General features: G+C 34.9%; 1 protein-coding gene and 2 pseudogenes across 1 annotated transcript; 2 read left to right on the forward strand and 1 right to left on the reverse strand.

The window, feature by feature from the left end:
* Nucleotides 1-6,580: 6,580 nt before the first annotated feature.
* On the reverse strand, nt 6,581-8,561 carry LOC141509495 (uncharacterized; annotated as a pseudogene).
* A 16,626-nt stretch (nt 8,562-25,187) lies between these two features.
* LOC141509503 (olfactory receptor 2AJ1-like) lies at nt 25,188-33,116 on the forward strand. Its single transcript, XM_074219112.1, has 2 exons — nt 25,188-25,194; nt 32,164-33,116. Exons 1-2 carry the CDS (start codon nt 25,188-25,190, stop codon nt 33,114-33,116), a joined length of 960 nt encoding a protein of 319 aa, XP_074075213.1.
* An 11,007-nt stretch (nt 33,117-44,123) lies between these two features.
* Nucleotides 44,124-45,067, forward strand: LOC141492786 (olfactory receptor 14C36-like; annotated as a pseudogene).
* The last annotated feature ends 27,022 nt before the right edge of the window (nt 45,068-72,089 follow it).

Raw genomic sequence — 72,089 nt, forward strand, 5'->3', positions numbered from 1 at the left:
CTATACCCAAAGAAAGAGTTATGTAGTTTGAAAAATGACTATTACTTTAATATACAAAAGACTATTACCTTTAATATATATTTATACATAAAACTGTTATTATGCAAATTTGCTATCTCTTTTAATTTTCTTCCTTAAAGATATGATTTCTCTCTCATCATATGCAACTTAGATCAATTTATACCATGGAAGCAATATAAAGGCTAACAGACTGCCTTCTGTGGGTCGGGGGGGAGGGAAATAAGATTAGGGGAAAAATTTTTTAAATTCAAAATAAATAAAAATCTTGCAAAAAAAAAGACCTGGTTTTCCAAATTTCTTCATTGGCATTCACATAAAAATGAACATCAGTACTAAAATCCCAAGTATCATCTTTTACTTTAGAGTGAAATCCATGTGTACTTGTTTCTATTATAATTATATTGAGGCCATGTTCTGGTAAAGCTTAGAGATAACCCCTTTTGGGATAAAACTTTCATTTTTAAGTAAGATTTTATTTATTTTGAATTTTACAATTTTCCCCCTAATTTTACTTCTCTTCCTCATAGTCTACCCCCAATTTGTTTTCTGTAAAGATCTCAGACAGTCAGTAAATTCCAGGGCATTTTCTCATTTTTGCCTTTAATGGTATGTAGTTTTCAAGTCTCATATTCCACTATAGTTCCAAACTGTCATGCTCATTTATTTCCTGAAAACCCTCAAAGTGTTTTTTGCTGAAAATCTGCTTCAAAGTCACCTATTTTTGTATTCAGCTGTTTCTGTTTTCCCACTCACTCACAGACGATAAGTTTAGGAAGGTATATAACTCAAACAAATATTAAATAATAGTGATGATAAAGGACATCCTTGTTTTACCCATGATCTTATTGGAAATATTTCTAGTTTATCCACAGCATATAATGTTTATTCAAAGTTTTAGAAAGATACAGCTTGACATTTTAAGGAAAATCCATTTATATCTCTATTCCCTAATACTTTTAATAAAAATGGGTGCTTTACTTTTTCAAAGATTTTTCATTATCTCTTTTAGATAATTATATGATTTCTTTTGACATTGTTAATGATATGGTCAATCATGCTGTTTTTCTGAAATTAAACAATCGCTGAATAAATGATATAAATCCTAACTGATCATAGTGTATGATCTGAGTTGTCATTTGCTGTAATTTCTTTGCAATTTCTTTAAAATTTAATTTTAAAATTTTGCATCAAAATTCATTAGGGAGAGTAGTCTATAATGTTCTTTCCCTATTTTGACTCTTCCTGTTTTACATTTCAGCACCATGGGATGTCATTAAAGGAATTTCTCAGAACTCCTTCATCTATATTTTCAAATAGTTCTTATTGAATTGGACTTAATTGTTCTTTAAATCTTTCATGGAATTCATTTGTAAATTCATTTAACCCTAGAAATTTTTCGCTTAGGGTGTTAATTGATGGTGTATTCAATTTCTTATTCTATTTATGTATTTTATTTCCTCTTCTGTTAATCTGGGCATTTTATATTTTTGAAAATATGTATCCATTAAACTAATTGTCAGATTTGTAGGCATAGAGTTCAGTAAAATAGCTCTGAATTATTACTTTAATTTCCTCTTTATTGGTGGTGAGTTCACCCTATTCATTTTGGATATGGGTGATTTAGTATTCTTTATTTTTTTTTAAATCAGAGCAAACAAATTTATCACATTTATTGTGTTTCATTAATATAGCAAATTCTGAGCTCTGTTAGTTCAATAACTTTCTTACATTCAGTTTTATTAATTTCACTTCTGATTTTCAGAATTTAAAAATTTATATTTAAATTGGAGATTTTTAATTGTTCTTTTTCTAGATTTTTAAGTTGCATACTCAATTAATTGATATTTTCTTTATTTTACACATGTAAGCATTTAGAGATGTAAAATTTCCCCTAATAAATAATTCTCAATTTTTGGTTTTATGTCCCATCATTATCATTGTCTTGGAAGATGTTCTTGATTATTTCTTTGATTTGTTAGTTAATTTGTCATTCTTTAAAATTAGGTTATTTTGTTTCCAATTAATTTTTAGTTTATCTTCCCTGACTGTTTATTAAATGTCATTTTATATATATATATATATATATATATATATATATATATGATCTGAAAAGAATGCATTTAAAATTTCTGCGTCTCTATATTTGTTAGTGAGGCATTATTGTTTGTTTTCTTTTGTTTTTGTTTTCTTGGTTTTTGAAAGGCACTGGTTTTAAGTGACTTGCCCAAGGCACACAGCTAGGTAATTTTTAAGTGTCTGAGGTGGAATTTGAAATCAGGTCCTTCTGATTCCTGTGTTGTGAGTTTTTTTATGTCCTTATACAAGCTCAATTATTATGTAGCTGCCATGCACCTAATAGAAGTTATAGGCTTTCTGTCCCTATTCAATTTTCTCTAGAGATCTATCATATCTAACTTTTTAGACATTCTATTCAGTCACTTAAATTCCTTCTTTTCTATATTTAAGTTATATTTATCTAATTTTGAGAGAGGAAAATTGACATCCCCTCTAGTGTCTTCCTATAACTCATTTAACTTCTCCTCTAAGCTAAGAATTCTCTAAAAATATGGATGTTATATCACTTGGATCTTATATGTTTAATATTAATGCTGCTCCATTGTCTATGGTACCTTTTAGGAAGATTTGGTTCCTTATTGTTTTTAATTTTATCCATTTTTGCTTTTGTTTTGTTTGAATTGAGGATGGCTATCCCTGCTTTTTTTAAAACTTCACCTGAATCCTAATATATTTTGTTACTTTACCCTGTGTGCATCTCTCTGCTTCAAAAGTGTTTCTCTAGTAAATAGTATATTTCTGGATTCTTATTTTTAATTCATGCTACTGTCCCCTTTGATATTATGGGAGAGTGAAACCCATTCACATTCAGTTATGATTATTAAATTTTTTTCTCTCCATCTCATGTTCCCTTAATTTGTATTTTTCTCTCTCCTTTTTCCTTATTCCTTGCCATCAATGTTTTCTTTCTTCAACAATCTAAACTCCCTTCTATTATCCCCTTCTCTTTTTTTCTCACTTTCCCTTTTTTACTTTTTATTTTCCTTTCCATTCAATTGGTTCCTTCTTTCTCTTTTCTTACAATGTCCTTTCCTACTTCCCCATGGGGTACAATAAATTTCTAAAACCCATTGAGAATGTTTGTTATTTCTACTTGATGAAAACTGTTGAGAGTAAGATTCACTCGGTGCCTAGACCTTCCCTTCTTTCAACTGCAATAGGTCTTTTGTGCCTCTTCATTCAGTGTTATCTATCTTCTAAAATGTCTACTTTCTACCAGTATGATTCTCTTTTGTGAATTATTCATTTTTAATCTGTCTGTACCCATAGTCTCTATCAAAGTATATTCTTCCAACTGTCCTAATATAAAGACAAATTCAAAGAGTTAAAAGCATCATCACATTATCGTCAATTTATTCCCATATACTATGACGAATAATCCTCACTCCAATTGTCCCCTAGAAATATAGCATTCATGAACTGAAATATAATCACATCAAAATAATTTTACACACCCACACACAACACACTGATTAAATATGCCCCTTTTAACTTTTCTAAGAGAAATATTTTCTCCAGAATGTAGAAAGACTAATCTTATTGAATTGTATCTTTTTATCTTTCCCTTTAATCTTTTATATATCTCTGAAGTCTTGTATTGGAAGATCAAATATTCTATTCAGTTCTGAATCTCTAACAGGTAAGTTTCAAGGTCCTCTAATACACTGAAAATACTTCTTTTCAAAGAAACTGACTAAAATCTTAGAAAGCATAGATATAGTGACAGCTAGGTGGTGCATAGAGCACCAACCTTGGAGTTCTGGAGTACCTGAGTTCAAATTCAGCATCAGGCACTTCATAACTGCCCAACTTTGTGACCTTTGGAAAGATACTTAACCCCATTGCCTTGCAAAAAAAAAAAAAACAAAAAAAGATTAAAAAAAAAAAGAAAGTATAGATATGAAAGACCTCCAGAGAAACTTTAATGACAATAGAAGAGATTATACCTTTTTCACTGTTGTTCTTGTCACTTATATCAAAATTGACCACATATTGGGGCATAAAATGCATATAACAAAATGCAGAAAGGAGGTAATAATAAATTCATATTTCTCAGAACATGAAAAAATAAAATTACCTGTACTAACAGTTTATGGAAAGGAAAAACAAGAATTAATCAGAAAGGAAAAACTTAAAATTAAATAATTAGTGGATCAAACAGAAAATCATAGAAATAATTAATTTTATCCAAGATAATAATAACAATGTGACATCTTAGCAAATTTATGCAGTCAAGGTAGTTTTGAGGGGAAATTTTATGTCTCTAAATGTTTGTGTGAACAAAATAGAGAAAGAGGAGATCAATGAATTGGGTATGTAACAAAAAAGCTAAAAAAGAACAAATTAAAGATACTCAATTAAGTACCAAATTAGAAATTATGAAAAACAAAGGAGAGATTAAAAAAACTGAAGCTAAGTTACAATTGATCTAACAAATAAAATTGAGTTGATTTTGTGAAAAAATCCCCAATAAATAGATGAAAATTTGGTTCTTAATCCAATCTTGCCTGGTACACAAGCATTCCAAGTACATGAACTTTGCCTTCTGAATTGGGATTGGGAACCTCATTACTATCCTGCTGTGTTCTATAGGAAGACTATTTACCCCTGATTATTAAAAATGATTAATATGTAAACATGTTTAACTGAGGGTGGAACGAAATTATGATCCTGAGCTATATTTCTTTTCCCCTGAAAGATATTGCTGAATTTCCCAGCTGATTCTTGACTGCAATGCATGCTCCTTTACACTTCAAAATGATTGCTCCCTATAATTTGAGCTGCTTCATTTTGAGAGTCTAGAAAATTCCTGGATGACTTGCTACTTTTGATTCATTCTCAATTGATCCACCTACACTAAGTAATCGTTCCTTTTACTCACATGACTCAGAACTTTTCTGAAGTCTCTTCAAGATATCTTGAATTATAGCATTGTTTCACCATGGTGCTTTTTTGGGCATGGTCATTTTGGAGACTGTTTAGAGGATTAATTTAAAGTCATTTTGAGAAAAGTTCAGGATCTTCCAAGGTTTAAGCTTGTGTGATGATCAATGATTACTGATTTAGCACTTTGAAATACAGCAATCAAAACTAATACAAAAAGTTTTGTAAAAAATGCCATCTACAAACAGAAAAGGGACTATGGAGTTGACTGTAAATCCAAACATTCCATTTTCAATTTTTACATTTTTTTCCTTTTTGTTCTGATTCTTCATTCACAACATGACAAATAAGGCAATATTTTTTTACACAAATTTTTATTTTATTTTTTTGCACCAATTTATAAAGCCTATACATAAAAAAAACAAAGAATACTCCTTGAATGATTATCATAGAGCTTTGTCTGTAGAGGCCATGGCTTAGAAATAATCTTACAAACAACAACACAATGCAGCTTGGTACACCTTTGGCATTAGGCTGTGCATAGTGCAGGAGTAATATGTACTGTAACATTCTTTTGGGCACTATGATTAGATCTGATTTTGAGTTTTGTTATCTTAGGAAGAAAGGATAAAAACTCACTTCATTCTTTGGACATCTATTCAATAGTAACAATCTTGAAATGGCTTGATTTTTTAGAATAATTCATAACATACAGGGAGTTTTTCCCCCCATTCTCAAAATTTCATATTAAAAATGAGTAATAAGTAACAAAATTAGTGCCAATTTTAAAAGAGAAATAGTGAACATGGTGAACCAGATACAATCTCCACCAATCACAGCTTCTGTACTTCAGAATACCTGTTTCCCCAGAGATCACATCTAAAAGATGACTGCAATAGACCATGTGGTGTTAGGCAATGTGATCAAGCAGTTTCTTCTGTATTTTCTTCATTGCAATTTCCTTTGTGAATTCCTTTTTTGGTTTCGGTAGGCATTTCTGAAGACAGCGACATACTTCAGTCTCAAAGAGCAGCTGATTATTACCACCCTTCTTCCTACATATGTATTTACACGCTGTATATTTGCTTCCTTGTTTACTCCAGGGTTAAGTGTGTAGAAAAGCATGAAGAAGATTATTTGTCAACCAAGGCATCCTGAACGTCCAGGCGATATCTTGCCACTTTCAGTGGCTTAATAGTTCAAGATCAATATCTATTACTTTTACAACTTCCACAGAAAGTAACTATCTCATTTCCTTCATTAATAATAAACTTAAGAAAGACAATATTTATGATCTTTTGCCTGATCATTTGTTGGGACATTTGGGGCATTTCTGAATAAAGTTGAAAAATTATTTTTTAAAACAATAAAGTTAAATGGAGTTTTGGAAATATAACAGAATAAAATTTCTTCAAAATCCAGATTCCCATGGTCTAAAAACCCATAACAAAAAAAGCAAATCTATGTCTTCCTAGGAATAGGTTTTATGACAATCATGTGCGTGTGTTCTATTTAGACGGCTATAACCTATTTCTCTACAATATAAAAATATCTTTAGCCAATAAGATAAGAAATCTGTGGACGGCCTCAACGAGTCTCTTCATATGGATGCCCCGGGAAGCTGCTGTTGTCTTTGCTCCAAAACTTGCTGATTTAGTAGCTGTTGTTGTCTCCGCAAAAGCTGCAACTTCTGGACTCAACAGTGCCAGTCGTTTTTGATGTAACGCTCACTCTGAGACAGTAGGTCTTGCGGGACCACGGCCGGTGGAACCAGTTCTTTGTCGCTTTCCTCCAGCTTGAGGCCGCCCGCGCCCGCCAGCCTGAGGGCCCGGTCGCTCTTCTTCTTGTCCTTGCCCTTGCACGTCTCGTGGCGGTGCTTCTTGCACGTGCGGGGCTCGCGCTGCTGGGCCAGGAGGCTGGTGGTCTCGCGGCAGCCCCCGTGGGTGCACGTCTGGCCGCCGCCCGCCGCCCCCCGGGCCTCCTCGTCCGCCTCGGCCTCCGCGTCCGCCGCCGCTTCGAAGACGGGCGCGAGGTTCCCGGCGGCGCTGTCGAGAGGCCGCGATCGGGAAGGGCTTGGGAAAGCCGGCGAGACAATATTTTGAACGTGAATATGAATGATCAAATATACCGGATTGCTTGCTTTGTTGGAGATTAGGAGAGAGCGCCAAAGGGGTGGGGAATTTCAGAAAAATGAACATTGGGGGCAGGTCGGTGGCACAGTGGATAGAGTACTGGTCTTGGAGTCACAAGTACTTCATTTTAAACCTGGCCTCAGATACTTAATAACTGCCTAGCTGTGTGACCTTTTCCGAAGTGCCCTAAATAAATATTTTTTTAAGGAATGTTGAAAGTTCTCCATATAGTATTATATTGAAAAAACTACTGTAAAGTTAAAACACGAGCAACATAGTATTGAGTAAAGAAATAAAATACTAAATCAAAGAAACTGGTTTCAATATCTTGCTCAATGGCTCACTATGTGGGTGACCATGGGTAATCTCATCGCCTTCTTAGCTAATACCTTTTCAATTTCCAAGAAGATGTTAGATGAGATATCCTCCAAAGCCAGTTCTGCATATTTTATCCTTTTATCTTTCATTGTATCATTCTACAACATATTCAGTTGGGTTTTGCTTTCTTAATGGAACATTTCTTAATGGGGATTTGGAGAATACTGACTCCTGAAAAACCATGTGGAAACATCTAGCTTGTTACTAGAAACAGTTCCTGATTGCAGGAGGACCTCTTTTCACTAGAGAAGCTCTATAATTATCCTATAATTCTTTCTTTAAAAAATAAATCATTAATGGATATTTTCAGTTGCAGAAATCAAAAATCATTTTTGTAAGGTTTTGAGTTTCACATTTCTCTCCCTCCCTCCTTTTCTTTCCCTCTCCCCTGACAGGGAGCAGCTGAATATAGATTAATATATGTTATACATTTATATTTACAAATTAAAGATGTTGTGAAAGAAGAATCAGAACAAAAGAAAGCATTGGCAAGGGGAAATATTAGGAAAAATAAAACAAAACAAAAATTGAAAATAATATGCTTTAGTTTGTATTCATACTCCATATTTCCTTCTTTGAATGTGAATGGTATTTTCAATGACAAGTCCTTTAGAATTGTCTTAGGCTATTGTCTTGCTGAGATGAGTAAATCCATCATTGTTAATCATCACACAAGACTTTTGTTAATGTGTACAGTATTCTTTGCATTATGCTCACTTCTCTCAGCAATAGTTCAATGCACATCTTTCTGGGCTTGAATATGGCGGGGTTATTTCCCTCTCGCTCATTCCTCCTTCTAACAATAGGTCTTACTTCTACATCAGGAGTATCTTCCTCAATTATTTCCTCCCATCTTTCCTCATCTTCATCCCAGATATCACCATCCCAGTTATCAGGATGCCAGTCCATATTAGCAGAAGCAATTACAGCATGGACCTTCTTTTTATTAACCTTTCCTCTCCTATTCTTATATTTATATTGAGCCACTCGCACCGCTGCTTTTTCTGCAACATTCTGATAATTCCTGGCCTGATCTCCCAGAATAAAGTTCTGACACTGTAACATAGACATTCACCCTTGCAGCTCAGCTACTTCTTTCTCCAGCTGTACTTTTTCTTCTTCCTTTCTATCTAGCTCTTGGCATACTTTATGATATGCCATTAATAAAGCCCAGCCTCTCCTACATATAACTGTCATCTCTTTCCCTTTTTCCACAGGAATATTTGACAAACATTCTGTTAATTGGGGTGGCTTGCCATTTCTTACTCGGCTACGCCAATCCTCACAAGATCCCATATTTTGTGCCCAAACTTTTGCTAAAGAAGAGAATGGGGCATCCTCCCACCCCAGTACTTCGACAGGGACAGGGGTTTCTGTACTTTTTTTAAAGACAGGCATTCGCACAAAGAATCCTGTTCGTGACACCAATTTATATTTTGTGATTTTAATGAGGTTCGCATTTGTTCCTGCAAATGATGCTCTCACTCAGTTAAAAATGAAAGTATTTTAATTATACAATACAAGGAATAGATTGCTTATAGTAGCATCCAATACAGCATGTAATACATAAAAGACAAAGGATTATTAATACTATAATCAAAATAGAAGAGAAAGATAAAGAAAACATCACCAATTTGGGGAGCACCAACTCTCGAGATGTCAGGTCGGGGAATCCCAGTTTTCATCGACCCTTGAGGTCCGAATGGGAGACCACGTACCCTAGGCAGGACGTCTCCTCCATGGGTGAGATTCCAATGAGGAGAAGGGGCTTACAACTTTTATACCTTTTGAGGACAAAGAAGGCTCAGAGCCATCTAAGTTGAATGGGATCCAATTCCCTTTTGGCTTCAGGTATAGATTGAATCGATATGTTATTTTTTAAGGAAATGCCATTATGGAGCTGTAAGGTTTATTTTTATTAAATATCAGTATCGGGAGAATAGCCAGTTCCTCCCAATCCTGTTTTGTCTTTCCCAGGGATGGCTAGTTTCTGGGATGTCAGAAATACAGCCAAATCACATAAGGCATACTCCAAATGGTGAGTTCATATACCGGTCATTGCCTCAATTACGGCCTTCATACATATTGAAGAGGCCTTACACTAATAATTTGGTAATTATTAATTAGGAATTAGTAATTATCAATTCATCTCCCTTAAGAACTTCATAATTGAGTATAAAATATGGAAACAATAGAATAGGTTCTCACAGCATATGAAGCTCTCATGAGAGAAAGTGTTGAACTCTAGGAGCATAATAGAATTAAAGGCAATCAAAGGAAACGTGAGATACATAAATTTAGAGTAAACTTCCCAAGTTTTCATCTGGACTACTTGGGCAAGACCTATAGCAGAGCATTCTGGGCTTGTAATTTGTCTCAAAAATCATGGTGATATTTTGTTCTTCTTCAATAGAAGGATGAGAGTCAACCACAGCCATATCCTCTAGGTACAATTTCTTTCCATGTCACCTTTCTTTTTATATTCATTTCTTTTTAATTTTTTTTTAATATTTAAGTTCTTCTATGAGGTATTGGATTTGAACCCACTTCATGGATTTCTTTGTGACTTCCCATTCAGAAAATTTTTCTCTACTTCTGAGGAGGCATTTTTATCATCTCTGTCTGCACATGGTTAATGCCCTACTATTTTATTTTGTTTTTTGCTCAGTTTGATTGTTTGAGCTCTGCTCCTGGGATATAAAGTAAGTATAGAACAAAGTTTTTTTTTTGGGACTGGAGTCTGATCCCTGGCTTATTGGTGTATGAGATGTCACTCAGGCATTGCCTATGCAGCCCAGTTGTCCATGCAGAGATTTATTTCCTCCTTTGTGTCCATGCTCTTCCTAAATTATAATTTGTTTCCAACTCAATCCTGTCTTTTGCCTCAGTGTTCCAAGAGTTAAGACTTTGTTTGGAGTTCAGACACACCCTGCTGGCTTGCTATATAGCTCCTGGGACCTGTGTTGTTTTCTCCTTCTCAGGACCTGACTGCACTTACTCAAAGCCTCCTGCTGGCTTTCTTGCTCTTTCACCTAGCTAGGTTTTATTTGCCCTTTACCCTCCAAGACAGATGTTCACTGAAGATTCTCCATGATGTTCTAAACAAAGTCAAAAACTTGTTTTGATCTTACCTTTTTATTTTTATAGCATCTGTAGCTTTAAAATCTGTGTAGAGGCTTCATTAGTGTTGTTTAATTTTTTTGGACAAATTCCAGTAACATTCTAGCTTCACACCACCATCTTGGCACCACCCCAGAAGTTTCCCAATGAAAAAATTTTAAATAAAATTTTAGCTAAGAGATTACACATTATTACCAGAATAATACACAAAAATACCAGGTAGGCAAAAACAGTTCATTATTAGGAAAACATTCGGGAACGATTGAATATATTAGTAAGAAAAACTTTATGCCTCATAGGATTATTTCAATTCATGCTAAACAATTGATAAAATGAACATACATTCCTATTAATAACAGTAGTGAGTATAAGAAGAGTTGGAATTTTCCTTAAATTCATACACAAAATCCATCTAAAACCATCAACAAACATGATATATAATGGTGAAAAACTAGGAGCATTTTCAAAAAGATCAGGGTAAAACAAGGATGCCTATTGGTTTTAGAGATATTAACTTTAGCACTAAGAGAAGAAAAAGAAATTGAATGTCTTAGAATTGGCAATATCATGGTGTAATTTTCAATCCTGTAGATGATATGATAGTATACTTAGAGAATAATAGAAAAGCAACTAAAAGCTCCTTGAAACATTAAACAACTTCAGTTAAATAGCAGGCTATAAAATGAATCCACAAATCATCACCATATATATATATATATATATATATATATATATATATATATATATATAAACAACAAATAGAGTTAGAACGAGAAATTGTAATGAAAATAACTGTAGGCAACATAAAATACTGAGGCATCCATTTCCAAAGACAAACCCAAATATTGGATCAAAAGTTACAAAATACTTTTCACACAAATTAAGTTAGATTCATACAATTGGAAAAATTCTAATTCCTCATGGTTAGGCTGAGATAATATAATACAAAAGGTATTTCTACTTAAATTACTACCATACCAATAGAATTACCAAAAAAACTGTTTTTTCTATTTTTGAGAATTAGAAAAACCAATTAACAAATTTCCTCTGGTGCCACAAAATGTCAAGAATATCAATGGAATTGATGAAAAAGAAATAGGTGATAATTTTCACAACTAGAGGTTCTGATAAAGGTCTTATTTCTTTAATTTATTGAGAAGTGAATCAAATTTGTAAGGTTATAACTCATTTCCCAATTGACAAATGGTCACAGGATATGAACAGGCACTTTTGAAACAAAGCAATTAAAGCTGTATATAATCACATGAAAAAGTACTCCAAATCATTATTGACTAGAGAAATGTAAATAAAGAGTAATGAGGTATCACGTCACACCTATCTGATTGGTCAGATGACAAAAAAAGGGAAATTTATCACTATTGGAGAGATTGTGAAAGATTGAAACTTTAATGCACTATTGGTGAAATTGGGAATCATTTTGGGGAGGAATATGGAACTGAGACCAAAGAGCAATAAAGCTCCTCCTACCTTTTGACCCACCTATACAAATTGTAGGTCAATATCCAGGGAAAGCAGGGAAAGCACAAAAATGATCCATATGTTTGGAAAACTTATAGTAAGGGGAAGCTAGGTGGTGCAGTGGAAAGAGCTCTTGCCCTGGAGTCAGGAGGATCGGAGTTCAAATCCTACCTTAAAAACTAATTGCCTAGCTCTATGCCCTTGGGGAAGTTACTTAATAAATAAAATTTTAAAAATAAATAAATTAAAAGGATTTAAAAAAGAAAACTAATAGTAACTCTATTTGTACTGGCAAAATTGGAAATAGAGCAGATGTCCATCAGTTCTGGAGTGATTGAAAAACTTATGGTATATGAATGCTCTATAAGAAATCATGAATGGTCGGACTTTAGAGAAGCATGGCAAATATACAATCTGATACTCATCGAAGTGAACAGAATGAAGAGAACATTGTATATATTAACAACAGCATTGGGAATTGATCAGTTATGGATGCAACTCCTCTCAGCAGTTCAGAAACCTAGTCCAATCCTGGGAGGCCTTTTAAGAACAACACCATCCAAATACAGAGGAAAAATATCAGCAAAAAACTTCTCTGTTTTTCCTTCCTATTCAGAGGTTTTCCTTCATTTCCCTTTGACCCAATTTCTTATACACAAAACAGAAATGCTCAAAAACAAATTTTAACAGACTGTTTGACATCAAGGGGAGAGGGGTGGGAAGAGAGACTGGAAGAAAAATCTGTAACATATATATGCAAGTGGATGAGTATTGAAAACATTTCATAACATGTAATTGGAAAAACAAGATAAATACAAATAATCATGTTTCTTTTTAAAGTCTATTTTTTCATTCTGAGAAGCATTATAAATCTGAATGTAAGGTCAATTGCCTTCCTTTGAGGGGGAAAAAAAGATGCTAGTCTGATTATCTCTCTAAGATCCCATAAAATACTTTCATTTTATTAACAATGACAGGATGATGACATCTTGGCAAGAGAGGAAGGAAAATCCAAATGGATAGTTTCATAAGGATTTCTTTTTTTGTCCTAATCCATAAAGTCCACTTAAATAAGAACACTGTAGAGGGATCAGCCTTTTAATGAGCTTTGGTAAAATTGAGGCCCTAGGGAATTTTTCTAAATATTCTGTTGTTGACCAAGGAACAAACATTAATATATCTCTTGGGTGATGGAAAGCTAGTTATGTTTTTCATTTCAGCATTTGAAGGTGGACTAGTCTCAGAAAGATCTTAGTCCTTCTGTGATGAACAATTCTGAGTGGTTGAAAATTCTTCCTTTGGCTCTGGGTCAGGGATCAACGTCCCAGAGCACTGAATTTTCTTTCTGAACAAATACAATTACAATGAACAGTGAGAGTCTCAGAACTTTTTTTTTTTTTTTTAACAGCAATAGGTGTTGAATTTTCTTATGAATATAATAGAGCCCAATATATAAGAATACCAATCAGGACACTGATCTAGGACTCTGGTCAGACTTAAGAAAGCAATGTAGTTGTATAAGAGCAGTCCTAGTCTTGGAGTTCTGGTTCTATATGTGAAGTTACAGTGATCAAAGCATTTCACTCTCTGAACTTCTATTACCTCATCTTATACAAAGAGGTCTGTAGTCATAGCAGAAAAGGAAAGACTTTGACAGGCACTGGGGAACGTCAGTGTTAAAAAGAAGACGATAAGAAAAAAAAAAAACACACAATATAGCCCAGCTATACCTTCCTGGAAAAAAGTGTCAGAGCAAAGTGAAAAGAAACTGGAGAAGAAATCATACAGTAACAGCATCATAAGGACAAACAAAGCAACATTAAAATACTAAAATACTCAGATTGCTTCAATGGCAAAATAAAGTTCAGGGGAACTGCCACTCCTGAGCATGAACCCTAAAATTATAAGGACCATTAAAAACATTGTGTTAATACAAGTAGAGCAGAAAAAAATGTAGCTTTTCTGATTATAATTATATAATATAGAGTAAATATATGTATAATTTAATATATAAATAAATCTATAAAATATAATAGTATTAATTATAAATACATTTCAATAATTATAAGAATTATAATGTGATATTATATTTGCCTGTTTTTTCAAAGAAATATGTTTTTGTGTGTGTGTGTATGTGTGTGTGTGTGTGTGTCTGTCTGTCTGTCTGTGTGTGTAATGGTGATCACTCCATGATGGTCACAAAGAAATTGGGAGAGTGAAAGCAACATATCATTTAGGATATTAACTTCCTTAGTGACCTGTACATAGCAATTGGCACAGTATTTCTATCAGAAAACAATCTAAAAACATGATGATCTCAGTATCTCTTCCTGAATTTTTCTTAATTCTAACTAGCAAGATAATCTGATACATACCTAGTATCCTCTAAAGAGAATTCATTTTTCTATCACAATAGAGATTTTTCAAATTATTACGGCGTTCACAATATAATCTCATTGATCACAGCTGACCATTATGTCAGCTCTAGATAAAGTAAAGATGTGTAGACCTAAGATAAATGGAAAAATGGGCAGTCAGCAACCATAAGGTCAATCCAACAACCAGGGCATAGAATTAATGGCATATTTAAAGAATGAAGAAGAAGGGGAAGGTTACAGAGAATAAAAGGAAAAGGGGATGGACCACTTGGATTATACAAACCCTATTCAAATAATGTAAAAGGATTGTGAAAAAAAAATTGAACAATAACATACATTTTTGATCCATTTCTTCTTGAGACATCTGAAACTTGACTATTTCTTTTTTCTTCCGGAGATATGTTTCAATTTTTTGGCCTTGGGGTTTCAGTTCAGGTTAATGAAGAGATGTTCCTTAGTTCTAAAAAATAAAACTGTAGAACTTCTTAGGTCTTGACTATTTACATTCACTTATTAATAGAAATCAACCTAGTTTTTGTTTTTGATATTTTCTTCCTTCACACCCCTATTTGGAGGATAATGTTTCTACTTAAATTTTCTCTTTAAAATATTTTAAAATAGATTACAGCACATGTGCATAATAACAAATGTCAAAACTATATAATAATCTCACTGGCTATTCAAAAGTGACATAAATACAGGTCAATGAATTAGATTTCTATAGTTAATTTTAATATTAATCATGTGACTTTAATTATAGAAAGCTTCCATGAAGACCGTGTGTGTGTGTGTGTGTGTGTGTGCGTGTGTGATGGTGATCGCTCCATGATGGTCACAAAGAAATTGGGAGAGTGAAAGAAATATATCATTTAGGATATTAACTTCCTTAGTTAAAAGGAAAATTCCATTATTTGGATGTCCATTTCTAGGAGGAGTCATGCTGGTGGCCAAGATCTGCCATGGAAGACATATTCCGAATGTCACATTTGGGAAGACAAGTCAGAAAGAGTTCAGTTTCAGATCATATTGAAAACCCTTCCTTTTAACTCTTATCCCAAAGAGTCCGTCATCTGCAGTGTTCAAATCCTATTGGTTTTCTGCCATCTTTAGACTACGACCCACCCACATTTCTTTGATACCTGGATTCAGACTCATGGTAGAAGGTTAATTTTTAGTCCCATGAAAATTTTAATAGAAATTTTCTATAATCAGAGATTTAGCTCTAAATTTTATATTCTAAAAGATCTGAAAATGTTACATAGTGCTAGATAGTGGTAGCAATTATAAAAATAATACAGGAAAACATTCCCAAAATTTTAATCTCATTGCCTAGGAAATTTTTACAGCAAAAGATCTGAAATATAAAAAATACATTAATATCAAACTGCATATTTTATAAGCCATTTTTTTATTTATATGCTCACTTTTTATCCATGTTCAAAAAAGGTAAGCATTGTTTAAAAACAATTTATAAACCATTATTTCCTGAATCCATTTGAAAATATCTTTATGGCTTTGGACAATGGGATCCCTATCCAGAGGAAGAAAAATAAAGCATAATAAAACACACACAGACAAAAACAACCATTCAGAATCTAATGAAAGCTTTATAATAATTATCACTTGTGTATTTCTTTCCCTTAATCCTAATTCTTCATTCCAAAAATAACTGAAAATAACTTATCAGAAATATGATTGTACCATGCTAACCTGACTGCTGCTGAGGGTAGGTGGTGGGAAGGGAAGGTAGAAGGAAATTTTGTTACTTAAAAATATAACTGTGCATATAGATGAAAATAAATATATAAAAAGAAATAAAAAATGGAAAAAGAAATCATCTTTAACTGATTCTTGAAGAATTTGCATATCTCTATGTTCTGTATTTCAAGTGTAATAGGCAACATACATGATGGTAATATTTAGATATCATTGCAGAAAGAGAAAGGAAATGAGATATATAAACAAGTTGAAAATTTTATCTTTAATATTGTATTTGATTATCACAGAATTACCATTACCACTACAATATTACAAAACTAATGGTATAAAATAATACCAAAAATATTACCAAATCTTATAATATATATATGAAATGTCAACCAATCTCTCCTTTTGAGTCAAATGGGGTGAATGATGCATTCAGCAGACCAAAAGAAAAAGGGGCTATTAAAACTTCATATTTATTCAGAGGACAGTAAAGAAGCTCTTTAAAATATTCCTCATTTGGTCTAAATATTCTTAAAGTATTATTAAAAAGAACTTAATCTTAATTTCAAAACACCAATAACAACTTTTACTTATGCCATGAAATTAAAAAAATCTTTTCTACTTATACTTGCTAGGCTAAATGCTTTTAATAATTAATGCAATAGATAATTGTTTCAGAAATCATCATTTTGAGAAATAGACATTTTTCTTGGGCAGCTATGAGCATTATCATCACATTTTTGCCACAAATTAGCTTGCAACTTTGCAAATTTTGTAGACCATGTACAAATCACATAATGAAAACTTTAACAAATAATATTTTAAGTTTTTTAAAGAACAAAATGAATATTCCTGATGTTAAAAGGATATTAATATCAATGGTGAACTTGTAAAGTAGTAGACATCTCTCATCCAATCTTTAAAAATAAATATATAAACTTATAAGACCATTTGGAGGTTTATTTATTTATAAGTATTACTTTACTTCAGCCAAAAGGTTTAAGATATAGGGAAGACATGCAATGGCAAAGTTCATTCTTTATATTCTTCTTTATCTTAACTTTATCACTAGGAATATTCCTTCATTAAAATTTTAAATTATTCATTCTTTATTAGTATTAAAACAATGATAAGTATTGCAACATACTCTGATCACAATTATGTACTTTATGACTTCTGTTGAGCTAATTATATATATATATGTATGAATACATACAATATGTATTAGTAATGTGCAGAAAATCAACCTATTTTTGATAATCTAATTATAGATGATTATATAGCTTTAAAACTTTTTTTAATTCTAGTAACCCTTCCCTTTTCCTTTCTGAACTAAATTTTGGATTAAGTCAAACCAAATCTGGATTTACAAGTCTTAGTGTCTGATTCATATAATCCTTTGTTTTGTTTTTCTACAAAACAAAAAAAAAATGTAAATAAAAACAAGACTTGTTTCTGCAGCTTCTGACAAAACATTTAATATCAGAATAGGATCATCAGCTTCCATTCTTTATTTTGAAACCAAATGCTTGACTTTTTCACACAAACTCATCACACCAACACTGTTTCATGATCTAATATGCCTCAAATATGTGCACATCCTAAATCATTTCAAATCTGGTTTCCAACTTTTTTAAAAAATTTGAATACACACACACACAGAGAGAGAGAAAGAGAGAGAGAGAGAGAGAGAGAGAGAGAGAGAGAGAGAGAGAGATTGAGAGAGAGAGAGAGAGAGAGATAAAATTCTTACTAGATTTACTGTCTTGAAAGACTTTAGGGACTCTGGTCTAGCCTCCCAAACCCCAAGAAAAACCTTCTCAGTTCTCTCACCTCACCAGTGGAGAGGAGAGAAGATCTTCTGAGGAAGCAAAACCTCTTATTTAAAATATTGTTATCTTTATCATTATTATTGATCATTCTAATTAAGACTTGTCATAAAATGTTTTAGGGGCAATTTTAATTTTCTTTAGTAACTTTTTATTATATATAAAGGTTTTCAATATCTAATTAGTAATTAAATATTTAAACTTATCTGTCACTCTAAGTGTTTTCTTTGTCCCAATTCAGATGCCCCTTTTTTAACTATTCACAACCTAGTAATAAAAGTTTCAAGAAGCTTATCAATTTATGAAGGAATAAAACCTTCATTTTAAACTTAAATACAGACTTAAAAATGTATTTGTAAAACAAAATTTGCATTGAAATACTAAATGTCCACAATATACCTTTCAGTTCAAAGGAACATTTTACATCTCAATTTGTAACCTTTAAAATTCCCTGTTAAACTTAAATATCTCTGTTTTTTAAAAAAAAATCATTTCCGAATAGTAGTTTATGCTATCTTTTAGATTTAAAGTGAGATGCAATTAAAGGATATAGGACAGAAAATTTCCACTGTGAAATGACTTAAGGAGAGAGAGAGAAGAAGAGGGAAAGCTGGAGAATTGGCGAGTTGGAGAGTTGTTCAACCAGATTATTGAAATAAAATTTGAGAAGTGAATGGCTCACTGCTGCTATTACTGCTACTGCTACTATCTACTATCTACTAGTACTGTTGTTGTTGCTGCTCCTATTATTACTACTATTACTTCTCCTGCTGATGCTACTACTGTTTTTTGCATGGCAAACAGGGTTAAGTGGCTTGCCCAAGGCCACACAGCTAGGTAATTATTAAGTGTCTGAGGCTGGATTTGAACTCAGGTACTCCTGACTCCAGGGCCAGTGCTCTATCCATTGTGCAACCTAGCCACCCCCTGATGCTACTACTATTAGCACTACCATTGGATGTTCAGAAAAGAGAATTGCCATACCCCCCCCACCGAAAAAGTGAATGGCTAGCTTTAAAATCATGATTGTCCATAAAAATTGTAATCCTTCCCTTGTAAAAGCAAAAAGGCATTGATTCTTGGGATGAATGGGAATAACAGGTTGTGAGGATTGGCTAATACAGGAGATTGAGGCAAGGAAATAGGTTAAAATCATTCTGTCTAAGAATAACAGAAAGAAGTTTTAAAATCTCATAAAGGGCGTGTTGAAGGGCTTTTTAAATTCAATGTTTTGTTGCTCCCTAAAATTTTGTGCTGTTTTTTTCCCAATAGCCTGGCTCCTTGCAATAATGACAAATTTCTGTTGCTTGATTCTCAGATTGCCTCCTAATAACGGAAGAATATTGGATGGGAGTTTTTAACTACTTCACTTATGTAGAGTACACCTTGTCTTCCTTTGATCTCAGCTCCCTTTTCCCACCTAGGTCCTTCACTGATAGAGCTGCTAAAGCCTGTACTAATGAGCAGTTAGTTGAGCTATGAACTGGGGATGCTTAATTTGCCATTTTGGCTGGATAATGTTAATATTCTATGGCAGGGAATGTTGAAGATTGTTAACAAAGAGATAAATGAGTCTGTCTTCCTCTTTCTGATCAGACTTTAAACCAGAATTTACATCAAAAACCTCTGCTTAATGATGATACATTTGAAATACTCTTTCATCTTGCTTTTGATTAACAGGATGGATTTATGAAAAGTTCACTGGTTGGGGAAAAGCAAGTGGGATAACCTGCATTAAAGCATCTCCCAAAGCTTTTTCCTTTCATACACTGTCTTTGCTGATCTGTAGAAACTGCCCAATGTCTCCTGAAACACCTCAAATGTTGTTTTTCCCTTTGGTCTTTTTGAATCAATTTGGTGCCTGTCCATTTACAACTAAAGCTATGGTTAACTGCCAACTCTCTGGAATCCCGGGGCAATGGGAGTATTATTTATAGAGCAATGTTTAGTTGATCACTAAAGCCTACTACATCTTCAAAGGGATCAGGGAAATCCTTTTTTTAAATTGAAATACCCCTGTCCTTTGGCTTAAATTTATAGCATAGGACAGTATAACACTTGATGTAAGATGCAACCTGTCCTTCATTGAAGTTGGAGTGGTCTGAGGTCATGGTTTATAGAGTCAGCAGTTGGGCTTTTATCTGGATCTGGGTCAACCCCATCAGAGACCAAGAAAAGGAGAAGAGGCAACAGAGACAAAGGAAGGAGATGGAATAGAACAAGAATAAGGGCCAATGCCATGAATTGGAGAAGAGGAAGAAGAGATGGAATCAAGAGCTGAAGAAATTAAAGTCTGGGAAGGGAAGAAACTTGTAGAATAAGGAGCATATGGAATAGGATAAGAAGAGTAAATGGACTGAGGATGAATAGAATAATAAATAGATCTGTAATAAAGAGATGAGATAGGAACACAAAAAGAGGGAACTGCAGGACAAAGAGAGGAGGTAATGGAGGAATTAATATTGAGTGAAGGAAAAGGAATAAAATAGAGGAAAGAAAAGAAATGGGAAAACAAAGAGAAGAGGGAATACTACAAGGAAACAGGAGGAGAAAAAGAGATTAGAATAAGGAGGAGAGTAAAAGGAATGGGTGTGAGGAAAATTAAGGCAAGGAAGAGAAGAAGAATGAGAGAGAAGAGAAGGAAGAGTGAGTGATGAGTGAAGATGACTTTCCGTGGCAGGAGTGAGTTAAAGATTTCCTTACAACTAGGGAGGGTAGGATAAAAGGAACTTAGGAGGATTTAGATTGTGACTCAGTTTTGAAGATGGGATGGATTCTCTAAAAGTAGAGACTTTGAGAGGTAAAACAGTCAATGACTAAGGAGGAGCACAGAAGCAGAAAAAGGAAGACAAGGTAGAGTTTTTTTTTTGGGGGGGTGGAGAAAGGTAAGTTTGAAAAGTTCCAATGATGCACTAAGGGGAGGGACTGTTGATAATGAAGAAGCATGCGGAGCTCAAAAAGTGAAGAAATTTCAGCTTTATGTTATATTATCTCAGTAAAACAGTGATGGAAACATTGCCATTACTTAGTACATGACTTATTCATTTTAATTAATTTTATCTTAAGATAGCTCAATTTAACACTTTCAAAAGATCCCCACCTTACACAATATAATTTAAGATCATCACATCTTAGTCTACACCAATGCTAATGAAATGCATGATCATTAGAGTCATACTGTTTAATCATGTAGAAAGAAGGTATTGGTGGCTGCTAGAGGGTGCAATGGATAGAGTGCTGGCTCTAAAGTCAGGAGTACGGGAGTTTAAGTCCAGTCTCAGACACTTAATAATTGCCTAGATGTGTGACCTTGGGAAAGTCACTTAACCCCATTGCCTTAAAATTAAATAAAAAAAAGCAGGTATCTTTTCTACTGCATCTCTAATGCAAGATTTAGATTCTCATGATCAGATTCAAGAAACAATTAAACAGTTACTATAAACTTTACACAAAACCAAACACTAACAGACACAATAAGATACTAAATCAAAAGCATTTATTATAACCACTGGACATATGACAGAGATCTAACCACTAGGAAGCCTCATCAAAAAATATCTAAGAATAAATCTTCACCACCCACCTGGCTAATAAAAACCAAACCATTTATCACCAACCTGTGTGAATTTCCCAAAAGGTGATGTCCCAGAGAAACTTTAACTTCTAAAACAGCAATTCAGAATAGATTAGTTATATTTGAAAGTAAAGAAACTTCACCTTCAAACAAGACTAGTGTCAGGTTCAAAATCTGTCCTGGTTTTTTAGGATCCCTTCTTATGGTGCTGTCAGGAGGAAAAATCTATTTTCCTTTCACAACATGTGTTTAGATAAGATAAATGGAAACCAAAACTGTGAATCTAAAACTTATAAAACCCTCAAAAATACATGGTTCAAACAAACATAATAGAAAAATATAGATTAGATAAAAATTTTTATTCTCTGGAATTTACCAAGCAAAACCTATAGGTAATCATCCCAAGAGGATCACTGGGCAAAATAATTAAACATTATACCATTTGGGAAATTATACCATTATACCATTTGGGAAATGAGGAAAATCATTAACCTCCCTCGTGGCCTGTATATGGAATTTGCACAATATCTCTAACTGAAACATATCTACAAAGATGAACATCTCTGGATCTCTTCCTGAATTCTTGTCTCTTCCTGGGATAATGCTCTCCTTACATTGTGAGCATTGTTCTCCTAGATTTGTAATTAGCATAGAGAGCTTAATTTCTAATTATTGAAGCAAATTGATCTGATATGAAGGCTAGTATTCTCTAAAGGGAATTAGTCTTCTATCACAATATAGTTCTGAGAAATTATTTGTGCTTTCACAGGAGGAAATGTGAAATCCACACAGGAGACATTAAAAAGGGATTTGTTTTTAAGTTTTTTTTTTTTTTCACTGTGGAGAGAAAAACATATTTAAATAAAACTAATAATTGATTTCTTATTTTCCCATGAAAGTCTCACAAATAAATATTAACAGAACACATGCATAAGCAACTAGCATAAAGCACTTCTTGTTATCTCTTAAGGTCTTGGGAGTTCAGAACATTAATTAACACCTAAAGCCATGGAAAGAACTGGTTTCTTTAGCACTGCACAATCAAAACAATTATCTTGAGGTTTCTGTTTTCAGGCAAACTGGTGAGGGATGCTCTTCCTGACTCTGCTAAGTTTTCCCAAGAAAAGGAAAGCACTTGTTGCCAGTTAGTTCTGGCTAAGGGATCTGGGATCTCCAGACTAAACAAACAGCTCAAAAAGGCATGTTGTACATACACATGTATTTGTGAGACTATGGATGTGAATGTATATGCAAATATTTAAAAGTCTGTTTGCATATTTGAATATTATACATACCAGAGCTTCTTACCTTGGCCTAAATCATACTAGTTTTCTTAATGGATTTTACTCGTGATTATTCACCTAAAATAAAATGTCTATATCTAGAGAGTAGACAACACTGTAGATTGAGTTGTTCTATCAGTTCGAAGATTTAATTGGGCAGCTGAAGAGCATAATGAATAGAGGGCTGGAACTAAAGGAACATCATTTTCCAGAATTCACATCTGGCCTTATACACTTATTTTTGTGACTCTGGGCAAGTCATTTTACCCTTTTTGCCTCAGTTTCCCCATCAGTTAAACTATGGAAGAAAATGATAAACTATGCCATGCACTTTGCCAACAAAGCCCCACATATGATGACAATTAATCAGTCACAAATGAAAATGACCGAATAGCAAAGCTGAAACCATAGCAAATATTAGTGTGAGGCATTATTATCTTCATGATCTTTTTCTTTTCTCAAACTTGGCCTGAAATGCATGTCCTCCTGAGTTCGACCTGAGAGATAATCTCACTTCCCTCAAGCCATAGCTCTAAGACTCTATCCCTGCTTAAGACATTTCCTTGAGGTAATCATTTTTTTCAGTTACTCACCCTCCAGAAAACCAATTGTATCTCTTGGCATATTCTTTATATTTTGACATATGGCCACAGGTTATGTGCTCCCCCTCCTACTGTGTAAATTCCTTCAAGAAAGATTTTGTTTCAGGTATTATTTGTACATTCAGTGCCTAGCTCAATATTTGGCAGATAAAAAACACATAAAAATCCATAATTTTACCTAGTCCTGAAAAATTGTTCTGCCTTATAAAGGCCTTATTTAACCAAATGCTATGAAGAAACTGCCCAAATATTTAGTCAAGGAGCAGGGTGGTCTTGGGAACATATGTCTCCAAGTGTTTCGGGGGAACCTTGTACTTCTGTCCTTATTAAATCTTCTTTAAAAAGTGTCTCTGTAAATGAGTTTTAAAAAGTCTCCATTAAACTCAAGAATGATGAACATTGCATTTCTTCCCTGTCCCTGACCCTTATTTTACAGTCTAATTATAGCTGTGACCTTGTTGGGCATAAATTTATATACAAAGGAAAAAATCATTCATTCAATTAACTACCAGTCACATAACTGCCAGTAGGCTTGGCATTCCTCATATGTCCCAAGAAGAAAGTAATTTTTGCAATGGTTAATGCATCAACATCTAAACTACAAACACAGTGCTTTGTGAAGCAATGATCACTGTGTTTGTTGTCTAACTGGCATAATGGAGAGAATACCAGTGTTGAAATCAGGAATACTCATCTTCATGAATTCAAATCTGGCCTCAGTCTATTAATAGCTTTATGACCCTTGGAAAATAATATATAACTTTTTCCTTATTATCTTTGTCTATAAAATGGAGTGGAGAAAGAAATGGCAAATCCTTCCATTGACTTTGCGAAGAAAACCCCAAATTGGATCACAAAGGTGTCAAACTCAATTTAAACAAATAAACAACAAAAACAACCAAGTTTGGTTGGGAGATGCAAATGAAATCATAGTTGGAAATGTAAAAGTCTCTTGTCATTATTAATTGGAGTTAACTTTCTATTCTCCTTGCATCCTTTAGCCAGTCCTCAGTTGCCATGAACAGAAGGTCTTTGTCTATCCTGTTTGCCCTCTTCTAATCACTTTCTACAAAACTTTTTTGTCAGACATTCAATTATGCTGTTAAAACTAGAAAGGTTTTACCTGTATAAATGGATTCTCTGAAGATCCATTAGAAATCTCCAAGGGGACTTTAGCTCTGCTTCAGAGCAACAAATATACTTCAATTCTAACAGCAGTGCCTTATGTCACCTGCAACCTTGGACTTTATAGTTTTAGTGGAAAGTGTGAAAGAGTCAACACCACCATCCGCTTTAGTTAATCTCAGGGTGATCTTCCACCAGAAAATTTTGACTACACTGATCATCCAAGTTAGTAAAAAATAGCAGATTGGGAACATGAATGTTTTACATTTTGGCAGTGTTTTCTTGGTTTAATCAATGTCAAATGACTGAGAATTTTCTAGATTGAATAGGAAACTCCAAGGTGTACTGCAGTGTGTGCTATAAGGATACAGGTAAGGATGGGGGTAGCATTGTAGTTAGGATACTGGTTCACTTGATTTCTGGTCCTGGTAAGTTTTCTCAAAAATCTGATGGCAGGACATGAATAACCATAACACCAACAATAATATTTTAATAGTGATTTGTTCTTTATAATAATTGCAGCACCAGGGACATTGTAATGATTTTTAAGATGTAGTTTATTTACTGACTTATATCCTTATCTCTCCTGATTTCACAGAAATGTGGGGTAGTTGTCAACTCTCTCCAGTGCAGGAGGAGAACAAGTGGTTATCTAGTCCTACCATGAAACTAAGTAATTCAAATCAACCCTTTCCTTTATTCCAAAGTCCTCAATTTTGACATTTCTTCAGTCTTTTAAACTAAATTGCTTTCCTTAAAATAGCACTCTAACAAGTTCTATCTTGAATATTTCTAATGCTCAAAGAGTTGTTTCATAAAGTCCCTGAAAGTAATATTGCACATGGTTTATATGTCTGAACTAATTAACTTCTAGCATCTAGAAGGATCATAGGTAAAGTGTACAGGACAGATGGGTGAGGAGATGAGATATGATTGGGGAATTGTGGTATCATTTAGATAATACATTCTAATAGTATCTGAGCAAAATCTATGGTCCCTTACTAAGACATTGTTTATGCATCTGCCTCAATTTGATAAAGGTTTTTCCCCCTTACAAAGAGTTGCCTGAATTGAGGATAGTGAGGAGTATTTCTTTTCTTGGATGGATCCAATTTCACCTGGGAAAAATATACTTTTTACTTTATACTTTTATACATTTTTGCCCAGGAACTATTACTGAGACAAATGATAATGACTAATTTTTCTTAAAGGTAAAAATATAGCACTTCTGATTGACTGGGTACAAATATCTTAGAATATAATGTTCTAGATCTGGGGAATGGGGAAATCAGCTTTTTTTTAGGAAAGTGGAAAGTTATCCTTCTCTTTGTGATCTGCTAGACTCAAATTGTGCTGTGCCTACCTATAGAACCTGGCTCAAAGAACATATCCATGAAATATGTAATTTGTAAAAACTCAGAGCATTTCCAATAAGATCAGAGCTGAAACAAGGATGTCCATTATCACTATTATCACTCAATATGGAATTAGAAATACTAGTTTAAGCAATAAGAGAAAACAGAGAAATTCAAGAAGTCAGAACTGGCAATGAAAGTCCACATATATACATAAATATATGTCTATGCAGAAATTGCCTGATCTGGGCGAGTCTGGGTGCCCAGAGTTGAGGGTAGACTCTCATTTGCTTTTCTTCATATACTAGATGCGTACTATACATAGAAAGAAATACTTTTTGATTGCCTGTTGGGTTTACCAGCTTTTGAAAAGTTGTAAGGGGCTTAAAAGGAGCTTGTAATTAAGTATGGGTAACAATAAGAAGTCACTTTAGTTGAATGTGGTCAGAGCACTAGGGTCATCTAGGTGAGGTGCTGAGTTCCATCAGTCAGCATCTCACCATATGTAGAATTATAGCAAATGGAGAAGGTTTCAATACTGTGATTCAGTTTACTTTCTTTCCAGAGAGGTTCTCATTGTAAATGTGGTTGACATATGCATTACTAGAGCTAATTCAGTATTTGGGAGGCTCTGAAAGAAAGTTTGGGAGAGAAGAGGTATTAGACTGACTACCAAAGTGAAGGTCTACAGAGCTATATGCCTATGATACCTGAGCAGTCGACCAGTGCCATGTCAGTAAAATGGATCATTTCCATTTAAATTGCCTTAAGAAGATCACCTGGCAGGAGAAGATAGCAGGCACTAAGTTCCATTCTGGAGGCAAACTACCAAGTCCCAGATAAGCAATGTTATTACAGAGAACACAATTCTGATGGACTGGTCATGTTGTTCAAATTCCAAATATATGCTTGGCAAAACGATTATTTTTGGAGACCTCACACAGGGCACTCACATGGGGAAGTAGGAAAAAAAAAGTGATACAAAGACATTCTCAATTTCTCTCTGAAGAACCCTGGAATAGACTCCATACCATGATTGCACTGGCACAGGACCACTCAGTATACTCTTATCATAGAGGATGTTGAGCTCCGTGAGCTCAAAAGAAATGTGAGATATGCAAGTATAGAAAACCCACTCTAAGTGTTCTCAGGGACTATTTGTGCCTGAGCTGTGGTAGGACTTCCCGAACTCATACTGGTCTGAGCAGACACAGTCGGACAAACTGTCTCTAACTTAGCTCTAACATAGTGACGCCATTTTGGTCCTCTTCAATATCAAAGGACAGAAACCAATCATTATTAAGAAACAGGTTGACAACAAAAAATTTATCAAAAAATACACAGCAGGTTTAGGAGTATAAAAATTCTTTTAAGAATCTGTGGAAATATCAGATTCTTAACATATAAAAAGTGTAAAAAATTAAACTTGGAAGACACTATCAAGATACTATGCTCACACAGAGATAATTACGTGTATCTTTTAAATTTTTTCATTTTATTTTGGAAACAGGGAAACTGAAGTTTGAGGATATTTTGAAAAAAAAGGAAAAGGTTTTGGTATCTTGAAGAAAACTTCAGACTTTATTTTTATGAAAAGAAGGGTGATTATAAACTTATACTAACTTTGTCCTACCTCTTCAAATTCTTTTTTTATTTAAATATTTTATTGATTTATTTTTCCAACTACATGCAATGGAAGTTTTTACCAATCATTCATTTTCTTTGCAAGATTTTGAGTTTTGCATTTTTTCTTCCTTCTTACCTACCCTACTCCCACCCTCTATATAATCTTTGTGAGAATCTACACAGAGAATGCTCTAGATAAAAATTTGAGAAGTGAATCAGCAAATCTTGATAAAAGTATGGGGCATGGGCAGTTTCCAAATCCTTTCATATAAAAGTGTATGAGAAAGGGCAGTTTTGCTTTATTGATTACTGAAAGTCTAAATTTCTCAGTTAACTCAGAGGTAAACTAGATGTTAACAAAGCCTAGTTATCTATATTTAACTAATCCATAGAATTTTAGATTAGGTTAAAAATTTACTTGGTCAATTTAGAAGTTTTTGAAAACTCTATCCATAAAACAATACTGTAGAGGAGAAATATTTGTATTTCTTGTTGGAACAATTCTACATTGGTTGCTGTTTTTCAGTCATTTCCAAATAATCTCTTCATGATCCCATTTGGGTTTACCCTGGCAAAAGTACTGGAACAGTTTACCATTTCCTTCTCCAGGTCATTTTATAGATGAAAAAACTGAGACAAACAATATTAACTTAACAGTCATGACACAGCTGCTGAGTGTCTGGGGACTGGTCTCAGGTCTTCCTGACTCCAGACCTGGTGCTCTGTCTATGGTAGCACTTAGTTCAACCTTCCCAGCTAACCACTGTGCCTCCCCCTTAGCTATTACAATATCCTGTAGGACTTATATCAAAGCAGCAATCTAGTTTGGAGTCAATTTTCTTTGTTCCTGTGATACCACACTTACCTGTTCTATGATATCTCCTGCTCAAGATCAGTCTCCCCAGAGGCATCACATCTGGTTAGAAACACCAGGTCTGGCTTCTGGAAACATTGAGGAATACATCTATTTCCTCACTCAGAGATCTGTTGTTCTTTAGATGAAGCTTGGTAAGGTAAAATTTGGGAGGTTAAAATTCTTGAAGTAATGAATGATGTGATGTTGAGGTATAGTTTCTGCAAGTGTCAACTGCTTCCCTCAGTATCCATTATTTGTTGACTCAGTGAAGCCTGGAGGTGCCTGCACTTCACTCATAGCAAACCTCCATTAAAGGAGCCTTCTCTCAGGTCTTTTTTCCCAGATGCATTAGGACAGCTGCTTGGCCCCTTTATTTTTAAATCTCTGCATTCATTTTGTGGTAGTTTTCTATCTGTTTTAGTTTTGAAAAAGGCCAACCCACGATGCCAAGGCAAACTTACTACAATTATTATGTGAGAATTGGCATATCATAGAGCAGAGGATTAAGCTGTAGTCTGAAAGCAGAGACTACAGCATTAAAATTGTTGTTCAAAATCCATTAAAATGTTATTGTGAAATCCTAGTCAAAATAAAGAAAATACAAAAGGATACAGACAATAATGTATTTTTGACAAAATCCATATACTGTCCATAGGAAGCCTTACCTATAAATGAGTGGTTTTCACTTCTTCTCATTGAGTTTGATACCTTTGATATAAATGTTGAAATGTAGAATGTCTTCAGGAAGATCAGCATTGAGATTCTTCATTTGATATTTATTAACCATGTGACCAGGAACAAGACATTTAATCTTAATTCTCCCCAGGTTCTCAGCTGAGTATAAAATAATCACACTCAGATTGCTTATCTTATGTTATTTCTATAAGGTTCAGACATTTCAAGTATTTTGAAGATTTTAAGGTATATTATGAATTACAGTGCTGACAAGACGATAATTATGATGATAGTGATAAGAATAGTAATAATAACGGTGCTGATGATAATGAACAATGTTTGTCCTTGCTCCTGGAAGACCTGACATCAAAAAAATGATGCCATGACATGCATAGGAGCTGGATTTGAGTGAGAGCATATTATGCTAAATTACCAGACTCACTTTCTTCTTTTGTGTCAACTGGGTCCAGTGGCCAGATAAGGATCAAGACAACTGGAAAGGAGGCTGGATGTGAGCAAATCAGGGTTCATAGACCTGTCCAAGGTCAAGCTGTGGTGAGTGCATTACCTTAGGAAGCTAAAGCATTATGGGCAGAGTGCGATTGAAGAAACTAATTGTGATGTAGGGAAGGACAAATGACCCTGGTTTCAGAATGTAACAGTGAGGAGTGCTCAAGGAGTAACAACAGTATCCACAGCCTAGGCTTGAAAACCTTATTATAATAATGAAATGGTAAAAAGAAAAATAAAACAAATAAAAATGCATAAGCAAAGGAAAATTAATCTGACCATTGATAAATACTTTGGTGCAAAATAGGATCTGGGTTCATATTCAGATGAAGACAATGTGGTAATATATACATATACATATATACATATACATATTCCTTGATACATATATGAAATAAAGAAACAAGGATTCTTAGCCTAAAGAATAATGTTAAGTGGCTACAAATCCCAGAAGAAATCTTGGAAGAACTTAAAAAGAAATTCAAATAAGAGAAATTGATGAAAATTGATAAAAAAAGGTAACTCAAAAAATATCAAAAATAGAGATTCAAAATCTGAATGAAGAAAAATAACTTCCAAACCTAGAACTAGACAAGAGCAATTGATTGATGTTATAAGATGCCATGGAACATTATAATTAGAAAAATAAAAGAAAATATAAAATATGTTAAGAAAAAACAGTTGATCAGGAGAACAAATCATGTAGAAGTAATATAAAAATTGTCAGAGTACCTGATGATATTATATGGAATTAATAAGTAATATTGTGCTGGGGATCTTAAACTAGAGGATAACATAGAAGTAGGGGAAATAAAAGCTGTTGTTCACAATCTGAAATAAATTCAGAAGGAAAACTTACAGAAATGACATAGCCAATTTTTCAAAGCTATCAGGTTAAAGAGAAACATTGCAAGCAACAAGAAAAAATCAATTTAAATATTGTAGAAATACATTCATAATTTCATAAGAACTAGAATTTTCTTCTTTAAATACAGTAGCCCTTGGAACATAATATTTTGAAAATGAGAAGAGAAATGACTACACCCAAAAATACTTTGCCCAGAAATGTTGAGCTTTATTGTAAGAAAAGAATAACCTAACAAACAAATGGCAATTTGATAAACTGAAATATTTCCAGTTATTTGTAAGAAAAAACAGACAAAAATCAAATTAAAACTCAATGGAAAATTTGATATCAAAATATGCAGAAAGAAAAAGAAAATAATACAGACTTATAAGGCATTCATTAATGTCAAACTGTTAATTATACATAAGTAATTAATTTGTGTTTGTGCATTTGTTTCTATGTATGTATGTTTATATATACACTTATTTGCATGTGAGGTGGTACTTGGGTTCATGACTTAACACAGCACTTCCTCATTCAAGTCCAATTATTTACTTGTCTTGGTATTATCTCCCTCATATTACAGTTTTCTTCAAGCCCCAAAGTCAAACATCACAGCATCACATCATCATGTGTATGTATTCATACATATCTTTGAAAATATTTATCAGTATTCTTAAAACTCTAATCATTACTTACTTTGAAAAAAATAGATTGGGCCAGAGTTATAGATGATGGGATAATTCTAAACATACCTCATAAGACTGAGTAGGAAAATGTAAAAGGGCAGAATTATATTTTTAAAGGGGATGTGAAAAGAACTAATGCAGAGGAAGCTGGTGGAAATGGAGGGTTGAAATGTTGGAACTGCGTTGGGGAATTAATAATGTGTACATCTCGATTTGTGCAATATCTTCTGAACATACAGAGAAGTAATAGAACTCAGAGACAGGGTTGGGAGAGGGGCTTCTATAGTTTTGTATAGATTAGGATTTTAACAATCTATAAAGCTAACTGGAAGGAAGAAAGGAAATTTGCCCATTAACTTTATTATAATTTTAAAATGAAAAACCACTTGAAATTGATTTGTAGGTTTATGTATAATCATGATTTTTGTTTAGAATACACTTTTATGGAAATGCTTACTTTATTCTTTAAATTAAAAATAAAATTAATTTTAAAAAATAATTATGATGGTGATCATGATGGTCATGATGATGATGAAATGAGAAAAATGATCCTTGCTTAGCTCAGGAAAATTTTTCTATTGAATCTGGTGATTTTGTTTATTTTACTAAAATGCCCCCCCCCTAATTCCATTAGTTTATGATCACTTCATTTCATTGCAAAATGTTTCTTGATATTCAGCAGAGAAAAAAGGCTGAGCATTGAGAGACTAAATCACTTCCTAATTAACTATGAAGCTAGGAAATCAAATATGGAAAAGATATAAATATAAAACTACCCAGATGAGTCACTGATTTTTTTCAGCACTTCAGACAATGAATTGATCATTACAAATACTTAGTAATTCAGTTTGATTTCTTTGAATTTCAATTTATTGACCTAAATCAATGAAATGAATTTTATAAACTGTTATTTTTTTGAGGTCACAAACTCAGTCCTGGATTTTGTTTTTATCCTATTTTTCTCCCTTTTTGGAAAATTTCTTTTATGGACCATAGGTGGGACAGGTGATGAAGGAAGAAAAGAATCAGACATTTGTTCGAGATTTCATCTTATTAGGATTATTGGAACCAAACCAGTATGGATTTCTATTATTAACCCTTATTATCATCATTTTTTTGATTACAATTATGGGAAACACAGTCTTGATTCTTCTTATCCACTGTGACATCCAACTCCACACTCCTATGTATTTCCTTCTCAGACATCTCTCCTTCATGGATATCCTGAACAGCTCCATTATTGTTCCCAAGATGACCAGTAACTATATCTCTGGCAGGAAATCCATCACATTTGCAGGTTGTGGACTCCAGATATTCCTGTATCTTCTCCTTGAGAGTGCTGAGTGTCTTATTCTTGTGGCCATGTCCTATGATCGCTATGTAGCCATCTGCCACCCACTCCGATATCCTGTCCTCATGAACCATCGAATCAGTGTCCTTATGGCTGGTGGCTGCTGGCTTGGCGGAATCATCAACTCCACAATTCATACAACTTATGTACTACTCCTCCCATTTTGTGGAGCAAAAATCATTGACCACTTTTTCTGTGAAGTACCAGTCATGTTGAAACTCTCTTGTATTGATACATCACAATATGAAGGAGGAGTTTTTGTGAGTTCTGTATTCTTCCTCCTAATTCCTCTTTCCATCATTCTTGCCTCTTATGGTCAGATTCTCCATTCTGTGCTTCAGATGAAATCCTTGGAAGCCCAGAAAAAAGCCTTTTCTACTTGTTCCTCCCACCTAGCTGTGGTTACAGTGTATTTTGTTTCAATTATCTTTACATACATGAGACCCAAGTCCTATCATACTCCAGGTCAGGACAAGTTATTAGCCATCACATATATCATTCTCACTCCCATGCTCAACCCTATCATCTACAGCCTCAGAAATAAAGATGTCTTACATGCCCTGAAGAAGGTTTCAGGTAAAGCGCTTAGTCACAGAAATGAATTTTTCAAAAAAACTTAGAGTGGATGTGTAGAAAATATCCCAAGTAGTATTCATAACTTTTTGGAGTTGACATCAAAAATGATGCTTCTTACAAATTTTAAATGGACAAAATCAGCTCAACCAATTCACCTATATGATTTTCCAAGGAAAATCTATTTGTTGAATTTATTTTATGTATTCTGTTGAAATTTATAATAAGAACGATGCTATGATTCATATTTCATTTCCTTTATTAGGCAACAATATTATATGTAGAAGGTGACAACAAGATGTTAAGACAAGTTTTAAAAGATCTATTATTCATGGTCTATTTCATCATCATGACTGCATTAAAGATGCTCTCAAACTGCATTTTCATGAATAGCATTATTCAACTTTTCCATGAATTCTTCACTGTTTAGCTAACTAGAATCCAACTTCTTTGTGCTCCACAGAGCTTACTCTAAAGCAGGAAATTATTCAAACACACACACATACACAGACGCAAACCCACAGACACGAACATATACTCAACACTCATATACACACCCAAACAATACACACACAAATAAACAAACACAAACTCAATACTCATATACTCAACCACTATTCGCTCCTCTCTACTCCACTGACAAAAGAAAATAGCTTTATCTTGAATATACAACAACATCACTTGTGATGATCTGGTTGAAGATGATAGTGCATTTTCCCTTTGAACCACTGAATAGAATTAGAATTTTGGCTTATTGGTTGATAATGAATTCATCTTCTAGAGATTCTATATAGAATGTAACCCTTCTATAACTTTTCGTCCTAGGATTGTTTTTAGTTTATGCTACATCATAAATATTTTTAACCTTTATATTATATTAACATCATTTTTATATAATATATATACATAGCCATGTATAAATACATATATGTATCTTCATGTTATCAATTTATCTTTGAATCTATTCACCTTTTGCTTTTTGTTTTACTAATATTACAAATTATATTCCTATATCTCCTTTTTCTCTTATCTAGATAAGAGAACATTTCTAAAGAATCTGGACTGTGTACCTTTTCAATATTTCTTTGTGATCACAATGTGCTTTGGTCACAGTAGTCTCTGTACTCTATTCTTGAATCCTTCTCACCCTTATCATTACACTGTATTCTGCCTTGAATAATTACCTTCATTCATTACTTCACTACTATATATCAGCTGCTGAACAAAAATGAAGAAAATCATTTAAACATTCTGAATGGAGCAAGTACATTTTGATGATTCATAACATCAACTGGGTACTTTAATAGGAAACTTACTACATCAAATTGATCAACTCACTATCATACCCCTCACAGTTGTTCTTTAAAAATTTTTTTTCCTGGGAATTCTTCATTTTACTAAATATTTTATTTATTTTGAATTTTACAATTTTTCCTCTAATCTTATTTCCCATCCCCCATCCTCACAGAAAGAAATTTGTCAGTTTTTACATTATTTCCATGTTGTACATTGATCCAAACTGAGTTTGATGAGAAAGAAATCATATCCTTCAGGAAAAAACATAAAGCATAAGAGATAACAAGATCAGACAATAAGATATCAGGTTTTTTTTCTAAATTAAAGAAAATAGTTCTTGGACTTTGTTCAAACTCCATGGTTCTTTATCTGGATACAGATGGTGTTCTCCATTGCAGATAGCTCAAAATTGTCCCTGATTGTTGCACTGATGTAATGAGCAAGTCCATAAGGTTGATCATTTCCCCCATATTGCTGTTAGGGTGTTCAGTGATTTTCTGGTTCTGCTCATCTCTCTCAGCATCAGTTCATGCAAATTTGTACAGGCATCCCAGATTTCCCATCCCTCCTGGGTTCTAATAAAACAATAGTGTTCCATAACATACAAATACCACACTTTGCTAAGCTATTCCCCAGTTGAAAGACATTTACTTGATTTCAAAATCTTTACCACCATTAACAGGGTAGTTATCAATATTTTTGTACAAGTGATTTTTTTCCCTTTTCCATCATATCTTCAGGGTATTGACCCAGTAGTGGTATTGCTGGATCAAAGGGTATAAACAATTTTGGTGCCCTTTGGGTGTAGTTCCAAATTTCTCTCCAGAAATATGGGATGAGTTCACAGCTCCACCAATAATGTATTAGTGTTCCAGATATTCCACAACACTTACAACAATGATCATTATCCTTTCTGTTCATATTGGTCAGTCTGAGAGGTGTGAGATGGTACCTCAGAAGCTTTAATTTGCATTTCTCTAATAAGTAATGATTTAAAGCAATTTTTCATATGACTCTAGATTGCTTTGGTCTCCTCATCTGTAAATTTTCTTTGCATATCCTTTGACCATTTGTCATGTAGGAATTGAATTTTTTTAAAAAATATAACTCAGTTCTCTGTAAATTTTAGAAATGAGCCCTTTGTCAGAAACATTAGTTGTGAATATTGTTTCCCAGTTTACTACATTTTTTTATCTTGATTATAGTGGTTTTATCTATGCAAAAAATTTTAATTTATTGTAATAAAAATCATCTAGCTTGTTTTAGTGATGTTCTCCATCTCTTCCTTAGTCATAAATTGCTTCCCTTTCCATAGATCTGACAGGTAAACTAGTCCTTGATATTCTAATTTCCTTATAGTATTGTTTTTTATGAATAAACCCTGTATCCATCCTTATCTTGATATAGGGGGTGAGGTGTTGGTCTAATCTAAGTTTGTTTCATACTAACTTCCGATTTTCTCAGCAGTTTTTATCAAAAAGAGTTTTTATCCCAATAACTGGACTCTTTCAGTTTATCAAACAGCAAATTACTATAACCATTTCCTTCTATTGCACCTAGTCTATTCTGCTGGTCCACCACTCTATTTCCTACAAATACAAGGCAGTTTTGGTGACAGATGCTTTATAATATAATTTTATATCGGGTAGGGCTAAGCCCCCCTTCTTTTGCACTTTTTTCCCCCCATTAAATTCCTGGTTATTCTTGAATATTTGTTTCTCCATATGAATTTAAATACAACTTTTTCTAACTCATTAAAGTAATTTAGAATTTTGATTGGTAGGGCACTAAACAGGTAGTTTAGTTTTGGTAGATTCTTCATTTTTATTATATTAGCTCTACCTCTCCATGAGCAGTTGATATTTGCCTGGTTATTCATACTTGATTTGATTTGTGTGAGAAGTGTTTTATAATTGTTTTTTTAAAAAAGTTTCTGAGTCTGCCTTGGCAGACAGACTTGCAGGTATTTTATATTGTCTGAGCTTACTTTGAAAGGGATTTCTGTTTCTAGATGTTCCTGCTGTATCTTGCTAGTCATATATAGAAAAGTTGAGGATTTATGAGGGTTTATTTTATATCCTGCAACTTTGCTGAAATTGCTAATAGTTTCCAGTAGTTTTTTGGATGATTTCTTGGGATTCTCTAGGTAGAACATCATGTCATCTCCAAAGAATGAGAGTTTTGTCTCTTCCTCCCCAATTCTAATACCTTCATTTTCTTTTTCTTCTCTAATTGCTGAAGCTAACATTTCTTATATGATATTGAATAGTAGTGGTGATATTGGGCATCCTTGTTTCACCCCTGGTCTTTTGGAAATACCTCTAGCCTTTCCCCATTGAACATAATGGTTGTTTATGGTTTCAGATAGATCCTGCTAATTATTCTATAGAACAGTCCATTTATTCCTACACTCTCTAGTATTTTTAGTAGGAATGGGTGCTCTATTTTGTCAAAAGCTTTTTCTGCATCTATTGATATGTTCATAGAATTTCTGATAGGTTTATTTTTTATATAATTGATTATGCTAACAGTTTTCCTAATATTGAACCAATCTTGCATTCCTGGAATAAATCCCACTTTATCATAATGTATTATCTCAGTGATAACTTGTAATCATTTTGCTAAGATTTTATTTATGATTTTTGCATCTGTATTCATCAGGCAGGTAGGTCTGTAATTTTATTTCTTTGTTTTAACTCTTCCTGGTTTAGGTATCAGCACCATATTGGTTTCATAGAAGGAGTTAAGCAGAGATTCATCTTCCTCTATTTTCCCAAAAAGTTTATACAGAATTGGAATCAATTATTCCTTAAATGGTTGATAGAATTCACTTGTGAATCCATCAGTTCCTGGAGATTTTTTCTTAGGGAGTTCAATGATGGCTTATTGAATTTCTTTTTCCGAGATAGGGTTGTTTAGGTATTTCATCTCCTCTTTCTTTAACCAGGGCAACTTATATTTTTGTAAGTATTCATCCATTTCATTTTGATTGTCAAATTTATTGGCATAGAGTTGGACAAAATAATTTTGAATTATTACTTTAATTTCCTCCTCCTTGGTGGTGAGTTCACCTTTTTTTCATTTATGATAGTAGCAGTTTCATTTTCTTCTTTCTTTTTTTAATCTTATTGACCAGAGGTTTATCAATTTTATTGGTTTTTCATAAAACCAACTTTTGGTTTTATTTATCAATTCAATAGAGTTTTGCTTTTGATTTTATTGCTTTCTCCTTTAATTTTTAGAATTTCTGATTTGGCATTTAATTGGGGATTTTTAGTTTGTTCTTTCTCTAATATTTTAGTTGCATATTTAGTATATTGATTTCCTCTTTCTCTAATTTATTCATGTAAACATTTAAAGATATAATATATTCCCTGACAGACTCTTTCAGTGAATCCAACAGGTTTTAGTATGTTGTTTCATTATTGTCATTATCTAGGATGAAATGATTAATTCTTTTTATAATTTCTTTTTTGATCCACTTATTCTTTAAAATGAGGTTATTCAGTTTTCAATTGGTTCTGTGTCTGTATCTCCTTGGCCCAATATTGCATATGACTTTTATTGCATTGTGATCTGAGAAAGATGTATTCACTATTTCTGCCTTCTGCAGTTGATCATTAGGTTTTTATGCCATAGTAAATTTTCAATTTTTGAATAAGTGCCATGTACTTCAGAGAAAAATGTGTATTCCTTTCTATTCCTATTCAACTTCCTCCATAAGTCTATCATATCTAGTTTTTCTAACAATTTTTTTACCTCCTTAACTTCTTTCCTGTTTATTTTATGATTCGATTTATCCACAACTGAGAGAGGGAGGTTGAGTTCTCCCACTAGTAGAGTTTTGCTGTCTATTTGTTGCTGTAGTTCTTTCATCTTCTCCTTTAAGAATTTGGATGCTATCCCATTGGGTGCATATATATTCAGTATTGAAATAACTTCATTGTCTATGGTACCTTTTAGGAGGATAAAGTTTCCTTCCTTATCTCTTTTATTGTTGTCTATTTTTGCAGCTGCTTTGTCTGAGATAAGGATTGCTACCCCTGTTTTTTTCCACTTCAGCTGAAGCAAAACATATTTTGCTCCAACCTTTTACCATTATATCTCTGCTTTAAATGAGTTTCTTGTAAGCAACATATTGTAGGATTCTGATTTTTAATCCACTATGCTATTCATTTACGTTTTAAAGGAGAGTTCATCCCATTTACATTCAAAGTTATAATTACTAATTTTATTGCACTCCATGCTGTCTTCTCTCTGTTTTTATTTCCCCCTTTCCCCCCCTTTATCCTTATTCCCCAGTATTTCATTTCTGAATACCACCCCCTTCAGTGTGTTTGCCCTCCTATATCCACCCCTCCCCTTTCTTTCCCCTTTCCCTTTCCCCCTTTTCCCTTCCCTTCCTTTTGTTAGTTCTACTTTTTTTCGACCCCTCCCTTTCTCTGTCCTCCCCTCCCCTTTTCCTCCTTTTAATACTGGTGAGGTTAAACTTTTCATGCATCCTGAAGTCTCACATCACTGACCCTTATCTCCTAGCCCTCCTAGCTCAGATATTTAACTCAAATTTTACAGAAAACAATTATGAAAGAAATACTTTTTTTCTCTCTTTCTGTACCTCACATCACTCTTATGCCTTTCAATTATTTGTTCTTTCATTCCATTTAAATGGAGAAACAAGTTTAATCTTTATTAAGGCTAACCCCTCCAAATGCTCAAAGAATCCTTTCCTTCTAGTGTCCTCTAACAGATTGTTCCACTCTGTTATCCTCAGTCTATCACTAATTTAAAATATCTCCCTCTCTATTTGCCCATTTTTCTCCTGTTTATAAATATGCCCATGTCTCCCCCATTGAAAACCAAAAGCAAAACCAAAAAACTAAATCCTCCCATAATCATCTACTCTGCCTTTTGTGGTTAATTTTCTTGAAAAGTCCAGCTATAATACAAGGCTCTACATCTCATTCTCTTTAAAATAAATATCTTACAACTAAGCTTCCAACTTTATCATCCCACCAAAATGTCTCTCTACAAAGTTACTAATGGAAACTATTTTGTCAAAGTCAAAGGAACTTTCTGAATCCTTATGTTCCTTGACCTCTCTGCAGTCTTTGACAGTGGTTGATTACTTCTTCTTCATAGCCTCTTCATTCTAAATTTTTAGGATACCTCTTTGTGTTTTTTCTCATCCTACCCATCTGACCATTCATTTTATGTCTCCTTTGCTGGACCTTCATTCCGATCGTGCCCTCTAACCACAGGGTTCTCTTCTTTTCTCATTTTTATGCTACTTCACTTCATGATCTCACTAGCACTGTTGGATTTAATAACTATCTCTATGCTAATAATTCACAAATCTACTTATTCTGCCCAAGCACCTGTTTATCTCCAATTTTTCAACTCTATCTTCTAACTTTCAAACATCTCTAACTGATATCCAGTAGATATCTTAAATTTAAAATATCTAATAACAAACTCATTGCCTTTCCCCTTAGACCCTTCCTCTATTAACTTTGCTCTTATTGTCAAGGAAAACACCTGTCTCCCATTCCCTTAGGCTTCAAACCTAAGAGTCATCCTGGAAACCTCAATACGTCTCATTCCCCATAGTTAATCTGCTGCAAATATATGAAAATTTCCCCCTTATAGCATCTCTAAAATATTTTCCCATTTTACATCTGGAATATTGAAGTATTCAACTAGTGGATATGCATTCCTCAAATCTCTCTCCACTTCAACATATTATAGACTCAATCACTAGACATTTTTTACTAAAGCACAGAAAAGAAATGATATTTACACTTATTCTAACTCATAACAACCTGAACAATGAGCCACAGAAGCTTGGCAACTTAGGTCAACTTTTAACTCAATTCTCACCTTGTCCTTAGTCATAGAAGGGGCACTGCCTCAGTGAAGTAAACCTTGAAAAGAACTTAATTTATAAAGGCCAACGTCACCCACTGCTTCCTGGGCTTCCTCTAACTACAATTCATTAAGCAAGTAGATAAATAAATAATTGGAGAAATTTTGATTGCTCATCACTTGATTAAGAGTTAATAGAATAAGGGTGGCTAGGTGGTGAAATGGAAAGATCATTAGCCCTGGAGTCAGGAGTACATGAGTTCAAATCTGGCCTCAGACACTTAATAATTAATTACCTAGCTGTGTGGCCTTGGGCAAGCCACTTAACCCCATTTGTTTTGCAAAAGCCTAAAAAAGGAGTTAATAGAATACAGGCAGCTTTATAGCTAAGTGGATAGAACACAAGTCCTGGAGTCAGGAGGACTGAAATGGAACCCAGCCTCAGACATTTAATAATTACCTAGCTGTGTGACTTTGGGCAAGTCACTTAACCATATTGCTTTGTAAAAAAACAAAATTAATAGAATAAAATGACATTATTATCATCTAGTATCCTAATATAAATGGCAATTTATAATATCCAAGGTGTCTACCTTAGAGAAATAGATAATAAAATTCTTCTGAAATAAAAAAGGACAATAATGAAAAGCAAAAAGTGGGCAAGAATAAAATATTCTGAAACTTATTTTTGTCAAGTAATTATCAAAGCAATTTGATGCTAGCTAAAATATAGAGAAATGAATCAATGGAAAGTATTTCATAAAAAAATATGGAAATAACACCCTTTACCAAGATACAGGATTTAGATGTAAACAATACTATAAGCAAACTAGAAGATCAAGGAGTAGTTTACCTGTCAGAGCTATGGAAAGGGAAGCAGTTTACGACCAAGGAAGAGATAGAGAACATCATTTAAAATAAACTACATGATTTTTATTATATTAAATTAAAAAGATTTTGTACAGACAAAACCACTATGACCAAGATCAAAAGAAATGTAGTAAATTGGGAAACAATTTTTGCAACTAGTATTTTTGACAAAGGACTCATTTCTAAAATATACAGAGAACTGAGTCAAATTTTCAAAAAAACAAGTCATTCCACAACTGACAAATGACTAAAGGGTATGCAAAGGCAATTTACAGCTGAAGAAATCAAAGCAATCCATAGTCATATGAAAAATTGCTCCAAATCATTACTTATTAGGGAAATGCAAATTAAAGCTTCTCCGAGGTACCACCTCACACCTATCAGACTGGCCAATATGACCAGAAAGGACAATGATAAATGTTGGAAGGGTTGAGGGAAATATGGGACACTAATAGAATTTTGGTGGAGCTATGAACTCATCCAGCCTTTCAGGAGAGCAATTTGGAATTATTCCCAAAGGGCAACAAAAATGTGCATTCCCTTTGATCCAGCAATACCACTACTGGGTCTTTATCCAGTTTTTGCTCCATTAAAACCAGTGCTGCCCAAATTAAAAGAAAACAGAAAGTTATTAAAAAATTTTTCAAACTAGGAGTTCTGATAAAGTTCTCATTTCCAAAATAAATAAACCATTGCATCAAATTTATAAATATACAAGTGATTCTCCAATTAATAAGTGCTTCAGATCATTAATACTTATGGAAATACAAATAAAAAAACAACTATGGGGGCAGCTAGGTGGCACAATGGATAGAGCATTGACCCTGGGGTCTGGAGGACCTTAGTTCAAATCCAACCTCAGATATTTAATAATGACCTATCTGTGTGACCTTGGGAAAGTCCCTTAACTCCACTGCCTTGCAAAAACCAAAACAACAAAAACAACTATGAAGTTCCACCTCACACCCAATGACAATACGACAAGAAGGACAAATGATCATTGTTTTAGAAAGGTTTTTGGAGGATGGGTACATAAATGCATTGTGGGTGGGGTTGTGAACTGATATAACCATTCTGGAAGACGATATGTAACCATTCCTGAATATCAGTAAAAACTGATCCTACCCTTTGACCCAAAAGATCCAAAAGAAATAAAAAAATAAGAAAAATCTCTAATGTTCAAAAACATTCATAGCTACTGTTTTGGAAGTGGCAAAGAATTGGAAACTGAGGAAGCCCATCAATTAGGGAATGGCTGAACAAGTTATGGTATCTGAATGCTATGGAATACTATAAGAAATCATAAATCGTCTGACTCTAGAGAAGCACATAATAAACTACAGGATCAGATGCTGAGGGAAGGGAGCAGAACCAAGAGAACATTGTAAACATTAACAACAACATTGTGAGTTGATCAACCTACATGGAAGCATCTCTACAGTTCTTTTCCTATTCTGCCCTTTGAAAAATGCTTGAAGAGGACTTATTTGATTATTTTGAGTGGACCTGAGACATAATGAATTATATAGCCATAATACGTATTTATACACATGCACACTAATTAATTTTTCTTGAACCACAAATCAGTCCTTCTGAGAGGACTAATTGGCATGTTGTTTCTTCCCTCATCCATAGAAAATTGCAACAGTACAATTATCTCTGCCTCTCTTTATTTCACTGAAGAGCAGGGACAATGTCCCTAAGGAAATGCTACCAAATGTGAAACTGGTTTACAGTGCCAGCCTCTCAAACATACCATCCAACTTCAACTACAAATATCATTGGGAAGATTGTGGGAAAGAGTCCTTCCCAACAGTGGGCAGTAGAATTATGATGGTCATATAACAATGGAATCTTTACAATTTTCTGACAATGAAGCCTGAGTTGAGTATTTCCTGGAGGTCCTTTCAAAGGAAAAAAAAAATAATTCAGTAAATCTTTGAGAGACTCAAATTGGAAAAAGTAATAGCCAGAAGATTTGTTGTCATAAGGTAAGATACAATGAGTTTGAATGAAATGCTAATTATCCCCTTTTGTTTTCTCCTCTCACCCTTCCTTCTTCCTTCTTCCTTCCTTCCCCCTTACATCCTTTCTTTCTCTCCTCTTTTATCTCATTTTTTCTTCTTCCTTTCTTTTCACCCTTCCTTCCTTTTCCTTTTCCTGTTTTTGATCAGGACAATTTGTTCAAATTTGCTCCCTTGAATGCTATTCCATAGGAGACAAGCTAGGAGAGATAGGTCACTCATTTTGGTTGCCTTGGCAGTCTGAATGGAAGAAAATTATAGTGATAAGATCAGTAGAGCCAGTGACAAGGATGGTAAAAGATAGATTAAAAGAGATATTATGAGCATCTGAGAGAATAACAGGTCAAGTTAACAGGCTTCACCATCTTTCTATCATTATCTTTGGCAAATACACTGCTGTATGCATCTCCACCATTCACTTGCAACTTCCATTTACTGGGAACATATATAGAGGCCAGTGGAAGGAAGAAAAAATATTAGAGTTCCTATCAAAACTGGTAGCAAAAATAAATAACATATTTGCTTCAATATATATTTTTAAATTTCTGACTTTCTCTTCAATGTTGTTTATGGAATTTTCATAAAGATAACATGTCCATGGGAGGAATACTATGAAGGCACTTTAATACTTAAAGAACATCTGGCATAAAGAACAAAAGTCTTCTGGCCTCAGATTATCTGTGTGCATGTATTTAATGACAGATAGTGAGTATATTATTACCATTAATTATCCATTTTTATAATAGATGAAATTTCCAAATATAGAAATATTCTTTGCAAGTGCAAGTCTGCACCTCTCATAAAACAGTGTGAGACTTTTTTCTTGATAGATAACTGGACTGATTAGAATTACATATCCAGGAAAAGACAGGTTCCATATCTTATGTAGTAATGATAAATATGGAAAAATGATTTCCCTCTTTATGTACCATATTTCCTTCCTAACCTCTGACTGATGGACTATTTAATTTTGCTCCCTAGGTCATTTATTGAATCTGAAAAATGGCTAACTTTACCACCATTGTGACTGAATTTCTCCTTCCAGGGTTTTCTGATAATCAAGAACTACAGATCTTATATTCTTTGCTGCTTTCTACTTTACTCAGCAGGCTTGATGGGGAATCTCCTCATTGTCATTATTACCACCTTCGTCAGGAGACTCCACAAACCAATGTATTTTTTTCCTTAGGAATTTATCCATTGTTGATACCTGCTACATATCAGTCACAGTTCCCTAGCGTCCATTAACTCCCTACTGAACAACAGGGTTATTTCATTTTCTGGATGTGAAACTCAGATGTTTTTGCTTGTTTGCTTGTCATATTTTGAATTAACTTTGCTCACTGTCATGGCCCGTGGTCGCTATGTTGCCATTTGCCAACCACTTCGTTACCAAGTGATCATGCGTCCCAGTGTCTGCAGGAAGATGACCTTCCCATGCTTTCTCACTGGCCTTTTTTATTCAGATTTCCATACGGGTTACACATTTCGATTGTCTTTCTGCTAATCCAATGTGATCCCTCAGTTCTTCTGTGATATCCCCTCTCTCCTCAAGATCTCTTGCTTGAAGACATTCAGCAACATTCTATCTGTATTTGTCTCTGTTCTGGTGGTTGGATTAGGCTGCTTTGCCTCCTTCATTGCATCCTACAGTAGAATACTTTCCACTGTGCTCAGATTTCCAGTGAAAGAAGACCAAAGAAAAGCCTTCTCTACTTGCCTGCCCCACATTATTGTGATTACTTTGTTCTTTTTTCTCAACTTCAGTTGTATACCTACAACCAGCTTCAGAATCTGGTTCTATTAAAGACATAATCCTTTCGATATTCTATTCCATAGTACCTCCCTTTTTGAACCCCATTATATACAGTCTCCAGAATAAGCAAATAAAAGAGGGTATAAGGTTAGCAATGCATAGAAAACTTCTGATAAGTAATAGTGCATAAATTCTCATTCTAACAGAATTTTTGGATCTAATCTGTCCAAGAAAGAAATATTTCATTAAAATATGATTTTGCTTGTGAGATTTTGGGATTATGAGTTGTTCTTGATATCTTTCTTTTAGGTTTTTGCAAGGTAAATGGGGTTAAGTGGCTTGCCCAAGGCCGCACAGCTAGGTAATTATTGTGTCTGAGACCAAATTTGGACTCAGGTACTCCTGACTCCAAGGCCGGTGCTTTATCCACTACGCCACCTAGCCACCCCATGTTCTTGATATCTTGATAGTTAAAGATGAATCACTGATCTAAAGGAAAATAAAATCCACAGAGTGATAGGCAGCCATGTGGTACAGTGGATAGAGCACTGGCCTCCTCAGGAGGACCTGAGTTCAAATTCAGAATCACATAATTAATAATTCCTAGTTCTATGAACCTGAGCAAGTCACTTAATTGTATAGTTGTGAAAAAGTAAAAATAAAAAGAAAGTCCTATGGTTATATATGATAGTATCAATATCATTTCATCTACATTAAACTGATATTTACATTAATTTCCATGAATATATTATCATTTATTTTAATTCTTTTGGCAGAACTGCTTATGATATATAAATAAAAATTCTTTGCAGGGGCAGCTAGGTGGCACAGTGGATAGAGCACCGGTCTGGGAGTCAGGAGGACCTAAGTTCAAATTCAGCCTCAGACACTTATTAATTACCTAGCTATGTGACCTTTGGCAAGTCACGTAACCCTACAGTCTTGCAAAAGCCAATCTATTAAAAAAATAAAATTATCAAAAAAGAATTCTATTCCAGATATGAACCATAGGGTCTTCTTTCCCCTTCAAATTTACACAGACATTTTTGGTTCCACAGAACAAGACTGAATTCATTTCCACTTCAATCTTCTGTTGGTTGCTCCTGAAATTCAGGTACTTTTCTTGATTTTTTAAAATAACAGTTGAATTTTTATTTTTATCTAATATAGAATAAGGATCAACATTGCATACAACATCTAAATGGCAAACACTCCTTTATCTTTACCAAGAAAACCCCAATGAGAATCACAAAGTATCACACTTGATTAAAATGACTGAGCAACAACATCTGCTTTTCTTTTGGAAATCTTTTTTAGTATTGAAATTTGAAATATTATTTTGCAACAATGAATAAGAGACTTCAGGAAATCAGGGTAATGCTTGTATGATCTCATCCAACCTGTATTTCATAAGTTTTCTGAGACTAAATCTACTACTTTTTCCATGATACCATGCTACCTACCTAAAACTTGGAAACTCAAAAACATACAGAGAAGGATGGGATTATGAATTCTTAAAAAGAAATTGTGTATAAGGAAATTACTACACTGCAAGCAGAGAAGATAAAATGAATAGATTATTCTACAATTTATTATATAGAGAAGAAATAGTGATATTTGCACGTAGACATTTTGTTGCAGAAGTAAAGCAATAGTATACATTTTTAATAACTAAATTGGGGACATTTAAAAATACATTGAGTTATAGGGAGTAAAGATTCAGTGCTAGGAGAGCATTAGAATGAACACTGAAGCCATGAGGACCTGAGTTCTAATTTGTCTTCAGTCACTTACTAGATATCTGTGTGACCCGTGGCAACTCAAAGCCCTGAGTGCCTAAAAATATGCATTACAGATCCAGCTATGAAATATGACTGCAAAATCATTTCACACTGAGAAAAGTATTTGAATTATGTCACAAAGAGATGATTGTAGCACATGGTGACTTCTTAATTTGCTCAGGAAGGTTATGATTTTTGTACCAAAATGTTAGAATAAAATCAAATAGAAAAACTGAAATTATCTTATTGTTTGTATCCTATATTTTAGAGGAAAATAATGGCGCCAGGAAAAACAAGAAAGCAATGTAGGATACATTTCAGTTTGAAAACTACTCAGGAGTGATTATCTTGAATTAAAACATCCAAGAACTTTCTATCATCCAGTCAATTACTCAAAGGATAAATATGATAAAAATGAGCTGAAAGATTGATAGATTAAGTTCAAGGTCTCTGTTACTGGTCAATTGAAGGAACTTGATAATAAAAAAAAAATTACTGCCTTTTCAAAGTACCATTATAATTTACCCTGTCATACAATTAGACATTCTCTACTATTATAGAATGGAACAAAGAATGTTCTTTTTCACTTCCACTAAAATTTACTTATGTTTGGATCTGTTGCATTCATTTTATACAAACTATGAATACAAATGGCATAAAATCAAATAATGTATTTTTCAATAGAATCATGGTTTTCAAATCAAAAGATCAAGAATAATCTACTATGTAATCCTGATTTTTGGCTAAAGGATTTACTGTGGTGACATAAAAATGAGTAGTTGCATCATTTACACTTTAATTCTTTCTTTAAAAGTGAGAATATCTGTTGATTTGGATAAATTAGGGAGTTGGGGAACCTTTTGAGAAATTACTTTGTAGTGTTAAAGTCCCTGTCTGAATTAATTACCTTACTATTTGGTACCCTCAATGAGTTTTGTCTCCTTAAAAATAAATAATGAAGTCCAATGCAATTTACCTATTCTCTATTAAGTACCTGGATAATGTTTTCCATTTCTAAAATTGAGACTTCCATACTGTTATTGAACATGTATTATAGAAAAAAAGAAGACTAGATGTACATTGTCAATTTTTACCTCCAAAAGCAACAAACAATATAGATTACTAAAAAATAAATCATTATCTTGAATCTTGTCTTTAACTTAAAAATTCTATTCAAAACTTTTCTAATCCTATAACCATCCTACAATTAACTTCCAGGATGAAATCTATAATAACTGAAAAGAAAATTGCTTTTAACATTTTCATATGGACATTAAATTAATTGCACCTCTCTCCCAAATTTTCTCAGATGTAAAGGATAAACATGACTGAAGTTAAACCTCACATTCCATTAATTTAATGAGTTTTATCTTGTACAGATATTCTAAGTTTGCATTGAGATTTCATTTCCCATCTTCTAATTATCCCATATGCTATTGTAGGCAAGTCATTTTGGTTCCTAGCCCCTCAATTCCTGCAAAATAAAAAAGAAATGAACTAAATGTTTCTAAGTGTTTTCTAACTTTTAATTCTAGATTTCAATGATTTAAATTCAATGATTTAAACCATCAGTGTTTCCTTTTTTGAAAATTTTCCCATATTAACTACATTGAAATAATTCCTCCCCCCTCAATAAAAGCATTCTGAGAAAAGGTATCAGTGATTGAAGTCTTTTTCACATTCCTTGTATTGAGTCTTTATTCAGAATGAATTTTTTTATCTTCAGTAACATGTACCCTGAATCTAGAGACTTTTCCACATTGATTACACTAATACTTTATCTCCACTATGAATTATGTGATGCATAATGTGTTTCCCATTCTTACTGTCTCTCTCTCCAGTATCTTTTACATCTAGTCAGATTTTTTCTATTCTTAACAAAATGTCTTTCCTTATACAACTTTTTGCTCACAATAATGATTCACCTCACTTTTGTTGATGCAAACAAGTCTAACATTACAATTTTAAAAAATAAGACTTCTAGAAGTTTTTTTTAATAATAAATTGATTTCTAATTTTTCTTTGTAGGAAAATCGAATACCTCCAAAACACAAATTACTGTTCACACTAAGTAATATTCTTAAAGCAAATTGAGTATGTGGACAGACTCAAAACAAGTTGACATCATAACAGTCAGCTAGATAGATAAAAATCCATTGTGGCAGATGGGGGAAAGGGGGACTTTATTTCCAAGTAAATATTTTAGAAAATAAATTAACTTTCGATAATTAAATAATGTATATTGATTTGCTAAAATAAAGATATAATAATACTTCAGTATAAATAATGCATACAAGAATACTTATATAGTCCATTGTTATTTCAAGAACTTACTATAATAACATTGGCTAAATAAAAAATGCATAGTGTAAAACACTATGAATGGTCCATGATGTGCTACATACTTATGCTATTTTTGGATGACTAACACATGTATACCATGTATAATTCAGTATTCATTTTCATTTGCTGTTGTTTCATGTGTTTTGGGAAATGTGTACAATATAAAAATCTTCAAAATATTCATGAATAAAAATATTTTAGGAAACAATAGATTTTTACAGTCTTACTGTCTAAATTTTACAGCAAGATTTCTCCTCCTCTCCCTTCCCCCCACTAAAATAGATAACCAATCTATTGAGAGAATGTTTTGCTGGGCTTAGGGCATTTCTTTTGTCTCCTCTTGCGTTGCATTATTTTGATCTTTTTTTTTAAAATTCAGGCAAGCAATATGCCAGTTGAAAATGAAAACTATTTCGTCTATAGATACTGTGAATTTTAAACTGTAAGAACTAATGAAATCCAGACTAAAATGACATTATCTGATTCAAGTAAAACATGACAAACTAGTAATAAAAAAGATGACACATTTCATAAATTCAAATAGAATTATTGCCTGAATGTTTTAATTTAGCTGTTTCAGAATGCTGCTGTAAGTTTTATGGAGAATCTTGAGGGGAAAGATTACCAAGCAGAACTGTTAATGTCGCCTGTGTTGATTTAAGTGGTGAGCCAACTGGGCTATGAAACTATGAGATGTTAAGAAAACCCACCTCACTTTCTTCTTCCCCATGATTAACTTCATCTACTTATTGGTCCTGGTAAAGTATTTGTCCAAATTACTAGTATGCACTTTCCTTTCTTTCTTTTCATCCTTTATTACTTCACAACAAAACTGAACTATGAGAAAACATTCCTCCTTACAATTGGCATACTGGTTATTTCAAGAAGATTAATACAAAACTTCTGAGTCAAATTTGCTATTCCTGTTACTGTTTTTCTCTTCTTACTGACTTTAAAATCAAACTTTGCTTTTCTATTTAGGAAAAGAAGCTATTCACCATCAGTTGAGTTGTGTTGTGACCTAAGTTGAATAGTTCCTAAAAAACAATCAATCAAATATTTCATCCTTCAGCCCTTACTTTTTCTTTTTTCTCTCTTAAACATTTTTAAAATGGTTATTTTATTTATCCAGACACATCTGATGAAAGTTTTCATCATTCATCATTATGCATGTGCATATTTTAAAGTTGCATAATTACCTTCCACTCTTCCTCCCCAACCCCCTCCTCTCAGTTGAGAACAGCTAGGTGAATATTGTACATACCCTTTTGTGTTAAGCACATTTACAGATTAGTCATCATCAGTGTGAGGAATTAAGATTGTGGGGACAAAAGATATGAGAATTTTTTTGGAAAAGTGAATATGGTGTTCATTAGATTCTGAAGTGTTTTTAGGTTTTGTTTTGTTTTTCTTCTTATAGATGGGTTAACATTTTCCATACCTGGTCTAATAAGCTTGTCCTAGCTCTCTGAACTGTTGAGAGCTGCTGCATCTGTCAAGATTGATCATCTCACAATATTGTAGTTTATGTGTACAATGAGCTCTTCATTCTGTTCCCTTCAATCAGCATCAGATGCTGTCCCCTTTTTAAAAATTATATTGACTTGACCTGATCATGAACAATTTATATTTCTACAATTCATTCTTTTTGTCTAATTTATGTAAAAGTATCTTGTAATCATGTTCAGATAGTTCCTGTGTTTATACTGGAAGGTAAACTTACAATTATTGTAGGTTGTCTGAAGTTATTTTAAATGTAATTTATTTTTCTTTTTTTATGCTGTGGGGTTTTGCTTGGTAGCATGTAGAAATGCTGATGACTTATATGAGTTTGTTTAATAATCTTCAACTTTGCCAATATTATCCATCATTTAAACTATTGTTGTTAGCTGACTCTTGAATTCTCCAAGTATGCCAGCATGAGGATTTGAACTACATTCTTGAAGATCCTGACTTCAGGGATGTAATGCCATGGCAAGCAGATGAATTGTATTGGAGTAAGAGAGGTGCTGGGCAACATTACCAGCCTCACTTTCTTCTTTCAGCCATCTGGGTCCAGTGACCAGACACCAATCAGCATGAGCGGAGATAGCCCTAGGTGGGAGACAATCAGGGCTAAGTGACTTGCCTCAGGTTGGAGACTTAATTCGAACTCTAGTCCTTTGCACTCCAAAGTTAGTGTTCTATGAACTGGATTACCAAACTGCCCTACAACACTTTCAGAGAGTGATAGTTCTCTTTCTTCATTGTTTACTTTTATTCTTTTAATCTTTCATGTCTTATTCCTAGTACATTTCTGGTACAACATTGCATGATAATGATGGTGATAATGGCCAACCTTGATTCACTGCAGATCTCATTTGGAAGGTTTCAAATTTATCCTAATTAGAGTTCTTTTAATAAGACACAAAACTGGAACTTTTATGTGAATCTGCTATAGGGCAAAAAACTCGAATGGATCTTTATTCACTATTCACTTAATAACAATCTTTTGTTTACTGCTCCAAAAATCCAACACACAAAATACATTAACCTGAGGGTGATATAATACACTAAGCCTACTGAAATAAGAAGTGGTACCATTTAAAAAATGCTCTTGGGAATGTTATTTTTATTAACTCATGGAATACTTTGGAATAATTTTAAATGCCTTTCATAATTATATTTTTTACTCTTTAGAAATCCTTCAGTGTTGATATTTTAATTTTATGAACAGAAACATAATATTGTTTAGAAATACCTGATCTACAGAGAAATGAGTCAAATTTCTTTAAAAAAATAAGCCATTCCCTGAATGACAAACTGTCAAAGGATATGCAAAGACAATTTACAGATCAGTAAAACCAAATGATCCATAGTCATATGAAAAGTTGCTTTAAATCACTACTTATTGGAGAAATGCAAATTAAAGCTTCTGTGAGGTACCATCTCACACCTCTAAGCCTGACCAATATGGCCAGAAAGGACAATGATCAATGTTAGAAGGGATGTGGGAAAACCTGGGACACTAATACATGGTTGGTGGAGCTGTGAACTCATCCAACCTTTCTGGAGAGTAATTTGGAATAATGCCCAAAGTGCAATAAAAATATGCATACCCTTTGATCCAGCAATAGCACTACTGGGTCTATACTCTGCTGAGATTATGAAAAAGATTAAAAACATGACTTGTCCAAAAAAACTCATTGAAGCCCTGGTTTTGGTGGCAAAGAATTCGAAATTAAGTGAATGTCCTTCAATTGGGATATGGCTTAATAAACTGTTGTATATGTGTGTCATGGAACACTATTGTTCTCTTAAAAACCAGGAGGGTTGGGAATTCAGGGAAGCCTGGAAGGACTTGAGTGAACTGAAGCTGAGAGAGATGAGCAGAATTAGAAAAACACTGTACACCCAAACAGCAACATGGGAGTGATGATCAACTTTAATGGACTTGCTCATTCCAGCAGTACAATAATCAGGGACAATTTTGGGCTATCTTCAATGGAGAATACCTTCTGTCTACATAGAAAGATTGTGGAGTTTGAGTAAATACCAAGGACTATTACCTTCCATTTAGGGAAAAAACACATTATCTTATTTTGTAATTTTACTATCTCTTAAAATTTACTTTTCTTCCTTAAGGATATGATTTCTCTCTCATCACATTCAACTTAGATCAATTTATACCATGGAAACAATGTAAAGACTAAAATATTTCCTTCTGTGGGGGTAGGGTGGGGAATTGTAAAATTCTAAGTAAACAATCTTTCTTTAAAAAAAGAAAGGGGACTGGGAAACAAAAGGATAGAATAGAGGGAATATGTTAGAGAGAGTAGTCAGATACAATGCATTTTTGAGGAGGGGTAGAGTGAAAAGAGAAAGAATAGAAACCAGCCACTGTGCCTAAGGTCTCTTGGCTTTCCCTCAGAAGTAATCTGAATAATGCCTCTTAACATAATTAAAATCCACAATAACCAGAAAAAGAACCTAGGTGAAGAACATTAGCCAACAAGGTCTGCCTCAGGGAATCATGGGTAAGCCAGGGGCAGAGAGCCAGCACAGGGGTGGTGGGGTGAGGCCTGGGACTAACCTGAGAACAGGCACACTAGCTTTGGCTGTGTGAGCAGCATGCAGAAGAGCTCCAGTGAGGCTGGTGGGAGAGGTGTAGAATGTGACTAGACCTAGATCTGTTCAATTTGGCTGGTCTGTAAGACCAGTGCAAGAAGCCCAATATTTGCAGTAAAGTCTTCCTGTTTCTAGTTGATTCCTCCCCCCACCCTACACCCAATCCATGTAGAAGAAAGTGACTTTTCCCAGAACAAACACAGTAAATATCCCCCCCCCCCCCAGGTGTGGGCAGCAGATCTCTCAGTACTGAATGAAGAATAAGGAGATTAACTATATAGCATGAGGGCCCAGCCCACAGTGTTCTAGGATAATCCAGACACTACTTGTTCCCCCCAACCATCCCAGGCCTAGGTAGTGGCCCACAAATCAAGGTCAACTCACAAAGGTTTGAAAATAGGAAACTAATCAGCAGATAAGACTTAGTCTTACATAAACTAGGTAAGTCATTCCCAGTGAGTAATCATACAATGTTGCTGTTACTGCTTGCAATGCTCTCCTGGTTCTGCTCACTCAAATTTACATAATTTTAAATCTTTGCAGTTTTCTTGAAATCATCTTCTTCATGTCATTTCTAAATAGCATAATATTCTATCACATTCACATACCACTTTGTTCAGGCATTGCACCAATTGATGGATATGCCTTTGATATCCAATTATTAGTCACCAATGCCAGAACTGCTAGAAATGTTTTTGTATAAATAGTTTTTTTTTCCTTCTCTTAACATCTTTATTGGATGCTCACCTGGTAGTGGTCATCTTTCCTATGTAACTCTAAAATTGTTTTTTATTCAGCTCTTCTGCTCTCTTCACATCTATTTCTTCTAATAACCCTGTTTCAAACCTTCCCACATCTCATTTTTTATCCAAGAAATTTAACCCTCTCTCTCATACCTTTCATTTCCCTCTCAAATAGCATCCTTAGGATAACTGTTATGTCACTCCTGAACATGAAAGTTGTCCAATTGGGTATTGGGAAAAATAAATACTCGGAAATTCCTAAAGCCTTTGATATATTATGCAGGATTGAAACAGAAGAGCATGTCTCCCCTTAAGGTGAGAGCTAAAGACCTCAACAATCCCATCCTGTTGTTTGAGAAGTTTGATGACCAAGTATACCAAGTTGTCATAGAATATTAGAATTCAAACATACCTCAGTCTTCCTTTAGATCAACTAATAACTGAAAATCCAGTACAAAAATACAAACAAGTGATCATTTTACCTTAGCTTAAAATTTTCTAGTGAGGAGGAATCAACTATTCATCCTTTCAGAAATGAGTAATTTTTCAGTTTTTTAAATCGATTTCATTGTCTTTGACTCTTTACAAATCACCCTTTTTATCTTTACTGTTTTGATCATTGGGTCCAAACACTGTCAGACACTCTTCAACATGCCAACCTTTCAAACTCCATAAAAATATTTTTCACATTTTCTGGTTTCACAACTCTAGATTCAATATCTATGATTCTCTCACCTAACCATTAAATGGTACATCTTTATGGACCTCTTTTATTCTTTCAGTTTCCTTCAGCAGAAAATCTTCACCTTTTCTACCTCCTTTGTAAATATTCTTTTAAAACTCAAATCAATAACATACCAGGGGACTAACAGCATGAGGAATAGGAAAACAGAAGGCAATTAATATTTCTATTAGTTCCTATGTGGCAAACACTGGATTTTCAACAGTATCATCTCATAAAATGTGAAATTGGTGCTTTGTTAATCTTCATTTTACAGTTGAGAATATAAAGACAAATAGCATTTAAGTCACTTCCTCTGGTTCACTCAGTATTTTAGTTGTAACTCAGGTGTTCTAACTACAGGTCTATTGTTCCATCCACTGCTGCTCCTGAGGAGCCGCAACTGCTTATTTCAGAAATTATGCTCCTAAAACAAGCCCCCATGCATGATGAAGCTCCAGAGGACCCACCCAGAAAGACTTCTTAGAAGAGATCAGAAAGGAGTTTTAAAATCTACTGGAAAAACTAGATAAAGAAATGACAGACAATTAACATCTTACACCAAGAAAACAAATCCTTTGAAAAAACAAATGGACAAGTCCAAAAAGAAAATAATTCCCTCAAAAATGCAATTGGGCAAATGGAAAAAGACAACAACTTCAAAAGCAGTATTGACCAACTGGAAAAAGAGAAGCAAAAGGTATATGAAGAAAGCACTTATCTAAAAAATATATTGGAATCTGTGAAGTTGCTTCCGAGGCATCAGACAAAGCCATACTGTCTTGTCCTCCATCTGCTATTGACACAAGTCTTCACAACCTGAAACATTTGAATGGATACCCACCACATGGCTGAGCAAAGACACCAGCCTGCTGCTTTGATGCACCTCCACAATTCTAGTGGGACAAAAACAAGAGATTCCAAGTCCTTGGATGGGGCTTTTGCATGTGACCTGTCTACCCAATAGAACAGATCCCAGAACTGCATACTATTAGGGTCATGGGAAAAAAGGCCCTTTCCCTCAAGGTTAGAGTCTTTTGGGAGAAGGAAAATCTTTGTTCATGAATCAACTTGAGAACAATCATGAGGGTGTCGAAAGACCAGACTCCATAAATATGTCTAAGGGGTAACATGTGAATGGAGGCCAGGCTTCCCCCCGGAAAGCTGGGGGGAGTTCCTTTTCAACTGTGGCTGCAGAGTGAACAAAAGGAAGGGAGAGAGGCTGTTGTGGACAGGCCAGAAGCACAGCTGAGTCCAGGCTCAATGCTGGCTTGTTCTGGCCATAGTAGGCAGCCATCATCAATGGGTCTTGGAAACAATGGAGTCACTCAGCCCTGGCCCAGGTTCATTGCCTTTTTTTTCTTTTCTTTTTTTCTAGGTTTTTTTTTTTTGCAAGGCAAACGGGGTTAAGTGGCTTGCCCAAGGCCACACAGCTAGGCAATCATTAAATGTCTGAGACCAGATCTGAATCTGGGTACTTCTGACTCCAGGGCCCGTGCTCTATCCACTGCACCACCTAGCCACCCCCCCCCCCCCCCAGGTTCATTGTTGGAGGAAAAAGTCTGGGGATTTTTAATCGGTCCCCTTCAAGCTCATCCCTATCAGTCTCTTCTTCTCAGGATGTCCAAGAAATTTTTGTCATTAGTCAATAAGCACTCCTTAGGCTTTCTGTTTCTTGTTCTTTTATCCTTCTTTCAGATATTTCTAGATATTGATCATGTCTCTAGCCATTCAGTGCTTACATTGCTATGGATGACAAATGGAGGCAGAAGCAGCAGCAGTGGAGGCAGTTCCTTGATGGCGGTCCAAAACTTGGTCTTCAAGGATAGTCGTTTCAGGTAAGTGATGTCCTGGAGATGCCCGCTATCCAGGGCAGCTGAAGGCTTGGACATCTACCCAAGATTCCATTCCTGTCCCCAGCTTTGGGAGAGAGATCGCTGTGACTTTCTCTCCTGTCTCTTCCCCTTCCATCATACCTGAACCATTGCTGTCTTTACTGTCTGAGAACAGGAACTAGGGAGGGGCAACTTGAAGCATCCCAGAAGGTTGGAAACCCAGAGGCTTTTAGCTAGGCATGGAACCACTCAGCCCAGCCAGTGATCTCATCTGCTAGGTGCCTGGGTAAGCTGCAGGGTCCAGAAACAGCAGGTGAAGCCCAGTGGGTGTAGGCCTGTCAGTGAGGAGCAGGTTCAGGTGGTTGTTCACTTCTTGCAGCACTCATCATATGCGATTGTATTTGGAAAGGCAGCTGCACCCTCCCCACCCCCCCCACCCCCCGCTTCCCAGTCCATGGTAGCCCTGGCCTTGGTCAATCCTGCCTCCCAACATTAAAAGAAATGCATTTCTTTAAGGAGCAAGAATAGGATAAGAGCACTTTTGAGATCATTCCTTTGCATTCTGAAAAATTTCCCTCTCTTTTCCATCTGTCCCCCTTCTCATTTTTCTTACCCTTCATTTTTTCCTCTTCTCTTCATTACCCCTAGGATTCTGAGGAAGAGACTTAGCAGTGTGAAACACACCTCTCCATCCACCCACCTGAGATCAACTTCCAAACTTCAAGCCCCCTATTCTAGTCAACCGGTTGGTAGCAAGTCCTATGTTGGGTCAGCTCTGTGGCTAAAAGTTCCATCCTGATGGAAAAGATGGACAACAATTCCTACTGGAGTGCTCAGGGTTCACCTGGTGGGTTTTATAGACCTGACCAGAGGGTGCTGAGGAGCTCCCCCTGCCGTCTAAGGATCAGCAAAGAGGCTGCAAAAAAAGTCTTGTCTCTATCATTAATCCTTGTACTCCTTCATCTACAAAATAGGATTAGTTTGGATTGGTTCCTCTCTCCTGAAGCCCGTTAGCTCCAGAGAGGTGTCAGATTCTCAGGTCCCTTCCAAGGCAGAAGGCTACCTGGATTGGTATGGCCACTTAGATCAAAATGATCTTTACAGGTTTAAAGTTTCATCATATTTATAATAAAGTTTTAACTGTCCAGAAACAGAAGGTGACTGGAGCAGATGGGATCAAAAAGGTTGAAATGTCTGAGTTGTGAAAAGTTTGTAGGGATTCTCTTCAATCCATACCCCATAATCTGTTCAACCCTTACCCAATTGGGGGTAATCCCTTGGTTTCTATTTCTTTATTCACCATGAAGAAAGTTGCCATAAATATTGCTGTTTCTATTAGACTTTTTCCCCTCATTGTTTGATTTCTTTAGGAAACAGGTCTTGCTGCTGTGTTGGAGACAGACCAGAGGGCTGGCAGAGCCCATTAACTTGGGGGCCCAGCTACTCACTGCTTTCTAGAATGGCAGAGTGTTTGTTACAGTTGTTGTTGGGTCCAACAGCTCATGACCCCATTTGGAATTTTCTTGGCACAGATACTAGAGCAATTGATAATTTCTTTTTCTGAATCAGCAGAAGAGGAAAAACAGACAAAAAGGGTGAAGTGACTTACCCAGGGTCACACAGCTAGAACGTGTCTGAAGCCAGAGTGAACTGGGAAAGACTAAGATTTCTGACAATCGACTGATAGTGTCCTAGTACACCATTAATTTGCTTCAATATAGGTCTTTTCCCATTTTTCTCCTCTTTACCAATCTGGCAGGTGTGATCATGGTAGAGCCATGTATTTGGCATCATGGGCATTTCCCTGTTAGTGATTTGGAACATTTTTTCCCATGGGTATTTATTTTTTTGTATGTGTTTTGAAAAATGCCTGTTTCATAGTCTTTACCCATTTTGTTTTTTGTAGAATTGGTTGAACAGATATCTAATGTGGGAAAAGCTAGTAGTTCCTTTTGTCTTGTGTTATTTTTGTTTCTTTTATAGGATGCTTGTCAGCATTCCTTGCAAACAGATTAGCTCTCAGTTCCTTTTTTTTTACATAAACCTCACTGAATTTAATTTGGGTCACATTTCTATGTATTTTCATTACTGTCCTATATTGTTATTGCTTGAAATCATGACAGTGCTGTCATCTACAGCTTCCACACTCTAGACCCCTCCTAAATATATTACTTGATTTAGGATCAATACAGTCCCTTTCGGCTCTCACCCCCTTGCATAGCCTGACACCATATTTACTATTTCTCCAGGTCTACTTCTCTACTCTTGTGCAGTTCAATATCAATATGAATTTGCAAATCCCTTGGGATCCCCTGCAAGAACATAATTCACAGTATTAGGAAAGAAAGAATAAAAATGATTTTTTGTTTTTTCCCAACTGACATTTATTTTTTTCTTATCAGGCCATTTTTTTTCAGCATTAATCCTCCCACATGGGAGAAGAGACCATAGGAAGTGACAGAACCTATCAAACTCTTCTTTGGGCGATAAATGCTGTTCTTCTCATATTCTCCTGTGTGGGAACATAGGAAGAGTGGGTCATGGCAAAACACCTCTTCCTCCTTCCCTACAGATCACCCAGAGTACCCTGAGTTCTCCTTCCATTACCCTTCTACTCTTTCTCAAAAGACAAAGAGACCCTTCCCAATGAGCATCCCCTCCTGGTCAGGGAATTGTGGCTCCAAATCTAGGCCTTTGTCTGTCCTGAAAAAGGTAGCCCTCCACATACTGTCCATCCACTCCTTGAATCCTTTGGGTCCTTGTGCTTGCTGGCTAAGAGGCTTGAGTAGACCTTCTCTCTGTTGAAGCAGCAGTGACTTTGTGATGTTGCCAGGTGACTGTCTTCCAAAGCCCTGTCATTTCTTTTAAATGGCATTCCTTTCTCAACCTGGAAGTACAGAGCCCTGTAGTTAGAAAACCAGGGCTTTGTCATTCCTTGCCATTGGGACCTTAGACAATTCAATGCCTACCTCTCCAAGACTCAGTCTCATCATTTCCCACCCTTAAACTGAAGTCATACTTGACTCCCACCAAAAGCCTTCCCTGCAGACTTGTCACATGGTGGGGTGAACCTAAGCAGAGCCCAGAGCATCAGACTTATGCAAAACATGAAGGCCATGTACAGAGCATGTTGACTTCCCACCAGATATTTTGCCACCATATTATTTGGTTTTGAGAGTTGTAAGGACCTCTCAAGAAAATAAAATACCAAACAATTTGCCCTCTGTAGCCATTTGCTATTGTAAAAAATGAAGAGGATGATTTCAGAGATACCTGGGAAGACCACTATGTATGGACACAAAGGAAAGAGTCCAATCCAGGGAAGCATTTAGATGTCTGTCAAATAACAAGAAAAGATTTTTGAATACCTAAGCAAGTCTTGGTGAAGCCTGCTACTTGTATTCTGACAGGTGATGGAAACCAGAGACAGTATGAAGCCCTCCATGCTGGTCATAGCATCAGAATTTATTTTGCTTGATTTCTCTTTCCTCCAAGGATTGGCTGCAAGGTTAGTCAGTTTTGTCAACTGAGAGAGGAGAAAGGGAGGAGAAAATCAGTGGAATGATTGCTCTTGGGCTGTCTTTGTCTTTTGTCTCAGGCAAATCAGTCTTAAGAATTTGATTTCATTACTTTCTAAAGGCAACATGTAGAGTGTCCTGGTCATCTGCACTAAAATTATACTCACAGGTCACCATCTGTTACAAAGGGCAAAGAAAGTCTGAGAGGGACCTGACAAGACCCTTTTCTCCTTCTTGTCCCAACAACTGGCACAAACTTTTACACTTAGTATTTTATCAATGCTTGTTGATGGGAATTGTTCTAACTTCCCAAAACAACAGGCAAGGGAAGGTGACACAGTTACTATTGGTTTAGTAAGGGAGTCCCAAGATGTAAGATAGATGATCAACAATAGATGACATCACAAGATAAGTGACCAGCCTAATGGAACAAGAGATGCTTGGTTATATGAGGCATTTTGACATCAAAAATCATATCAGTGACTGGGCACAACAAAATCAGTAGTGAATAGGAAGGGAAAAAGAAAGACACCGTCCAGTTCCTGTCTTCCTTATGCCCCCAAATAGCACATTTCAATAAGAATGCCTATGTGCTTGGAGACTGCCTCTGTGAAGAGATCAAGAGCTCTCTGTCATTCAAGAAGTCATGGCAGCCAAAGACAAGACCAGGTTCCAAGCACTGTCCACTAAGCAGAAGAGAAGAGGGTGGAGTCCAAAGTAGACAGTGATCTCATTAAAGGGCAAAAAGCAGGGACTTCAGTATGATCATAAGAATGGAGGACCTCCCCCTTTCAAGACAACCCCTTCCATTTTAGCCTCCAGTTAGATGAGACAAAGGACCAAGGGTTTCCTATTACTTTCCTCTTTCTCCCCCCCCATTGTACAAATTCTTCTTGAATACCCCATTTAAAGGAAATAACTTTCCCTATTCTCTCTCCTTTCTCCCTTCCAGAACAAATCTCTTCCCCACTCTTCCATTCTTTAGAAAGCCTAACAACATAATAGAATCACATGAAGGACACAATGTCTTATTAGAGCTTCTTTTAAGACCACTGGTGATCATAAAATTGTGTAGGGTTTATATGGATCATGTTGCCACATATAAACAGTTGACCCTTGTTTCATAGTTTTATTGTTATTTCAAGTTCCTTTTTTATGATCCCATCCTATGACCCTGGAAACTTTAAGAAGACAAATGACTCCCATATATAAATATGACAGATCATACATGCACAGGAATCTGTAATCTCATAAGATTAAAAGATTATTCTTTTCCAGGCATAGGGTAGGCATGGTACATCTTTGGTTCAGGGAGGAGGTTCTGTGTTTGAAAGTCTGTTGTCTGAGAAAGGAGGTTATGATTGCTTCAGAGACAGAGAGATAGTTGGTTATTTTATATCATGTATAAGTTGGGAATCTGAGGAACGAAGAGGAGATGCATGTCATTATAGGCAACTCTACATGTGACAAAAGTACTCTAATCAATTCTGAGTTTCAAAGAGTATATTTGTATGTTTTTGTGAATAGATATGTGTGTATTTGTGAGAATGAATGTGGGGAAAATGTGGAGGGGGGAGGCAAGAGTCAAGATATGACTGAGGAAAGGATCTTCAGTAACTCAGTAACAGTGGAGCCCAGTGTAGGGTGTTCTATCTACTGAGCTGTTCTACTTCTGGAACTCATTTCTTGTTTTCATTGAACCTTCAGTTAGTGATAGAAGAAACAGCATTTTTTTCCTGATTTAATAGCCCAATATATATGTGAAGGAGCAGTAAATTCAATGAGTACTGAAAGTAGGAATAGTTCCAATTTTCCTCCCTAGTAACTCTAGCCATAAAGAATACAAATGCAATATCACTATATCCATTGGACTCTGGCAAGAATCTTACCAGCAATGATGAAAAGAGAAATCCCCCTGTGATTGTCATAGGATGATCTATTTCCTTTACCTTCATAGAGATGGATGATCAGGGCATCCTTGAAGAGTTGGGGGATAACCTCTTCATGCCATATAACCTGGAAAAATTCAAACAGTTTTTGGATGTGTAATGAACTCCCCTCCCCCCAATCTTGTAGATTCAGCTGGAATCCAATCAGTATCTGGTGCTTTGCCTCTTGAAAGGAGCCTAATGGAATTCAAAACTTTGTCAATTGGAATTTCAGTTAGGGACAGAGTGATTGACTTTAACTTGAGGTAATGGGTCAACTGATGATGGTCTGTTAAGAAAACAATGGAGGAGTTCAGTCCTTCTCTCTCTCTAGGATCATGTCTTTATCTTTGATCAACTGTTAGTACATTAGCACTGAGCAGTTGAGATGCACCATAGCTTTTTGGTCCATAAACAGCCTTCAGGACATCAAAAATTCCTTTTGGTTTGTTACTATCTTCATAACATTGAATTTCATCTGCCTTCTTACTGATCCAAAGGTTCTGCATCTCTCTAAGTTTGACCCAAAGTTCAACTAAACTGTGCATACCCTCTGATCCATCAATGCCACTATTAGGACTGAATAACTAAAATACCATCAGAAATGCAAATGGACCCATGTAAACAAATTCAGATGATGAAAAAACACACTAAATGAAACACACCCTACAGAATCTGAATAAATACTATGTTCACTTCTTAAAAATATTCTCTTCTGTTGGAGAGTTGTGGGAAGATTCAGACATTAATGCACTGTTGGTGGGGATGTGAACTGATCCAACTATTCTGGAGAGAAATATGAAGCTATGCCCAAATATCAATAAAACTGATCATACTCTTTGACCTAGCAATTCCAATACTAGACCTATCTCCAGGAGAAATCATAAAAAATTGGGAAAAGACCCACAAGTTCCAAAATATTAATAACAGCTCTTTTTCTAGTATCAAAGAATTAGATATTGTGGGGATGTATGCTTATCAACTGGGGAATGACTGAACAAGTTATGGTACATGAATACTATGGAATACTATTGCTCTATAAGAAACCACAAAGGGTTGGACTCTAGAGAAGCATGCAATGAACTATAAGATCTGATGCTGATTGAAGGGAGCAGAACCAAGAGAACATTGTACACATTAACAACATTGCGGGGTCATCAATCTTGTGGGATGCAGCTTGCTCTCAGCATTTCAAAGAGCTAGGACAACCCTGATAAATCTCCTATGGACAACATTCCCATCTAGAGGAAGAAAAATGAAATTAAAAATCCCTTCAGAATCTGATGAACACTGTATTCACTTTTTTAGAAAAAAATTCTCTTATGTTTTTCTTTCCCTTGATCCTAATTCCTTCAACTGAGAATCACAAGTGTCTAATACAAATGGGTATGTACCTAACTGTTCTCCACTGAAAGGAGGGGGATGGGGAGGGAAGACAACACATGAATTGGGCTGGAGTAAGAGATGTGCTGTGCTACATCACCAGCCTCACTTTCTCCTTTTAGTCATCTGGATCCAGTGACCAGATACTAATCAGGATGACTGAGGATGGACCCTTAGTGGGAGGCAGACAGGGCTAAGTGATTTGTCCAAGGTTGGAGGCTACATTCGAACTCTAGTCCTTCTGACTCCAAGGTAGGTGCTCTCTGGACTAGTGCCAAACTGCCCTTCACCATCTTCAAAGACGGATAGTTCTCTTTCTTCATTGTTTACTTTTGTTAATTGTTCTTGTCTTATTTCTACATTTAGTATTTCTGGTACATCATTGAATGCTAGAGGCGATAATGCACAACCTTGATTCACTCCAGATCTCTTTTTGGAGGGCTTCAAATTTATCCTAATTAGAGTTCTTTTAATCACCTGTGGAAAAAAAACCAGAACTTTTATGACAATCAACTACAGGGCAAAAAAGTGTGAATGGTGCTTTATTTGTTCACTTAATAACAATCTTTTGATTACTGCTCCAAAAATTCAACACACAAAACACAGTAACTTGAGGGTGATATAATCCACTAAGCCTACTGAAATAGGAAGTGGTGCCATTTAAAAAGCAATATTCTTGGGAATGTAATTTTAAGTCACGGGGGACTTTGGAATAATTATAAATGCCTTCATTATAATTTTCACTCTCTAGGAATCCTTCAGTGCTAATATTTGAATTTTATGAATGAAAAAATGTTTAGAAATACCAGATTTAGGTAAACTGCAAGCACTTAGGTGACTGACCATGAATTCCATTTCTCATGATTTATTTCCCTATTGATAGTGCTTCTGTATTCATTATATTTTAATTTAGAGATGGATCTAGCAAAGACACATTTGACAGATAATCTGAATTCACAGTCTATATTTTCATAGTTGCTTGACTCTTCATCTAATTCCTCTGAACAGACAGGGTCATAATTTTGTTAAGAACTCCCCCCAAATTGGCATGATTTATGTCAGAATACCATGCAAATGGGAACTTTGCGATGATTTTAGTTGTGTGAACCCAACATTAGCCATAGAAAGAAAAAACTCTCAAATATCTCATCCTCCAAACCATATTTTCAGAATAAACTCCACAATTCTATAGAATTGTTTGCTTGTCCATAAAATTGCCCAGTTTTCTAAATTGATTGATTTCTATGATAAACTCCACCCAATGTGCATTGAATGATGATTAAATTTCATTCCATTCAGTTGAGGGAAATAGGTGATGATCAGAATGGTTAAAATGCTGGGGCTGCAGTCTGGAAGACCTGAGTTCAAATCTAACTGCAAACATTTACTAGCTGTGTTACTTCCAGGAAGTCCACTTTTACTGCTTTCTGTCTCAATTTCCTCAATAATAAAATGGAGAAAATATATAGCCCCTGACTCTTAAGTTTGTTGTTAGAATCAAATGAGATTATATTTTGAAAGTTCTTAGCCCAGTTCCTGAGTATAGTCAGTGGTTCATAAATGCTTATTCCCTCTTCCTATCCCTAATAAGGAAACTGTTTTTCCTTTGTAGGAAATTCACATAAACCCAGAAACTTTAATGAGGACACTTCTAATGTGTTCTTATATATATCCCCAGCTCATATTCATCCATTGAGGATCATGCAGCCTTTGCTTGAAACCTGTCAGTCAAGTTTAAAGATAATCTCATTTTGGAAAATTCCAATTGTGAACAAAGTTGTCTTTCCATAACACTTAAATGCGCCTAGCTGAAATTTTTGTCATGGCTCTTGATCTTTCCAATAAGGTCCAAACTGGGCAAATATAATCACCTGTCCTGGGGATTCATCAAATTCTTGTAGATACTTATCATATCCATCCCATTACCTCCCCTATCTCAGGTCTCCCCTCCTTAAGGTTAAAAATCCACTTTTGCTACAAATAGTCCTCAAATTCCATCACCTCAAAAACCTCCACTCTCATAGCTTTCTCTCCTGGATGCTTTTGAGCTTGTGATATCTTTAAAAAATAATCTGAACACAGCTATGAGTGCAAATCATCACCACTCAAAAACACATTTATTTTTATATAACTTGCATGTAATCATATATTCTGTAATCTGATAGATTTTTTTTGAGAACTGGAACATTTTATTGTCTTTATGTAGGAGGACTTTTTGGAATCTTGACATGAAACTTAACATTGATATGTTTCTTCAATGCATTAAATTCCAATGTTATGGAGAAAAAGCCACTATAAGAGCTAATTGAAAATAAATTGGTGATTCTTAATTCCTGGAATTCACTATGTTTTCAAAATTGTTGACCTTTTTTATGCTGAACCTAATATTTTGAGTCATGAGAAAATTATTCTAAAGAATGCTTTTCCCACCATATGGCTGGGAGAACTCAAAGGGATTAAGATTGTTTGTCTTGTACTATAGTTCATGAATTCCAATGGATGCATTTAGCTATAGATTAGCAATTGATATCAATCTTCCTTTATTCTTTTATCTGGTTATTAAGGTGTTTTGAGTTTTGAAAATTGCATAAATCCCCCCAGCAAAAATAAACAGAAATACACTTCAACATATACATAAGAATTCCAACAAAGTTAATCTCTGCTTTAGAGCCATGAATATGGTAACTCACAGTTCCTAGAATCTTTTTTGGTTGAGATTCTTTCCTTTCCTCACTGAGAACTCATGGAAACTTCTTCAAGTATGATTTACTTTTCTGTTAGGGCCTTGATAAGGAGCTGAAACTGGTTTTTCTCATTGTGTTTCATTTGCCCTTGTCTCCCTGTGCCAATTTTTTCCATCAGCTCTTTTAAGGATGCTAACAGGATGCTCATTGTAAGTGAAAAACATAACCCTTCTACATGTTGAAGTCTACATTGTCATCTGGTAGAAGTGGGCATTGACAGCACCTCTGCTTCCATCCCCCAGATATCTGATTCTGACTAGAATGTCTGTCACTGAACTGGCCAAACATGAGTGTCCAGATTACAATGACATTCACTGTTTATAAAAACTGAACAAAATAAAATTTTTCCTCCTCAATAAATGCCAGTGGACTTCCTCTCCACTATTTCTTCATTTCATTCAAAAGTTAGCATTCCTTTTAAATTAAGAAGTTTATGAAAAAAAGTGTCTTTGATGATTGCTTCAATAGATTTGTGATGCACTCACAACTGTGTTGAGAATTTTTTTTTCTTTTAGAGGCCATGGACAAGCTAAAATGCATGTAGGAGTGGATGACTAGGAAAGTGGAGAGTTTTGAAGTTTTGGAATTTGAAGACTGGTTGTAGCAATTGTGAATTTTTAGCCTGAAGTTGAAGACTTGAGGTACAGGAGGGAGGGAAGGAATAGAATATGATACTAGTCAGATGAAGACTATTGTTCCTTGCATCAAATGGAGTAGTATCATTGACTGATAGTTTCCATCAATCTACTTACATGTGGCTTCACATGACTCACATTTTCCTCTTATGATCTACTCAATTATATAAATAACCTGACTTGCTAGCAATTGCCGACACATGCCACTCGATATCTATCTGGACTCTGTGAATTTGCACTAGTTATTATTGCCCCATACCCGGAATGTTCTTTCCTGAGGCCTAATGCCTAGTATCCAGGACTTGCTTTTCTTTTCTTCTTTTTTTTCACATGACAATGGTGGTTAAGTTAATGTAATTTTTTGCATGACAATGGGGGTTAAGTTAAGGTAATTTTTAGTGTCTGAGTTCTCATTTGAACTCTGGTCCTCCTGACTCCATGGCCAGTGCTCTATCCACTGCATTCATGTCTTTTTATTTTGAGGTACAATCCATGTTCTCTTTCTGCAAAAGGTCATAACTGATGTCTTCCAGCTACTAGCCTCTTCCCTCATTGACTTCCCCAGACATGTATAGAGTAAAAGATATTTAAAAGTCTTAAGTTTTAATTACTTTAAAATGTACTAAGATGGCATTGTGGAGATACTTTTCTATCTAAAATTTCTGGAATTCTTTCATTGTTGTCTTCTCCATTAGGATGTTAACTCTTTGAGAGCAAGAATTGACCATAATTTTAAATAGTGATCATATATGTATATAAATTAGTTTTTGCAAGGCAATGGGGTTAAGTAACTTACCCAAGATCACACAGCTAGCTAATTAAGTGTCTGAGGTAGGATTTGAACTCAGGTCCTCTTGAGTCCAGGATTGGTGCACTGTGTCACCTAGCTGCCTCAACCATAATATTATCAACATAATAATCTATCTTACTGATTCCATAGGAGAAGCATGTAACTTCCATTTTTTCCCTAGACTTTGAAAGGTCATACTAGTATTTGTTAGATACATTCAATAAACAAAAAAGGCAGACTGGTATTAACAAGGAGCCATAATTTAGCTTTATAGTAAAGTTATTTTCTTAACACATGCCAAATTGCTTTATTGAATTTCTTTTTTACAATTCATAATCATTCAATAAGAGATGAAAAATAGAGTGAAAAACTACACACACACACACACACACACACACACACACACACACACACACACACACACATACACTCAAGCACAAGCACACAAAAGTAGGTTCCCCCTGATCAGCAAATGGCTGACCAAAGTGGTCTACAAATGTAACAAAATCATGATACCTCAGAAGAAGTGATGGGAGCCACATGAGAGGACTTGTCCAAATTATTCCCCACAAAGTAAAATTCTGAAGTATGCTCAGAATCCACACAATGTCTACAGGGTTGTCAACCCAAATCAGAATCAATGGCAGCCAAACTCAATTGTTGCACTATATCATCTTAGGCTCAGGGTACAGATGATGAATCTGCTTCCAGGCTCCTTTCAGTAGAGAGATGGAGGGATGTGGGAGGAGAATGGGACATACACTGTGTGATTGGGTCTTTCTTTCCCTCCTGTTTTTTAAAACATTTTTGTGTTCTTCCTACGGATGATTCTAGAAGCAATGGTGTATGGTGTCCAAAGTAAAGGCAATCTGAGCTCCAACCCTGCTTCAGACACTTACAACCTGTGGGAACCTAAACAAGTCATATAACCTTCCTAGGATTCAGTTTTCTTATCTGTAAAATGAAGTATCAAGAAGCAGGGATATGGTTAGAAGCAGAATGAGGGTTAGAAGTAGAGAGTAGAAATGGAATCAGTGACTTAGAAACTCCATTCCAGCTTTCCATCTCTTATCCTGTGAGTCCGTGGGAGTGTGTGTGTGTGTGTGTGTGTGTGTGTGTGTGTGTGTGTGTATACTGAAGAATTGTTCTGGCTATTTTAAATTGATCAGTCATGTCCAGCTGGGCTTGATCTATTATGGGGTCTTCTTGGGAAAACTATTAGACTAGTTTGCCATTCCCCTCTCCTATGGATTGATCCAAACAGATGTTGGCTTTGACTTAGGGTCTGGAGTCAGGAAGACCCAATCTACTAAATCTATTTGCTGTCTGCATCCTGGAGGACTACTGGGGTGTAAATAAACAAAGGCATCTAGAGAATGCTTTTCCAGTAAGCACCCCAAGAATTGTCCCTGGTAGTCCTGTGTCCAGAGATCTTTTGATCCAAAGACATTGTTCCTTATTGTTGCTGAGTGACTTCCCAACATCCTCACAACTAGCTCAAGGAATGAAATCAGGAGGGCTCAGATGAAGTTTGCTAGGAGTTGATATGATTTTAATAGGAAACTGATATGGTTTTTTTTGTGGAACAAATTGAAACCAAGCTCCCCTAGTGTTCTCTCTAATACTATTAGGAAATAGATTTCCCCCACTCTGCAAAATTTCATTCTCTTTATCTTGATTCTTTGTATCATTTCGATTCTTTCTTATAGGTCTTTCCAGTATCATTTAGGTGTAAAAAGGATAGACTTATGGATTAATGGAAACAAAGTATCTTATTATAATAATAAAGCATTTCCTCGACTATAATTTATAACTTTCCAATCTAGAACCACTGAAATATCCCTAAAACATTTTGCTACTGATACTTAGGTCATCATTTCTAAGACCTGTGGTATTGTGAAGAGAGCTGGCTGAGACTCAGAGAATGTATGATCTATTCACGGTTTTAGAGGTAGTCATTGTCCAAGGAGGAAATTGAATGCAGTGTTGCCTGACTCTAAGGCCAACATTTAATGGGTTAATAATAAAAATGGCAAGCTTTCTACTCACAGATCTAATCTGAGTCAGATTAAAATTAACAAAATCAATAAAAATACAGTAGAACATAGATGTTAGTCTATGATTTTTCCAATAAATATGCAGCTACTGGGGCTCCTTATGTACCACTTAGTGGCCCTGATTCTGAGTCTGACACATCTGTGTTGGCCCATTCTCTTTCTTTTTTGGACAACTATTTATTAAATCTCTACATTTTAACATGAGATGAATTGGAAGCACTATGGTTTCTTTGACTGATTTAGAAAAATGAGAAATGGATAAAAATAAACATGTCTATGTATATTTCCTTGACAAGTTTTAGCTCATGTAAAATAGTTGTACAATGAGTGTGGAAACCCTTCAGAAAGCAAGTATAATTCTCTTACCAAAGAAAGAGAGACTTTAAACCCAAGGAACAGATTAGAAGAGCAAAAATTCATTTTGAAAATATTATAGAGCATGAAGATAAAAGAAGGACCTCATGGATAGGCCAAGGTAATATAATAAAAATGACAATTCTACCAAAATGAAACTACTTCTTTAGTGCCATACCAATCAAAATTCCAAAAAATTACTTTAATGAATTAGAAAAAAAAGTTGTAATTAAATTTATATGGAGAAATATAGTCAAGAATTTCTAGGAATTCAATGGAAAAAAAGTACAAAAGAAGGTAGCCTGGCCCTAATACATATAAAATAAATACTATAAAATACTACATATAAAACTCTAAGAAATAGAGTAGTAGATCAGTGGAATACACTAGGCACAATAGCAGGAAATGATTATAGTAATCGGATGAGATTGCCTCACATAATGCTGAGTATTGCATCTGAGTACACAATCTGATGACATTATACACAGTGCTCTGCTGTTTGATAATCCCAAAGAGTCCACTTTTTGGGATAGAAACTCTCTTTTTGAAAACAAACTGTGGGGAAAAATGGAAGTTAGTATAGCAGAAACTTGGATTAAACCAACACCTCACACCCTATAACAAGATGAGATCAAAATGGATAGAGGACTTAGACATAAAAAAACAATATTATAAGCAAACTAAGGGATCAAGGGATAGTTTATCTGTCATATCTATGGAAAGGGAAGCAGTTTATGACCAAGGAAGAGATGGAGAATATCATTAAAATGAACTAGGTAATTTTGATTACATTAAATTAAAAAGCTTTTGCATGGGAAAAAACCACTGTAACCAAGATCAAAAGACTAAATTGGGATACAATTTTTACAACTAGCATTTCAGACAAAGAACTCATCTCTAAAATATACAGAGAACTGAGTCAATTTTTTTAAAAATAAGCCATTCCCCAATTGACAAATGGTCAAAGGATATGCAAAGGCAATTTACAGATGAGGAAATCAAAGCAATCATATAAAAATTTCTCTAAATCACTATTTATTAGATGAATGAAAATTAAGGCATCTCTGAGGGACTATCTCACACATCTCAGACTGGCCAATATGACCAGAAAGGACAATGATCAACGTTGGAATGAATGTGGGAAATCTGGGACACTAATAATATATTGTTGTTGGAGCTGTGAACTCACACAACCTTTCTGGAGAGCAATTTGGAATTATGCCCAAAGGACAATAAAAATGTGCAATTCTTTCATCTAGCTATACCACTACTGCATCTATAACCTCAAGAGATCATGAAAAAGGATAAAAACATCACTTGTACATATCACTTGTACAAAAATATTCATTGCAGCTCTGTTTGTGGTGGGAAAGAATTGGAAACTGAATGAATGCTCATCAATTGGGGAATGGCTTAAGAAAATGTGGTATATGCATCTGATGGAACACTGTTGTTCCATTGGAAACCAGGAGGGATGAGAATTCAGGGAAGCCTGGAAGGATTTAAATGAACTAATGCTGAGTGAGATGAGCACAACTAGAAGAACTTTGTACACCCTAAGAGAAACATGGGTGTGATCATCAATCTTAATGGACTTGCTCATTCCACCAGTGCAACAATCAGGCACAATTTTGGATTATATGCAATGGAGAATATCATCTGTATCCAGAGAAAGACTTGTGGAATTTGAACAAAGACCAAAGACTACTTCAATTAATTTTTAAAAAAAAGTTATCTTATATAATTTTCTTTCTCTTATACTTTACTTTTCTTCATTAAGAATATGATTTCATTCTTATCACTTTCAACTTAGATCATTGTATACTATGGAAGCATTATAAAGACTAACAGACTGCCATCTGTGGGGGATGGGGAGGGAAGAGAGATTAGGGTAAAAATTATAAAATTAAAAAAAGAAAGCAAAAAAAAAGAATCTAACCAGCACTCTTACCAGCAAAAAAGGGAAAAACCACTGTGATTGTCAAAGGACAATCCATTCCCTTTAGATTTATAGAGAGGGATGATGGAGTCATCCTTCAATTCTTGGAGGATAACCTGCTTATGCCATTTAACCTGGAAAATTTCTGATAGTCCTTGGATGAGTAATGGACCTCCCACCTTGTAGATCTTATCTGAAGTAGAATCAGCACCAGGTGCTTTGTTACTTCAAAGGAGCCTAATGGCATTAAAGTCTTCTTTGGTTGTAACTTCAGTTAGGGACTGATTCACTTCAACTTAAGGTAAATGAACAATTGATGATAGTGTGTTAACAC

Source organism: Macrotis lagotis, chromosome 1 (assembly GCF_037893015.1).
Source record: "Macrotis lagotis isolate mMagLag1 chromosome 1, bilby.v1.9.chrom.fasta, whole genome shotgun sequence".
Taxonomy (NCBI): Eukaryota; Metazoa; Chordata; class Mammalia; order Peramelemorphia; family Peramelidae; genus Macrotis; species Macrotis lagotis.